Genomic DNA, 72,089 nt, shown 5'->3' with positions numbered 1-72,089 from the left:
GATCATTTTACAATTTAAAGATTTTTTAATCATTATAGCTACTCCTCTCTTTTTTGCGTCTCCATTGAGGCTGCCACAGTCTTACCAAATTGTTGAAACTTATAGTCTAGTTTGTCTCTTAACCTCCAATGGGTTTCTTGCAGAAAAGGAACTTCCACTTTTTCTTTATTTAAAGTGTTTTGGACCATATATTTTTTATATTGTGTATTCAAACCTTGTACATTTAATGTCAAAAACCATTATCTATTTTTGGCACCCGATCTCTACCCCCTCCAGACCACACAATAAAAAACATTAGGCTTGGGCTTCCTCCTACACACTTCTTAGCCATTATCCTATACCTATGAAACCTCCTCTCTACTTTCTTCTGGAGATACATACTATATAAAGAAGAAGAAGAAGAAAAAAAAAGGATAAATATTCTCCCATAAATACACGGCCCTCCCGTGATTTACTATCGTACTCTTAGCTCCAGAAAACCTGAGTTAAGTACGAATTTTATCCACCCTTTTGGGTTTCAGAGCCAATGTGTTAGCTGGTCCCATATCTATATAATATTAACTGGCATTTAAAATGTATAACTTTAATATTAACCTTTGAAGGAGAGAAACTAAATTAATATATATAACTTAGTGTTATGTTATTATTACAATGTTAAATCTCCTGTGTATAAAAAAATAAATAAATGCAGTATTATATTTTAAAATCTTAAGTATCTGTGATAATACCTTCCCATAAACAAACAATTAATTTAATTACCATTGAAAGCAAAATAGGTATGCGTATAAGTAAAACTAAATTCATATATATATATATAACTTGGTGTTATTGTATTATTCCAATTTTAAATCTCCTGTGCATATAAAAAAAATCAATTAAGTGGAGTATTATATTATTGAGATCATAAGTCCAACGTCTTTCAGCTTTCTCAAGTTACCACCATATTTTTTCTTTCCCTTCTCTTTCTCTTTTTCCTTTTCTTTTTTTCATAGTGAAACATTATATATTAGTTAAATGCCCCTTCTGTGTGTGTTTACATATAGTAGGAATGAGAGAAAGAAGGAACCACAGAAACAAGACAAATTATATTCCCTCCATACATTGCTAGAAATATACCTTGGTGCAGTGTTGAATTTTTTAATCTTTAAATTATATGTGAATTTTTTTTCCATAATAAAACTTTGTATATAACCATCATGTGTGTGTGTTTTACATATTTAAAGAAAAAAACCACACAGAAACAAGACAAATTACATTCTTTCCATATATTGCTAGAAATATACCTTGGTGCAGTGTGGAATTTTTAAATCTTTAAATTATATGTGAAAAAACATTTCCATAATCAAACTTCCTATATTACCCTCATGTGTGTGTTTTACATATTAAAAAAAACCCTCAATTATCTGTGAAAATACTTGATTATGGAAACATCATATATTAATTAAATTCCCCTTCCCCTCCAACGCAGGGCCACCCACACAGCAGCCGCCATGGAGGAGAGGGAGACCCCCCCTCCAAGGCACGGCCACCTCCACAGCAGCCGCCACGGAGGAGAGGGAGACCCCCCTCCAACGCACGGCCACCTCCACAGCAGCCACCACGGAGGAGAGGGAGACCCCCCCCTCTAACGCACGGCGACCTCCACTGCAGCCATCACGGAGGAAAGAGAGACCTCCACTCCAACGCACGGGCACCTCCGCAGCAGCCGCCATGAAGGAGAGGGAGACCCCCCTCCACCGCACAGCCGCTTCCACCGCCGTCCTCCCAAGTGCCGCGCAGGAGAGGCAGACCTCCTGGTACACGGCGTCCTGCTTCTGCACTCGCGCGTCCTCTGGTGGCGAACTCCCAAACTGCAGGACTGTATGAAGGGAGATTACGCCACACGCATGATGGCCGCGATTCCCGGATACCGGAAGTGACATCATAACGGTTTGGCGGGAGATTCGAACTTCCCCTGAGGTTCCCTATTTAAACCTCTTCAGTTCAGTCATACGTTGCCTTCTGATGGTTGTCTATGCCTTGTGCTAGTACCCAGATAGCGTTTTCTATACTGTTTTCCCGTGTTTGATCCTGGCTTGTTTGACTTCGTTGTTTTCCTGAATCCTGACCTTGGCTACATTTAACATTTATCCTGATCTCCGGAATCCTGACCTCAGCTTGTTTGACCTTGTTCTGTCCTGGAGTCCTACCTGACCACGGTGTCTCCTACTACTTGTACGTGACAGAAAGAGAGAAAAAAAAACTTAGTGCAGTGTTAAATCTTTAAGTTATCTGTTTAAATACTTTACATAGTCAAACTTCATTTATTAATTACATTTCCCTCGTGTGTGTATACATATAATAAGAAAAAAAATCTATAATGGATTGGTGTCAGATGATGTGGTGTGGTATAAGAGGCCACTTTATTAAAATAGAACATCAAATAAGACGTACAAGGGACCTATTGATAGCAGAATTATATACATCTATGTATGAAGTCTCCGCTCAAAACAAGAAAACACCACCCACCAATGAACTGACAGAGAAATTGGTATAAAACATAGGGAAAATAAACAAAATTAATTTAGAACAAACGGTAAATAAGTTAGAATATTTAAATATGAATTTTAATTTTTGGTGCAGATAAGCTTCTTACGAATAGGGTTAACAGAAAGAAATTAAAGAGAACGGTTAATAAGATAGTGGAGGTAGGGGTACATTATTTAATGCCAGAGAAAATAGGTCAAATATTACTGCAGTTTATATACGATAGCGAACGAGGCTAGTAGTCAAGAAATTCAGGATTATTTTAAAGGACTTTCACTTCCCCTGATCTCTATACAACAATTCAGGGATTTAAATGAGCCAATTAGTGAAAAAGAGATAACGAAAGTTATAACTAAAATCAAAGCAGCGAAATCTCCGGGCCCAGATGGGTTTGACGGTACATTTAATAAGATTATGAAAGACAAGATTACAAACCCATTGACCTGAGCTATCAATCAAATTATAGCCATATTCCAGAAGAATTATTAAGAGCACATATAGTCCCTATATTGAAACCAGGGAAAGACCCAGAAAAACTTACCAACTACAGACCGATTTCCCTTTTAAATTCAGATTTAAAAATCTATTCTGCAGTATTGGCTAATAGGATGAAGACCGTGATTAACGATCGGGTCCATATGGAACAGGTAGGGTTTATCCTGAACAGGTTTATGGGAAAATCTCTAGTTACAAATTAAACATAGATAAATCAGTCGCAATGCCTATTAATATTAAGGAAATAGTTTTGGTAAATTTATAGGTTAAATATAATTTTGTCTGATCCCTGATGGTTTGAATTATCTGGGCATTAACATTACTCCAATCTATTGTTGAAGCCAATTTTTTGCCTTTACTAAAAGAAATTAACAAACAATTGAAAGATTTAAGACAGATAGAGGTGTCCTGGAGCGGCAGAATTAATGTAGTAAAATCATACATCCCGCCAAAGTGGCTCTACCTCTTCAGGATGATTCCTTTTTCCTAGCCCGTGGTTGAGGATGACTCAATCTACATTCACTAAATATATATGGGCAGGTAAAAAAATCTAGGATCGGATTAGAAACTCTATCAAAACCAATAAAGAAAGGTGGTATGTGAGTGCCTAATATCGAAACGTACCATGATATAAACTGTTTAATAAGACTGACAAAATTAAACCATATAAATATAACTTAAGAAGACTGGTCTAAAATTGAATTGGTCCTTTTAAATACAACAGAAATAAACAACTTCCTTTGGGAAAGAAGGAATATTCCCCAGACGATAAAGAAATATTTACTTATTTGAGAATAAAAGGGTATATTAAACCCTCATTGCCTAAAGAATACACAGAATCTATGAGTAGAACAATCAAAAGGAGATATTCCCTTTTCCCAATATGAAGAGTTGATTTCAAGTCTTAAAATAGATATTAAAACGCCAGCTATTCGGTTATGGGATAAGGAATGTGGCCAAGAAACAACTCAATTAGATTGGATAAGGCCTATGAACAGAATTAGGAAACATATACACCTTTAAGTATATCTCTAATGTTAATTTGTAATCAACACAAATTTGAGTGCTTATTGAGTAATGCATTTGTATTCATCTTGTGCTTGAAGGATTTTATGATATCTTGCTCACAATTTCAGTAGCGTTGGTAAAGGTGTGTGCTGTTTACCCACTCTGACTCCAGAAGGGTTAAGCCTTTGATTGAAATCCAGTAATTGAAGTGGCAGAACAATCTGACTGCATGCGAAGACAAGTGCCAACTTTAAACAGCTGACCATTTATATGTAAAAATATATTTATGAAAGGGAGGCCTTAAACAGGAAATTGCTAATCCCATTAAAAAAAACTCAACATGGTTTGCTAATTATGTACCTGTGTGAACATGTCTTTTATGGATTCCTCCCTGAAAATTAGGTGAAGAATAATCTGAAAGACATGGTGTATTACCTTAGGGTAAAGCTTGGCACCCAACAGAACAGCTGATGCAGCATTAAACAAATGCTGAATAAATTGAGTCATGTGGAATCTCACACGCTACATACTCTGGTGCAAAGTTGAAAGATTTAAAAGTTGGTCTTCTGACTATAACAAACATTGGAGCATTCTATTGGGTCCCACGAAAATAACACCACCAGTGAAACTTTGGATAGATATTACTTTAGATTGTATGTGCCTTAAGCAAAAAAGGGTATCAGGGCCATTTTTACAAAAAGCTAATTAATTAATTATGGAGAAAATCAGGCATACTGTTAGTACAGTATGTTGACTATTTTCTACGTTCACGGACCTTGGAAGCCAACTACACACCATGTACATGGTGGCCCCCTTAACAAATGTAGGGTAGCGGTGTGGACTTGTCAATCAGTAGCCTTCTCTGTTAGAAATCAAGCAACTTAAAATAGTGAGAATGGGAAATTGGTAGAATGTAGCTCTGGAGGTAAGGCATCTCCTAAAGGTATATCATTTCCCCCATCAGTTTAAATGGGAAGTCTTGTGAACATAAAACACGGTGCAGTATACAGTAACGTAGGTTATCAAATTGGTTTTATGTATTTTTTTTCCAATAAACTTCCATTTTCAGCAGAATTTCCTTGGAGCCTCTATTGGTAGGAATGGCTGCAAAATTGATCCTGCCCTCATAGGATGATCCACCACCTTATGTTCCCACCCCTTCCTGTTAATGCCCCTCCCTTCCTTTCTGTACACTTTTGAAATAGAAAATAATTCAGTTGTAAATGCTTCCAACTTTGTGGCACCAGTTCAGGGAAGACCCTTTCCTGTTCTAGCATGACTGTGCCCCTGTGCACAAATCAAGGTCCATATAGACATGGTTTGATGAGTTTGGTGTGGAGGAGCTTGAGTAGCCTGCACATAACCTGACCTTAACTTCATTAAACACCTTTGGGATTAATTGGAATGCCTTGACCTTCTCATCCAACATCAGTGCCTGGCTGTACAAATGCTCTTTTAGCTGAATGGGCACAAATTCTCACATACACACTCAAACATCTTATGGAAAGCCTTCCCAGAAGAGTGAAATCTGTTATAGCCACAACTAGAGGAAGAGGGGGGAACTCCATATAAATGCTAGGGTGCCCACACGTCTCGGATTGTCTGGGACAGTCTGGCAATGGGACTTTAAGTCCCGGGCAGCCTCAGTCTGGAATTGAAGCGCCGTCTTTTTTTTTTTTTTTGACGTGGTGGAGAGAGGGACGCCGAGTGGTTTTCGCTCATGAATCATTCAGCAACCACTCTGTGCCCTTCAGTCTCCTCCGCGAGGCCTCTAGCTCGGTTGCGGTGCCGGCATGTCATGTTGTATACCTGCAAATACAGGATTTGTTTGTCTGATTCTATGCCTTTAATGCTGAGTTAACATATGAATTTCAATTGATCTATATATGCAAAGATGAGTTTGTGTGTTAATGTGTTGATCTATCCCTGCTATGCGATGTTTTCATACATTATTTATTACGTAGTCATGTAGGTTTGTATGTCTTATTCAGTTGTCTTATTCAGTTGATATATACATACAAGTGCTGTTTTATGTGTTGTTTATTTGATCATTACCTATTTTGTGGTGTAGGGAGTGATTGCATGCTAGGGAGCATGGAGCGGGGCCCAAGGCAATGTTTGCGTAGGGTCCAATTTCTTTCAATATAAAATGTATTGGCAGCAGGGTCTAATATTTACATATATATATATTGACAGCAGGGGATAATAATGATATAGTCTAGTTATTATGTAGTTAAAAATGCATGTCTAACTCATATATATATATATATATATATATATATATATATATATGTGTCCCTGAATGGCAGAAATAAAATGTGGTCACCCTAATTAATGCCCATGGTTTTGTTATTTTGAAATGGGATGTCCAACAATCTCATTTAGGTCTGATGGTCAGATATCCACATACTTTAGGTCATATAGTGTATATATATATATATATATATATATATCGATCAGCCATAACAGTATGACCTCAACAGGTGAAGTGAATAACACTGATAATCTTGTTTTCATAGCACCTGTCAGAGGATGAGATATATTAGGCAGCAAGTAAACATTTGGTCCTTAAAGTTGATGTGTTAGAAGTAGGGAAAATGGGGAAGTGTAATGTTCTGAGCGACTTTGATAAGGGCCAAATTGTGATGGCAAGACGACTGGGTCAGAGCATCTCCAAAACTGGAGCTTTCGTGGGGTGTTCCAGATCTGGAGTGGTCAGTACCTGTCAATAGTGGTCCAAGCAAGGAAAAACAGTGAACCAGCGATGCATGTCAGGGGCGAAGGCTGACCCGTGTTCCCATATCAATGTTATTCACTTCATCTGTACATACATATATATATATATATATATATACACACATTTTATATATCCTTGTGTTTATGTTTAAATCCCTAACATGCAGGGATCAGGAATTGAGACATCACAGGTACCTCTCCCTCCATTAGGTAAAACTACCATTTCAGTTCCACACGCTTTGTAGTGCTGCGTTTGGTTTCATTATAATCCAAACGACAACCTTTCAAGTACTAACTTATTATTATGCATGTGATATAAAGCATGTAAACTCAAAACAGAGTAGAGCATTAGTAACCTAGAAAAAATACTATTATAACAGTTTTTAAAAGCACTAATTTTCTTAACGCTCAATACAATGTAATTGCTTGTGCAAATTCCCTTTCATGAAAAGAGGCACACGTCAAACAGTGATTAAGGGCAGAAGGTCAAATGACTTAGTGACTGGAAATGTTGCTCCAGAACAAAGGAGAAACATATCAGACATAAATTGGCTGTCAAATTTAGTTGTCAGTGGACTATAGTGAGAAACTGCTCTAGCGTTCCACCCAAATAGATACCACAAAACCGTGTGAATCATCAAATAGTTTCTTTCTGTTATGACTATGCTTTCCAGTTTTTATGCATACAGAAGGGGGATTAATTCAAGCAATTAGATCGAGTTATAGTAGTACGCAATGTGTAAAAAGATAATGCCCTTTAAGCATTAAGGGAAGTGTCATCAACCGATGACATCCTTTCTGGATCATCGAAATACATGTCATCAAATGACATCTATTCCCGAACATCGAAAGACACGTCAGCAGTAGACAAGGGAGAGTTGACTACCTCTATAGCTGCACAAATAGACAAATCACTCAAAGGGCAAATTTATTCACTAAAGAGTGAGTACATGTGACCAGAAAATGTGCAGCAAACCTTCATGTAACCAAAGTCCAACTCCCATGTTGAGTAATTCGAACTAACGTATGAACTTGCATACATTAACAATCACTTTACTAGGTGCCAATTATGATTTTGTGGCAATACGTTAGACTCATGACAGCCAGTTAAAATAATAGCATTATTGTTAAAACGCTTGAGATTACAACATATGTGGCTCCAACTTTCACATGCAGTGATCTTGTTGTTTCTTCTTATTGTGTTTGTATAATACACACTCATTATGATCAAACATGAAAGTAATGTAATAGATAATATGCGGCTGCAGATTGTGGTAATTCCTTTTTTCATGTGGTAAACTCTCTAGTTACCATCCTGATAAGATATCTGTGTTATATTTGACATCTCTATGCAAACAGGAATAATGTATTTCCTTTTTATGCGGGGTACTGTAACAATATCACTGTGTAATGGGACATTCTAGTTTTTAAATGCACAACTAAAATGCAAAAAAAATGAAATCACACTCAGTAGACATTTTTGATGATTATTATTTTTTTCTTTTTTGTTAATTGTTTTTGGTCATTGGTCATGTTAGATGCTCACCCTTTCGCTTTCGGTAGACCACGATATACTATGTTTTATACTTCTATTTTATGCACTATACGTATGTTAATATGGTATATAAAACATTAATCTCATTAGGGTATCCCTGGATTCTTTATGGCTAATGATTTATACTTAATCACCACAATATTGACTACAATAATAATTATAACTGATTTAACATTGGTGCTTTATATGTTCATTATTACAGAATAAATGTATTTTGGTTTTCATAACAGAGTTTGTGAAAGTTTGGCGGACATATTATAGGTTCATGGCAGCTTTGCTTGCATCCCTGCTAACATAAAAAAAATGTGTAGAGAGCTTATTTAATGGTATCACAATGATGTCAGTCATGGTAGTAAAAAAACAACATTCAATATGGCAACAGTAATCTTAAAAAATACAAAAAGGGAAGCAAACAAATGCGTGTTTTGAGGTCTACTGAAATTTCACATACTGTACATACCGTATTTGCTCAATTATAAGACGAGGTTTTTTCAGAGCAAATGCTCTGAAAAATACCCCTCGTCTTATAATCGAAGTCGTCTTCTAATCAGCCTGGCAATTAGGTTGCTTACCAGTGCTTTGGTCGCGAGCAGCGTCTCTTCTTCTAGCAGCAGGAGAACAGGAAGCTAGTAGAGTGTCACATAACTCTACCTCCCCCTCCTTCCCCTGGGGGCGGGGCCAGAGAAGTTGCTCGCACAGCCGGGCTCCTGCAGAAGTCTTCGAGTGAGAGATCTGCAGTTCAGGTAAGGGGGTGGGGGAGGGTTTTTGTGATTAATGTGTGAAGTATGTGTGATTAATGGAATGAATGAGTATTTAAATGTTTGTGAATGAGTGTGTGTATGATAGCATGGATGTGTAAGGTGGTAGTATGGCATAGGGAGGCTGTACTCACACTCATATCATCCCCAGGTTCCAGCATGTACTGGCTGCCTTGGCTTGATAGGAGTGTGATTGCTGTTAGCAGTTATATATATATATATATATATATATATATATACCTCCAGAAATGCCTTTTAACCCCCTATATGCCACTCTGCCCCATGATATGCCTTTTAACCCCTATATGCCACAATGTGTAAAAATTATTTATTAATTCAATATGTGTCTTATTCATAAATGCATTTAAATCATACAGATAATTAGACTTACTTTTTACGTATAGTTTGTTAGGGAATACACAGAAACGCATTCTCTCCCAATACTTCCAAAATATATACAACGTATATATACTACACATGTTCATTTCAAAAGAAAAAAAGTGCATATTTTCTCTAAGATCACGTATACAAAATATTTCATTTATTTATTAGTATCTTGGATTTTCTACTTCAGTAACTTTGAAATTGTATATCCATATCTTAATGTGCACCTTAGATGCTTCTGGTATACATAATACATTATATAGTCTAGTGTATTTTGATGTGGCATTAGTCTTGATCATCTTTCCCCTTTTATGATCTACATTATAAAAATTACTTTTTTTCCCTTTTTTTCCGTGCTTTTAATACAAATGTGTATTTCTTATTTATTGATATACCGTATTAAATTAATGTAAACATTAATAAATATATGTGTTTTAAATTAAAGTGCATTAGTGTATTCTTATTAATACATGATAGTTTCTCAAATTATAAATTAACTATAATGTGGAAATACTTATGTTGTGTTCCCTGTTTACTTTTCGATGCATGTGCTTAGAAGATGTGCTTTAGCAGATTATAGGGTCATTTGACTTGATATATACATATAGTTTATTCCACAAAATGCCTATAGACCTATACTATCCTAATAAAATTACAAAATATGTAAAAATCCATAAAAACGTAAGTAGAATCATATGCAATATCAATAGAAATAAAATTATATGTACATAATTAAAATAAAAAATATATGTATAAAAAATATTAGATGATAATGAAAAATAGAAAAGCTGGGATGAAAAGAAAAGAGAAACACAAAGAAAGTATTATATATAAAAACATGGTTATAATGAATGAATATATAATATAATTATAAAAAAACATAATTATAAAAAATTGAATAAGTCAACATCTTTATGTGCTAATGTTTTTAATAAGTATAGCCATTTCTTCTCAGCTTTTCCTATCTTTCAGAAAATCCCCTCCTCTCCAGTTTCTAAAAATGGGTTCTATAGCTAGAAATCTCCCTCATGTGCATTCGCAAAATGTGCTGGCACACTGTGCTAAAATTTATTTTATGTAGTGGCCTTATGGTCCTACCTACATATTGTCGACCGCACGGGCACGTCAGAAGATATACAACATTTCTGGTTTTGCAAGTGATGGGTTGTTTTATATTTTCTTTGTGTTGGTTGAGTTGAAGGAGTCTCTTTTCTTCTCAATACCATCTTTATTTGTTTTTCTACAAGCTTTGGCAAATAAGTTAAACATCAAAGATATCACCTAATAACATCTTTTGCACTTTTTTATGTGAACAAAATAAGTCATAAGTTAGGTAAACATAACCCTGTCTCCACGGTAGGGCTGGACTGGGGAGAGAAAAGTGGCCCAGGCACACAGAGGATGCTAAATGACATACATACAGCAGCTGCATACAAACAGCTGCTTGCTACTTTCTTTCTTTTGCACAACGTATATCAGGACATTCAATGACTAAAACTGTGACAGTAGAAGTAAGCAGCATTTGGCTGGTTGCCAGATGCCCAGACCGGGCCTGTTCTGCAATTTTGGAAGGTAATGTACAAGTGTAAATTGTAGTTGTCCCTTCAAATTATTGGCTACCATCTCATTTGTCCACCTTCAAACAAAGTCTAGTGTCCTTATACCAGACTCCTAGTTTTCCCTCCTGCCATATGAAGCATTGGGGATTATCTGCCCTTCTAAGTAATGCTCTTCTAGATATATTCCAATGACAAAGGGAACTTGAACTCTCTGTCTGTGGCATTCTCCAATGTAGGTTCATGAGTATTATTATTATTATCTTTTATTTATATAGCGCCAACAATTTACGCAGCGCTTAATACAATACATATGTTCGAGGGGTATAACAAGACGAGAATTGACAGACAAATCGATACATTAGGTGGAGAGAGCCCTGCTCGCAAGCTTACAATCTTGAGGGAATGGGGTGACAAACATAAGGCACAAAGAAGGTGAGAGGTAGTGTGGTAGTTGTATCAGTGACAAGGGAGTTCTAGCAGCTAAGATGGTATGTTTCTCTGAAGAAGTGAGTTTTGAATGTTGGGAGGGTGAATGCTGAAGGTTCGGTGGAAGTAGACTCCAGAGATATGGGGCAGCCCGAGTGAAATATTGTAGACAGGAAAAGGAAGAGGTGATAAGTGAGGAGGAGAGCCATAGCCCATGGGAAGAACGTAAAGAGCGAGTAGGATAGTATTTGCTTATAAGGGCAGAAATGTATGCAGCAGCAGTGTTATGTAGGGCCTTATATGTTAGTACCAGGATTTTAAATTTAATTCTAAAGGTAATAGGGAGCCAGTGGAGGAATAGAGAAGCAGAAGAGGAGTGGCGTGCAAGGAAGAAATGTCGAGTGAAATGCCAACCAGAAGAGTGTTGCAGTAGTCAAGACGGGAAATAATAAGTAAATGAACCAGAGCTTTTGTGGATTCTTGTGTGAGGAATGGGTGGATGCAAGATATGTTTTTTAGGTGTAAGCGGCAGGATCTGGCGAGGGACAGAATGTGAGGAATGAAGGGGAGGTTTGAGTCAAGGATGACCCCAAGGCATCGGGCCTGGTCAGTAGGAGAGACAGTCGTGTTGTTAATGGTGATAGAGAATTCAGGTAGTGGAGATGGAAGGAGGGAAGATAATGAGTTCAGTTTTAGAAAGATTAAGTTTCAGGTAGCATTGTGACGTTCATGAAGAAATAAAAGACAAGCAGTTGATAATATGGGGCATGAGAGATGGAAAGAGATCAGGGTATCATCTGCATATAGATGATACTGGAGGCCAAATGAGTTGATTCATTTGCCAAGAGATGAAGTATAAAGAGATAACAGGCCAAGGACTGAACCTTGGGGGGAAGCCAACCGAAAGTGGAAGGGGTGATGTAGGGGTGAGTAGAACATGTATCTGGGAGGGTGGGATAATCTCATATAAGAAAACCTGCAATTTATACTAGAAAGGTCAGCAGTCACTTAGTGGGTGTCCTAAACAAACAGTGGGGGTTGGACTGTAACTCACAGCTTTAGTAATTCTAAATATTCTCCTCTCTCTCCATTCCTCTGGTACATTCACTGGGGAAATTCAGCACTGCTGTGGTAAGACTATTTCTGATATGTCAAGTGTTTAAAATAATTCTTGAGTTTTGCCAAGTAATCCAGTAAAGCTACTTTGGACCAAGAGCAGATGGTGACTCAAGGTATGAAGCACCACCTGTCTGGAATGTTATTTTTCATAATGTCATTAATGGGACCACAGCCCTGAGGTTGTATAGCGTCATTTAAGAGGTTCCAAGCAAAAATGAAATCTTATGACGAGTATTCCTTGTTTTAATTTGTGGACCTTTTGCAATGTTTCTTTCTTCAGCATAAATTAATGTACAGAACAAATAACATTTCTAAGAGGGGTGTCCAGAGGTCTGTTAGGCAGCTAAGAAACGGGCACCCTGTATAAGATTCCGAGGGCCTGTTCAGTATAATGTTGAATATGACTTCAATCACTTGCTGTAGATCCTCTACTCTACACTGAGGTTTAAGGTGGGTCACTCATCTTCGGGTTCTTTCTGGTTCCTCTGTTAGCCAGGTCTGCTTGAGGAAGAATATCTGTTGATTTTGCGGATGCATTTTGTTCCCTGGTGTGTTAAGGTATGTGGCAGGTACCATAAGGCAAGGAACCATGTTACAAACATAAGCTATACTATTAATAATAGAAATAGGGCTACCAGAGATATGTTTGCAAATTGTCTGAAAGCACCACTGAACGATATATTTACATTTTGGAGGGAGTGCTGCAGTTCTTACACGTTTTCCTGCCATTTTGACCACTTTTCCTGAAATGGGCAAACATTTTTACATATCTTTCATTTGCTCATAACCAGTCTTTAGTGGATTAATAGTACTGGCATTAGAAGGCCCAATAATAAACTATGAAGTAATGTACAGTATGACCATTAATAAATATTTCATCAAAAGACAAGTATTAAACACAATACTACTATCTACTTCTTCTCATAGATATCTATAAACAGATTGTATTGGTGCAAATCTGTAAAAGAGAAATTTGTTGATCTACTTCATATAGACTAATACCGTATTGGCTCGAATATAGGCCGCACTTTTTTCCCTCACTTTAAGTCTTTAAAGTGGGGGTGCGGCCTATATTCGGGGTCTAGCGCCCGACGCCCGGGAGGCAGCGGGGTTAGGATACAGATCCCCCGCAGCGGTGCAGGGGACCTGTATCCTACTCTCCGATACGCTCAGACAGCCTCCCCTGCCAGCACTTTCCACAGGGGGGGGTGCCGGCACGGGAGATTGTCTAAGCGTGATGTGCTTTAACAATCTCCCTTGCCGGGAATTCCCACGCTGAGTGCCGGCACCGGAAGTTGTATACGCGTATTGCGTAGATGTCCCCCGCCGGCCCCGCAAGACACCCGGGAGCCTGCTCTGGTAAGTCGGGGGGGCAGAGTGGCAGCATATCTCGGGGGGGAGGAGGAGGACAGTGGCAGCATATTTCAGGGAGGGGGGAGGATAGTGGCAGCATATCTCGGGGGGACAGTGGCAGCATATCTCGGGGGGGGAGGACAGTGGCAGCATATCTCAGGGGGGGAGACAGAGTGGCAGCATGTTTTTTTGGTGCTTTTTTAAAGAAAAAAACTTTTTCTTTAAAAAAGCACCAAACCTTTAGGGTGCGGCCTATATACGGGGGCGGCCTATATCCGAGCCAATACGGTATATAGGCTAATATAACCCTTCCGAAAATCACTGTTGGGAAGACCTGTTCTACGTCTAGCCTATAGAAACACTGTAGGTTACTAATTTCTCCAAATGTCTACATATATATGGAAGTAATGTCTCAATTTTTGCAGATAAGTCTGAGCAGGATGTAATTTCCCTGCAAATGGATTTAGACAAAATTGGAGAATGGGTAGTTCATTGTCAGATGTGTTTTAATATAGATAAATGTAATATTATGCACTTTGTCTGGGCACACAATCACAATGGAGTAGCGCAGGAGGGGGACTTGATTCAAATTTGAGTCAACTTATTTGTTACATGCTACATTTATTCTAAACATTATTTTTGCCTTTACTTTTTACTGAGATTCTCATCAAACAAGTACAGAGGTAGGCTTCTTTCTTGTGGATCAAGTTAAGTGCCAGGAGCTGACTTCCATTTAAGGTATTTCCTCATTTTCTTACTTTTGGATTAGATTCAGCATGTGGGTTTGTGAGAAGCCCATACCTTTTACCCAATTACTTAGTTCTTACAGCTATTGTTGATTTTGCAATTTGGATAAATGACTCAACCGGAGATTTGAAAATGACACTCTAACAGGTATTTTATTTAACCCTAGCACACCTTCCTGATGTTAAGCAACCCAACATGCTTTATAACTTATTAGGTGTGTGTAAATATATATTGATTTTTCTTTCTTTCTTTCAGCCAGACTAGGCATCACTATTCACAAAAGAAACTGGTTACTTATATAAATTACATTTGCTAGGGCCTTCACAGGAGTCAGGCAGGTGTGATTAAATAGAACTTTACTTACTACACCCAAGTGTAGCTTTTGGTAAACTAGTTTCAGTGGGGACTCATTTCTCAACCTGTGGGGTTCAGGCAATCTCTAGATTGTAAGCTCATTTGAGCAGGGCCCTCCTCAAACTGTTATGTTACATACTACTTGTTATGTCCTGTCTACCCATTGTACAGCGCTACGGAATTTGATGGCGCTATATAAAACAATAAATAATAATGACCTGGTTCCTGTGTGTTGCCTCAAAAATGAACTATTTTTTTAGGAAACTCACAGTGATCTCAACTAGACTGACAGGCATCCTACTCCTACATGCCCTAGCAGAAGTTTCTGAGACTTCCAATTTAATATGGATGTCTTGCCTTTACAGGTAAATGTGAGGCTGTGTTGGAGAGAAGATAACCTGCTAATTCATAGCTTTTCTCTCTGTAAATTAAGGTGTAAAAAGGCTTTTAGGAGGTGTCAGGTCCATGGAACAGGCAGCCAATATGGCTGCTTGTTACCATGGTACACACTAACATGTGTTCTATTATAAGATCAGCAGGATAGAATCCTGGGGAAATAACCTGACCCCTGCTGGCACCCATAAAGCACCCATAAAGCACCCTAAAATCAAAAGAGAAAAACTTATATAAATATATTTATTTTAATGTAAAAAAAGAGTGATTAGCTTTTTGGACTAAATTTCATACTGAGACAGAAAACTAGTGGCAGTTGTAGTCCACAAAAGCAGATGACCTGGCGTGCAAAAGGGTTGCTGTGCTTGTGGAAATGTGTATTTTCTACCTTTATTTTTATACCCCTTCATATGTGTGCTTAACTGCATTATATTATATTCTATGACCTATGTGGGCTGTGTGTACAATCTATATATTTGTACAAGCACATCTATTACATTTACCAAAATGGTGGGAGCTTTTAAGAAAAATATGTTTTTTGAGTACGTCTCCTAGCAGCTTCATACTTCTGGTTCTGATCCAGCTTGTTTGTGACCATTCTCCTGGATACTGGATTTGGCTTGTCGATCATGTCCTTCTTACTGACCCGGTTCTGTTACCGGCTTGTTTTTTACCACATCTTATTGCCTAAGGGCTTCCTGCCATGTGCCCTGCATGAGGGTCTCCAGTCTTCCTGCCACTACCCCTATCCGAGTCCGAGGTGCCTCTCCCCTATTCCAAGTGCCATACAGCCATAATATTCCTGATAAGGCTTCAGCTGTGTTTCCAGCTACAGCACGTTGTCAAGAGACTTTTCAACCTGTATATTACCTACAGCCTATAACCTGTTTGTGGCTTGTTCTGCTATGTAAACCAGTCCTGTTTGTATTACCAGACCAGCCAGCACACTCCAATATAGACTGCTTCCTAAACATCCTACCGTGTGTGTGTTTTCTCTTAGCCTGTCTGTACCTTCCCGTCAGGTATCATGCATCGTGGTTAGGAAATTGAAAACAGATAAAGAAGGAAAATGCTTTAAGGGTCAGCTTTTCTCTTAAAATGGCTCCTCTTTATGGCCAGTTACTAGGTCTAAGTACTTGAGGTGTAGGCCTCCGGTAGCTGGGCCATTGCTGGTGCATGAAGATGGCACCATGCTATGAGTATTTACGGTGGTTGGAATGCGCCCCTCGGGGAGGCTACACGTGTTACTAGATGGAGTTTGGGCAAAGAAATTATTAAACGTATTGGGCGGTGGGAATCCGTACAGTTCAAGGGTTATGTTCAAACACATTTGTTATGCATGAGAGTGGGAAGTATACTGAGGGCCTGGCATTAACATTTGTTCTTTTAATATTGTATTCGGCCACAGGACAATTTGGGTTGGATCCATCTATGGCTCAGGTTAGATGGTTGGTCATTTGGGGGTTGCATTTGAAGGATGTATATTTTGAAGCAGTTTGTCAAATGCCTTGGCATACGGTGCTGCATGTCTTACTTATTCATGCGTTAAAATATGTGTATGATTAGTTAGGAAGTTGACAAAATATATAAAATGTGATTTTTCTTTTTCTCCAGACCTTTTCTCTGGAGGTTATTCTAGCGTAGTCTGAAATCTTGCCTCATTTGTTTTGACGAAGGACTCCGGCGTTAAAAAAACTAGGCAAAGGATTAATTGAGTGGTCTCGAAATTGAAAGTTACCCGTCGGTATGGACTTTAGAAGTTGGAAATGGCTGTGGTCTGTTTATTTGCAAGACTGGTGGTACGGGCAAGGAGGAAGCTATCATGGTCTTAAATGGGACATTAAACAGTTGATTCAGGGACCCTTCACATTGGTTAGAGATGTTGCCAGTAGCGTACCTAAAGGGGGGTTCCCCAGGTGCCATTTATCAGGGACGGGCACAGTGCCCTGACGGTGCCTAACGAGCCTGCAGCTTACTGCCGTGAAGCTTGCACACTGTGCAAATAAACTTTTTCTGCTTCCCCTGTGCATAGATGTCTAGTTGCTAAAGAGGCAGAAATGGCACAAGCAGGCTGTTTCAGCAGCAGAATTGGCACAGGCAGGCTGTTTCAGCAGCAGAGTTGGCACAGGCAGGCTGTTTCGGCAGCAGAGTTGGCACAGGCAGGCTGTTTCGGCAGCAGAGTTGGCACAAGCAGGCTGTTTCAGCAGCAGAGTTGGCACAGGCAGGCTGTTTCGGCAGCAGAGTTGGCACAAGCAGGCTGTTTCAGCAGCAGAGTTGGCACAGGCAGGCTGTTTCAGCAGCAGAGTTGGCACAGGCAGGCTGTTTCAGCGGCAAAGTTGGCACATGATGTATGATGCCTTTATAATTGTATTTCTACAAACAACCTTACCAAAACAATATTTTGTAAAAATCGACCAAAGCAGTAAGATTACATGAAATGCTTATAATGGGAAAGTGAATACGTTTTTATTCTGTGCAAACTGCATCTGAAATGAGTAAAGTTATATTTGAAAATGTTAGGCTCTTTTGGCTGATAAAACTTCCTTGAGATTTTAAATGTTTTTACTTCTCTGGTATGATACATTTACAGTGAGGATGTATCTTACAACAATATCAGCCACGGTGGACTAGCTCTGAATCGCATCAGTGATTATGAATTACTGGGCCTCTAGTGCCATCCTCAGATAAAAAACAAGTACTGAATAAAAGGTGTTACTGTTTACTGATTCAGGATGCTACATTACATGGTTTAATCATTGTGAGAAGCACAATTTGTAATACAATTACTTAAAAATTCACATCGCAGGTTACCATTCAAACCTGCAGTGATAAAAAAAAGAGTCATGCAGGGGAGGCCCTGTGTTATAAAAAAAGAGTTCTTGGGCTTAAACATCAAAATCGCAGCAGCCTAAGGGGCGTTCGCCACCCAGCCCTCCCCTGTACGACTAATGACGTATGTAATTACTATCAGACGCACTCAATGTGTTTGCTGTCATATAATTGAGCAGATGAGAATCACATCTTATATTCTAATGTATTGTTTCAACTATGTCAGTGGTGATAGATGCGAAAAGCAGAAACCTTAAGCAAAAAAATCAGGCTAATAAGTGGTTTCATATATACTCAATTGGGCTGACCAAGCTGGGGTGGCTCTTTTCTACTAATTTCCATTTCAGTTACTTTCCTTCAGTTTAGTTTTTTATATGAGATCTTATTCTAAGCATGGTCATATCCATGTTTACCATGACATCTGACAATGGCATATACCTCCACCTGGTTCTCTAGATAGCTACTCCAGGCTTTTGTGCATCCAAATCTGAACCACCCAGGCTCAAAGACTCATGGTGGAAGCAAAGATGGAGAACTGAGAAAGACCGTGGGGTTTAGTCTCTAAAGGAAGTGTTGGCAGGTGAATTTTTTTTCAGCTCCTTGACTTAACTATACAATTTGAAGAGCCAATCCACCAGTTAAATTAATGTGATTACTGTCCTTACACTATGAATTATACAGTATACAGGGCCAGCCTTGTCCCTCATCCTGGAGAAATGATGTGTTTTTGACCTGCATAATGAATAGTGAATTGAGACGGTTAAAAACACAACTTCCCTACCAAGTCCCACTTCAATAACAGAGTCCGCTTTGTCGTGGGGATGAGTGCTGATAATTAAATGGGGGTAAGAGAAGAAAATAAGAAGTAAAGAAAGGCATGAAAAATAATTACTGCACTTATTTCTAATACCATATTGGTTATATTAAGTAAATGTAGTTCTTCTGTTCCTTTAAACACAGCCGCTTGTACAAACATTCCCCGGGTATTTACTTAGGAACAGGTCATGAATGTGTAATTATATTGGTACTTATCATGTTCATACTGTGTACTTTAGTTGATAAAGCTTAAATATAAAACGATATTACAACAGTAGTACAGAGATACCCTTCTTTTTCCTGTCCACTATCAGTACGCTAATCGGCACACCCACCTTACACATACAAACACACATGATCAAGCCTCGTTCTTTGTTTTGTTTTCCGTTGCTCAGTAATATGTTTGGCAAACTTACAGAAAGAATAAACTAGAATGATACGTTTATTTCATTTTTACCTTTTGACTTGCTATATGAAATATAATAAGTGGTCACCTCCATTAATACAACGATTGCCAGTTTTATTGTTCTTGGAGCATAGGAGCCAAAGAATAGCAATAAGCAGAAATGTTGTTATCTTTGAAATGACAAAAGAGATAAAAGCGAGAAAAGAACCACTTAGAGTCTGGAATTAAATTCCAGCCACTCCTTCCAGGCATATCTTCCCATAGCATAGTAATAGGCAACAGGTAGACATTTAGACAATGTCCCTAGTACTACTGAACTTAGTGTCAGTGACTCAGTTTGGTTGAGACAATTCAACATCAACACAGAGACACCTTACTACGAAATATCTTATCTCCTTTCCCCCATGGAAAGCAGCCATCATTATCACACCAACCATCCACCTAGCCATCATTATCACTGAACAAGAAAGTTCATTTTAAAGAGCTAATGAAGAGCCCGTACTGGAAATGTAAACTGTACCCATTTGGACTGGACTGGTAGCTTCTGGCCTTCCTGCTACTACCTTCGTGTGCTGTGGGCTATCAAAGCTAAATGATATATCACTAATAAATCAATGGTTTGAATTTCTTTATATGAAGCAGTACATCTACATCATGTTACATAGAGATACGGTACATGACTTAGTGCGCGGTTCTACCTTGTCACAGACTGATCAGTTTGGGTTATTGTAAGCCAGAAGGTCCTATTACTAACTACACTGCCTAAAATGTCAAGTGAACAGCCTTTAATGTCTCACTCTTTTCAACCTATGAGAAAAGAGATTAAAACAACCCATAAATATGTCTTTGAAGTTATAGACTTCAAATAAGTGCAGTCTACAGCTTACCGTATGCGTCATTTGATAAGTGCATGCTTTGTGATGTTGTCTTGCACAATTAGGACATATTATCCCCTTAAGGACAATGGGCGGTCCCTAAACCCATTTAAAACAATGAATTTTGAGCTCGTACATGTACAGGCTTTTTCATTAAGGGGTTAAGTTATTATCACCTTACTTAGTGCGAAGTCACGTGGTCCTAGCTTAGAGTACTTCGGTGTTCTCTACCAGTAAGTCAGTTGAAATCAACTTCAATAAATTGTGGCCAGGGGCCTTGATGCGTTCATGATTTCCGTAAGCCTTGTCACAGACACTTTGCCTACACTTGTAGTTGAAACACTATGTACCTATTCACATTTTGTTAGCGTCTTCATATTGGTCATCATATCCCCTAGATTGGCCAGCCAGATGATAATACTAATGGGTCTATATATACACTACCTTCCCAGAAGATTTTAGCTGCTCACGTATTACTTGCTATAAAAATCTGTTTGGCTAGAGATTGGAGAAAACAAGGCCCAAGTAATTGGAAGGATGTTATTATCCAAATTCAGTTTCAATATAGAATGGAAAAAGGATATTACCATAAACAAAAGAATCTTAAATTTTTTTATAAGAAACTCTACTTAGGAGATAACCCAGGGGATAATGAATATTAATATTCTTGAGTATATTATGTATGAGCCCTGTACGTAATAATTGAACTTTATGTTTAAAATTCTGTTGAGGTTTGTTTATGCCCTGTTTAATCGCCTTTCCTGGGGAGAAGTCATATGAGTGAATGAAGTGTGAATGATACGATAGGATGTAGTTGCCGGTGTATACGGCTACTGTTAGTTTCGTATAATGGTTTATTTGGAAAATTGTGAAATTATGGAAATGTACAATTGGCAAAATGCAAAACATGTATTTTTGTAAATAAAATATTATAAATATATATACACACTACCGATCAGTTTGGGGTCACTTAGAAATGTCCTTCATAAGCAACTATCACTCCTGTGTTCCAATGACATGTTGTGTTCTCTAATCCAAGTTTAAATTTAAAAGGCCAATCGATCATTAGAAAACCTTTTTGCAATTATGTTAGCATAGCTAAAAATGTTTTACATGAAAATGGCTAAGTGGACCACATAGGTTTGAATGGTGGTGTATGTCTTTATGTTCGGAAATTGCATAGTGAAAAAGACCCATATTTGACACATTCTTGAGTTGATTCACCAATTAGTTGATTAGTCAGTCCCTTTCTTGGATACATTTACAAATCAGCATGTATATTCACTAATATACCGACTGCTTCTAAGTACATGTCTGTACTTAACATTACATTTTGTGGATTGTGAATGAGGTCATCTGAGTTAACATAGGAGTGGGCCATGAGTCTCAAAAGGGTTGATTTTATGTTAGACTTCTTCCTTTTAATTCACCCACTGTACACAGGGTGGGGGAAGATGGGGGACACTAGCCAAGAGTGACTTGAGTGTTTTTTTATCAAGTAAGGTGTAAATAAGGAGTAGTAACATAGCATTTTCTGCGCTTAGTTTCTAGTGAGTACACCTCTCTGTGTATGAAAATGTGCTATTTGTGGTTGAGAAGCTCTATAGAAAATTATAGATATTAGAGATTTTTTTTCTGTAAAGAGTAGAGTCTCCAGGTTAGCGCACTCTAGCATATTTCTTCCCACGTAGTATCTCACCCTGCCATATCTTTTTGACCTTGCATGTTTAATAGTATGTGCGCACCTAGGAAAACAAACAGCTCTGTTAATAGACCCGTCCCACCGGCTTCTTTCTTGTGCACTATCGCCGCATCTGTAATTTGGACCACACTTCATTTTTACTGCTTCCGTGTGCATACACGTATGGAAGTTCAAAGTTATGAATCATTAATATGGTATTTGTAATGATGATTCAACATTAAATACAACTTCCTCCGCTTGTTACTGCCTGAATGAAAGGGAAGGCGGTACAGTTGTGAGTCAGCCATACTCAAATTCACAAAGCAAATAGTAAAGACACACCATAGTAAGCATACAGGATCTGGCTGCAGAATTTTATTCAATTTTATTCTCACTGTAAAACATGGAAGGTGTTAAAAGTACATCATGCAAATCTAGCGCACTCTCCCCTTAAGTGTTAAATCTAGTGCGCTCTCCCCTTAAGTGTTAAATCTTGCGCCCTCTCCCCTTAATATGCAAACACTTCGTTGAGGACAATAATACAAAATTTGTAGATTACTGAAACTGGATATTTGGAGCACTACAGTTTCTCAATTTGAGATACATCTTGTAAATCACAAGACAGGTGTTTTAAGTAATTCAATTAGATTTGGAATTAGATTCTGCAAGCTTCAACGATTTACACAAAGATCATTATGTAAAAATATTCTGGTGCAAAGTTGAAAGCATTTTAATATATATACTTTACCTGTAGACATAAACATAAATAAAGATAGTTAAACTTAGGAGAGGGTACAGCCTTAGAGCTCTAGTGCACCAACCCAGCCACAGTCCAACTTTGCCCCCCACTTTTGGCTTCTGGAGCCAGCGCTGGAGCTCGCTGATGGTAAGGACTGCACATGTTTGCAGTGGCAAGCAGGAGACGTGTGAGGGACAGGTAATTTAGTGCAAATGCATTGGGGAGAATTTTAGCCCTAGAACTTCAAGACTAAATGCCTCCACCACTGTTAAACTGATTGAAGCGCTAACCGTAGATCATTTTAGTACATGAATGTAATAATGCTGACATGGCAGCAAAGCTTCTCTGTCAATAAGCAGCAAGATATGTAGGACATACCTTGTTGAACGTTGAGCATTTACCAGTTTCATCCATTTTGCCAAGTGAGTTATTTATATACAAGCAAATATTTGCCAACATATATAAGATAGTTGTGAAGGACATTTGATCGAATGCTCCATAAGTACCAATGACTTCCACAAGTCTTGTTATGGACACTTGTGTCAAACTATGAACACTTTGCTTACGCCTGATACCATTCCCTGTAACCATCGGACACACTCTTCTATATGCGACATTGCTTGGCTATCATTGGAATGACTCAAAACTAAAATATACACTTTATGAATAATCTTTGATTGTTACATTTTACATAATGGAGAATAGCATATGGTCAAATTTCATGGGAGCATAAGATACTTGAGACTCAAAGATATACAGACAGACTGATAGACATAGGATGGATTAATAGATAGATAAAATGACCACATTGGAAAAATACTGTATATAAATGTTGCATTAATATGGGATAGCTTTTATGAAGGGTAACCATCATTCTTGAATGTATTTTATCCACTCCATTAATTTTGCAATCCCCAATCCCCTAGAATAAATACAACATTAATTACCAATTAAACATTGGTAGCAGAATATGCTCACACTTGGAAATCACCTTCATTTCTTCACACGGTCATAAAAACTGACTAAATTATTAATAATTTAGTCACTGAATGCAGAGGTATGTAGCAACTGCGTTGTGTGCCCACTATGTAGGAGGTGAGAGTAGGTTCTCACCCTATTGAGAGTGTGCCTTGACGTGGCGGGTGAGCTTAAGTATTCTTTGGCCAATTCATATAACCAAAACCTCTTATGTATATTATGTTTATATATTTGTTGCCAACTTTAAAAGGCTCAGAATTACAGACAGTTTTTTTTTGAAAAAAACATTCCGCTTTTGGCAGGATTGACAATGCACAATCATTTTCTATTAATAAAAAATGTAGTACAACTTCACAATGTTTTTATGTGCTGTGTTACTGATGTACTCTCCTACTCTCCTCAAACAATACATATTTAAGATTTAATTCAGTCCCTGCATTTTCCTAATAGCTACAATTTTACAGATAATATAATACAGTTTGTTTGAGCTAGCAAGCTCAAAGCCCCCTAAAGTTCACTGTCATAAACGTATGAAATCTGCTGCCACTTTATAAATAAATGTAAAGTAATGTACATTTAAAAATGCATTCTATACATTTTCAGCTATTTGTTTAATTTATTTTGAAACTGTCATAGACATGTCACCTCCAATTTTTTCAGCGTAAGGGTGCCATCTACTGGTTGAAATTATTTTACATGTTACCTGTTGAATGCAAATATCATAACTTTCTCAGTGTGGGAGAGGAACAGAAGAATTATCTGCTGATGTATTCTATGTTTCTATGCGTAAAAAACACATAAACATAACTTATATGGGCAAATTGATGCAAAAACTTCCTTTCCATGTTTAATATGCAGTGTTGGCACTTTGAGGTCTGCAACTTGTGCAGAAAATGTTCGCCATCACTGCCATATGGGATACATGTGATAAAAACAGGGCCGGCCGAAGACTTAACGCCGCCTGGGGCGAAGTTTAAAATGACACCCCCCCCCGCCGACGCCGGGGGGGGGCGGCATTTTAAACTTCGCCGACGCCATAAGGTACTTACCTTTAAACAGTCCTGCGGCGAGTCTCCCTGCTCTGCCACGGTGCCGGCTTGTAATGCTGAGCGCCGGAAATTGACGTCACTTCCGGCGCTCAGCATTACAAGCCGGCACCGAGACCGAACAGGGAGACTCGCCGCAGAGGAGAGAGAGAGAGGGGCGCCGAGCAGGTAAGCGAAAACCACTCAGTGCCCCTCTCTCTCTCTCTCCTCCGCTTAAAAAAAAAAACAAAAAAAAAGCGCTTGGGGCGGCAAAGTGCCGCCCCTTCTAAAGTGCCGCCTGGGGCAATTGCCCCAGTCGGCTCCATTGTAGGGCCAGCCCTGGATAAAAACACCTTAAAAACACCTTCTATTTATTGAGTCTGGTGAACTTCTCTGTTGGTTGCACATTATAAAGGGCTGGACAGCTTCTACGAGCCAGGTAGCAATGGCTTCTACAGTTGTATTGTTTGTTGGTAGAGATTCCACACCTATCTGTATTTCCATTTCCTTCCTCACTGCCATCTCCTACAATCGCAGAAGCAATGGATTCAGTTATGGAAAGGCCCTCTCAGTGGACAGTGTGGTCAGCTGTGGGCAAAAACAGAGTGTTTCTGTTCCGGTAGGCTTCCAGCGTTCCCACTTTGAATGCCTTGAGTAAAACTTATCTAAATAAGTCTTTCGGTTCATCGCAAACTGTGCAGTCCAGTACAAACTGTTGTCATCTCGGCCTTACTTTTACTGCTAAAGCTAATTAAAGTGTTTGCTAATCCCCCACTTGTTATTAATATTAGTCCTTTTTTTTAAGACAAAGTTCTTCCAAATGAAGTTGGCTCCCCTATGTGCTTTTGCTGATGACATAAAAATGACATTCAATGTCATAGTGATTACTAATTATATTATCAATGCCTTCAAATACCTTACCAGGGATTAGTTGTAATTAATGGAATCTTCACAGCCTGACAGTGAGAAGTACTATGACATCATAAGAATGTTTATCCTGTGTTGCCCTCACACTTTTCAAAATTAAATCACAAATGAAATCACAAGAGAGTTTACATTTTTGTTGAAATTTTTTTTTTTTATTTAAGTTAAAAGAGAAAATAGTACAGTGACAAGGAAGGAAACAAAGAATCTTTAGTGCAATTAAACAGCCCTAAAGGGGAAGAATCCTTCCAGAATTAGTCTGCAGTCCATATCCTAGTGATCCAGAGGAAGGCGAAAAAACTTGGAGGACAAAGAGTGTCAATGTATTCCAAGCCAAAAATTCCTTCCTGACCCCTGGAAATGGCGATCGGTTACTTTTCCCTGGATCAGGAACGGACCGCAGAACCCTCCCTGTAAGGGAAGGACAACTGAAATCCCCAATTGAAGTGCTCCCCCTCACCAGAAAAAAAACATAAACTCTTGGTTCCAGTATGGCATTTTCAAAACAAATAGAACAAAAAAAAAATTCTGGGTGCTTGTGTGATGAAGTTTTTCTCAATGATATTAAAAAATTATCACTCAACAAAAATAAAATAGCACGTGTGGAGTGAAAGAAACAGTCTTGATAAAGAGCTCCATGGCCCCCTTCTTCTTTTTTGGGGAGGGCTGCACTCACTGAAGGGATAAGTGGCCTCTTCTTTCCTTCCTCAGCCAGAAAGCCTACAGGAAGGCTGGATCTTTCTGGACCCTCCCCGCAAGGGAAAGGACCACTAAAATCACCAATTAATGGGTTGGAGGGGCACTCTTAAGTGGTCCCCCCTCGCCAGAAAAAAAACATAAACTCTTGCTTCCACCATGGCATTTTAAAAACAAATAGAACAAAAAAAATTCCGATTGCATGTCTGATGCAGTTTGATCAATAAAAAAAATCATCACTCAAAAAAATATGGCATGTGTGCGGTGAAGGAAACGGTGCAGCTGTGTAGATAAATAGCTCCATCCTTGAAGCCCCAGCCCTTCAGACTGGTGTAATAAACATTGCATGCACCGCACACCAGGTGAAAGGGCCGGGGCTAGTAGGGCCATGGCGGACACCAGGCCCCCTTCTTCTTTTCTTTTCCTTTGGGGGCTGCACTCGCTGAAGGGATAGGGTGGGCTCTTCTTTCCCTCCTCAGCCAGAAAGCCTACAGGAAGGCTGGATCTTTCTGGACCCTCCCCGCAAGGGAAAGGACCACTAAAATCACCAATTAATGGGTTGGAGGGGCACTCTTAAGTGGTCCCCCCTCGCCAGAAAAAAAACATAAACTCTTGCTTCCACCATGGCATTTTAAAAACAAATAGAACAAAAAAAAAATTCCAATTGCATGTTTGATGCAGTTTGATCAATAAAAAAAATCATCACTCAAAAAAAATAGCATGTGCGCGGTGAAGGAAACGGTGCAGCTGTATAGATAAACAGCTCCATCCTTGAAGCCCCAGCCCTTTAGACTGGTGTAATAAACATCGCATGCTCTGCACACCAAGTCAAAGGGCCGCGGCTAGTGACAAATAAAAATAAAAGTGCTTAGAGGGGTCCAGGGTGCCAAGTGCAAAACTGAAAAGGTTACAATTACCTCCCATGTCCTGCACCCAGACTCGGACCATAGACTGGAGGCACCTAAGCAATCTCTGTGCTTCCATCTAACTCTACCTCAAAGGACAAGCCTTACCACCTTCAATGGCACTCTCTTGACCTTGACATTTCTAGTCTGATTAATTCAAGATCCTCTATCCTAACTGGGCTCACAGCAGCAGGCACCTTTGTTTACAGCTGGTGGGCTATTATGAGAGAGCAAGCATTATGATGCAAAGTGGGTGTGGCTTTAACAAACCCTTATATGGTTACCTGCTACGCTTTATGATGTAAACTGGGTGTGGCTCTAACATGCCTTACCTGAGGAAATAAAATATTTATTTTAACCCATTGTTGTCCAGTTAATCTCCTATATGGTGAATGCAGTTCTCCTGAGTTCTGTACTGCCCTAGGACTATATAGAAACCTACAGATATATTGCATAATCAACTATTCAAAACTCCAGCTTTTCTATGTGTTTTTTTATTATAAAAGCAGAGCAAAAACATTTAGATTAAATCAGAGATACATTTTTGATTCATATTCATCGTTTAGTTTACTGTGTGTGCTTCTACCAGAACCTTTATATTTTATTGGCAAGAATAGTGCCAATGAAACATTAATATTGCATGCCACAAGAAAATGTTTCTGCTTATGAGTAAAACCCATATTCTATAACCTCCATACATATCGATAAAGATATGTAAAGACATGCTTGGTTAACCTCTGTGAATGTGCTGCTCTAACCAAAGCCTTTCAATTCCTTGTGTTTTGGATAACAATTGTAAATTACACGCATTTAGTGACCAGCTCTGAGACTATTAATTACCTGCCATAGCTACCAACAGTCCAGAAGTTCCCATGCAGGACCTGACAACGGGGCTTTTAGCCTGGATGCCAGCTGTGCTGCAAATTATCCTGTTTGTTGGCAGTGTTGGTGTTTTATTAAGGCAGAACCCGTCAGGTATCTGTGACCCTGATAATCTGTCCTTTACCTTGAGATTAAATTTTAATAGTTCCAGATTATGACCACTTTATTATATTAACGCTTCTGTGGTCTACAACACCCATCCAGCCCAGCTAATCACAATTTACATTCTTCCTTATGCCATATTTTTCATTTTTTATAATCTGTGTCTTTGTATGTATCATGAATTTTGGTTTCACTTTGTTTGTACTGTGTGCTATATTTTATTGAAGAATAAATCCAGAGTAATATTCTGGATGTAGCCTCCACTATCAAATGAAATTGTTCGCAGTAGATCTATGGTCCTTACAAACCTACAAAACCTATGTGCCCAGGGCTGGATTTCAATTAGAGGAACATCTCTGTGGGAAAAAAATATTTGTTTTTTTTGTCATTTTAATCTCTAGCTTTACTGATTACACTAGCCACTTACCTTTAGGAGGAAAGCCATGTTTTCTCATGTGGCACTCTCTCAGACAGTTCCCAACCTACATTCCCTTTTAAGTTGTTTTGATGCAATTAGGGTTAACCTCTTTGAAGCTATGGTGTTGGAACGGTTAACTCTTCCAAGTCCATATCCAGTCACCAAACATGCCAGGAGAGCTTTCTGTTGCCCATTGTTAAATCAATTGCCCAAGCAACTCATCCAAGCAGAGCAGCTTTAAACAGCTTTGCTTTGGAAGCCATTGGGCATCAGACATGCAGATAGCAGTTCACCCGAATGGTGTATCGACTCTTTAGTATACAAAGGATTTGAGTGGAGAAGACCCCCAAAATGTTAATAAGAGACAGAATGACCATTAACTATAACCTCTCATACCCCTGTCTGTGTATTCAGCGGGACAAGTGCAGCCCTTGGTATTTTTATTGTTACAAAAACTGCATTTTTTGTCAATCACAAATAACCCAGAAATCAATCCCTGCAGATACCACTGAATCCGGATTTAGTGTCTAAATTTTCTTCTTGTATATGTATTTTCGTAGATGTGACATTATGACTTATGACATTTTTTGATAATACAATGGCATATAACATTAGGGATTACAGAAGCACTGTATATGGCAAAAACCATAGATCACACAGCTTTCTTATTCACAGAAAATCCCATAATCATCTATTTTGTAAAATTTAGTTATCTAAAGCATCAGCCCTGGCATGTGAAGTTTATGCAATATGCATTTCAGTTGTATGGATATCAAAATGCCAAAACCTATTACACATAACAATTGTAATGCTGAGCGCCGGAAATTTACGTCACTTCAGGCGTTCAGCATTACAAGCCGGCACTGAGACCGAGCTAGAGGGCTCGCAGAGGAAAGAGAGGCGAGCCGAGTGGGTACTGGCATCTTGGTAAGCAAAAACCACTCGACGCCCCTCTCTCTCCTCTGCGAGCCCTCTAGCTCGGTCTCAGTGCCGGCTTTGTTAGGGATATTAATGAGACAAAATAGGCAAAACCAATATTTTATCACACACGCAAAATAACGACGCTACCAAATATTGTAGTACCACATCCACAATATTAATTTAAGGAGATACCCTATATTTTATCTCCGATCCTAAATCCTTTCAGATCGCCGAAAATTATAATTCAAATTAGATAGATATCACGAAGATAATCAATCAAAAATATTATTTATTGTGAATACAATCTATAAAATCTATATAGAAGTCAAACAGTGCAGAATATAAAACACAAAGTTCTTAAAACATGTCAAATTGCAGTATATCCAAATACGGTATATTATCGAAAGTTATCAATATGAATTAATACTTTATGAGTCTAACACACACAATTAATTTCCATCCCACTCAGCAACCAAAAATGATAATCAGGGCGGTAATAAAAAGATCACCAACTCTATTTATATATTAGTTCTACTAATATGACAATTTAAAATAATTTAATAATGTCTAAGAGTATTTAGTGAAATTCCTAATAGATGCAAATAATGTCAAACTTCATCTACAGGTGAAAATACCTTTTCATTATTGTCATTATCACGGGTTATAAGCTGCAGTCTCACAAGCCGTCATATACAATAATGCAATATAGTATTTCCCAGAAACAGGGAATTCTATACGAAGAAGACAAAATTCACCTCTATTTAGAATAAAAAAAACAATTATAATTACCACCACTTGTTGCTGTTGTCCAACTGGTCCTTGTAGAAGTTAATCCAGGTTCAGTGGCAAGAAATTAAGTGGAAAGAAATATAACTTACTAAAAGTTATATAGGTGGGGACTCAAAGTATTTCTAAGAGTGAGATTATGGTGCCAGAATCTTGAGATTCCAATTCTTTGGGGTAAATTAAATGAGTCCGTCAGGGTCTGTCTGTTTCAGGTCCATTTCCCTTTTTTTTTTAAGGTCAGCCCCTTAATTATTAAAAACCTAAGCTTTTAAAGACAGGGCTTATTATCATAGCCTCCACCTCTTGATTGTAATTATCCAATCATAACGGTGGGTTTTACCCATTATAATTAGGATTTCTACTCATATTTACACCGTTGTAATTTCTTAATTTACCAGCGAGAGACGCTCTGGTCTAAGAAATAACTTAAGACCATTACATATGTGTTAGGAATTCATTCATGGTCACCCTTATCTTTAGATGTTACCTCCTAGGTAGTAAATCAGGTCTTTGTAGTCACCCATATCTCCAGATGTTGTCTCCTAGGTAGTAAATTAGGTTTTGGTGGTCTTACGACGTATCCCCCATTCCAATTTACATTCCTAAGGATATGCAGTGTCTACTCCTTAACTTTCTCATGGAAGATAACATTAATTGGATCATATATACGCTGAAACATCATTATACATGAATACTCCTTTGTTCTCAATTATAGAGGGAACAAGGACAAAAAGAAATAATCACTACATGATTAAATAAAATAAAATGGCTCTGACTCCATTTTGTGCTCATGTAAATACAGAATATATAGAATACATGTTTTCTAGCATAAAATATCTGACAGCTTGTAATGCTGAACGCCTGAAGTGACGTAAATTTCCGGCGCTCAGCATTACAAGCCGGCACCGTGGCAGAGCTAGAGGGCTCGCAGAGGAGAGAGAGGGGAGCCGAGCGGGTACCTGCTCCATTGTAGTCTATTCACTAAATTGAGTGGTCACCTGTTAAGGATTAACTTCATTAAAGGGAAAAAAAATACTTGCATATACACCAACATATGAGTCGTTTGCAAGTGCATGCAACTCTATATTGTGCAAGCTGTAGACAAGGACTTGCAGCTTGGAAAATAGCCTGTGGAAAAATAAAACACACGCACACCAACCTTAACTATAATCTGTACAGAGTTTAGCAATATGATGGTGCTAAATATATACATCAACATTATACTCTTCTCCAGGGATTTAGTCTGGCCTAGGCCTACAAACATAGAATTTGGCTCATCCAGTGTGCCCATTTTTCCTGATGTGAAGACTCAGGCCTAGGGCAGCAGGTCCAAGGGACAGCAGTCCCACTGCTGCACAATGAGGGGCAAATCACGCTCTTGGGCAATGGGCCCCACTGTTGTGTTGTTTCTCAATCTCTGATCTCCTCAACTGATCTATTTGAACTCAGCACAGCCTTCATAGGATGCATTACGAGGCGCAGTGCGGCATAGAACTGGAAATGATGTTCTCCAGGCAGATAGAACAATAAATTAATATTTTACACAAATAAAACAGGATAAATGTATAAGTGACAACTTTAATATATTGACAGTATTCATGTTTACACGTTTATTTTAAACCCAATAGCTTATATTTCAATTATTTGTTCACTTTAATATAATCCACTGGCAAAACAATAAAGGTATAAAATAATAAATGTGAAAAAACGTGTATAATTGTATACAGTTACAACAATATTTAAGGCTATGTATGCAAAATCAGTTTCCCAAAGTGCATTGAATATGGATTTAGCAAGACTTGTTTTCTTTATTTATTATATGACATGTATACAATCCCAAAAGCTGTATTATATTTAATTACCTGGAAGGTATTTCTAAGAATGAAATCCTACATCAGTTTATATTTAAACCCTAATTAAAGCTTAATCATATTTTTTGCATATGTAACATCATGCATTTATCTTTCTGTGACAAGTAAATTTATACTTTTAATGTACTCTGATTCAGCTGAAAATATAGTATATAAAAAGGTTAACACATAAAAAAAATGTTCTCTTCCTCTCTTTTTGTTTGTATTTTATGTAACAATATATTTGATAAATTTCATAAAATATTGATATAAAAAAATATACAGGGTGCCATTAGATGTCTAATGGCCAAAGGTGAAAAACACATAAAGATTATCAGTAAAGGACAAATTCTGAAGTCCATAGCATGCCATCTACAGTTGCTGCAAATTCAACTCGCGAACTGCAATAAGGGTAAATAGGCTATGCTATCGGGCACAGGTCAAGCCCACCAGGCAAATGCCTGTTTTTCCACATGGCCAGTCCTTGCCTGGCTGCAGCAGAAAACTCTCTCCTCAATTCAAAATGGCCAATAACTGGTCAGGACTCCTTTGAAACCAATGGAAGCACCAATCCCACACATGCACAGAGGGTTTGTTTGCTAGGGCTGGCTAGAAGTCAGTACCTTGTATGTGCATAGTTGTGTTTGGCAAAATGCATCTCCAAATGCATCTCCTGGTTGGTGCATTCGCGGGCCAAAAAAAATCTGATTTCCCAGAAACACTTAAGTACATTTAAGACTGGTCTACCTTAAAGTATAATGAAACATGTGCAACATAAAATATGAAAAATATTAAATATTGTATTGCCTAAAATAAGTGGAAATACCAAAAGCGTGCTTATGCATCTTAATGTTGACTTTTCCGTCAGTTTGGATATCCGTTAGAAATGTAGGTATTCACGTAATCAAATCTTTAGATGCTAGGATATCACCATACCCAAGAACTCTCCTGGAGAGGCTACCTCTAGTTCTCCCTCTTCTAGGATGGAGCTTGGGAAGAATCCACTGACCACCTCCACTTACTTTATTTCTTTCCAAATATTTGTAATTATATTTAGAGAAAGAGAGAAAATAGACATACCCAGTAATAAAGTGCAATACATCCCTTAGATAAAATACATTGCAAATACTGGACTGACAACTTAAATTGGTCCTGGCACCATTCAGGCACTGGAAGCTGGGGCTTCATCCAGTGCTCTTCAAGAAAAACCATAATCGTAGCCAGTGATATTTAATGCCAATTGGCCTTTGTTATCCATAATTCTTCAGTGAAATTTATACTCTAATACTACTTAAGGCCTAAGTAAGAAGGTTTAACACATTTCCACAATTCTATCTGCCTTGCTTAACCTACTGAATGATATGTGAAAGGTACACTAAGGCACTCACATGCACTTGAGTATTACTATCTAAATGTATACAGGGATTCATATACAGTACATTTACTGTATACATATACAGGACATTTCTCTGCTCAACATCTCAGTTTAACCAAGCGCCTCTCTCGCGCACCAGTAAGCTTACTTGGGAATTTCTGTCTCAAGCTACCTGGAACCCCCTATTTAGGAGGCAGGGCTATTTGCATATATGGGAGGGGCTAGCCATACAAGGGACATCATCCATCATCTATAAGGGTGCTCATACTTAACATATAGGTCTTTATTCTACAGTTTAAAGAATGTGTATTATAGTACTAACAAATGCATACTTTAATATCCACTCTTCATTGGAGAGGCTTTAAGAGACACAAGAGGATCACTGAAGGGGGATTGACATCTTGTTTGCTCACTTTGGAGTAATTCACTAAATTTAAGTAACATAATTTTGCATTAAAAATCTCAACGTAAAGGGATAACTAGTCCTTTAACATGGTTCCTTAGGAGTTGTCCAAGGTTAAAAAAGCTTTCTATTGAGTTGAGCAACTTGTAGAAGATCAGAAGAACTTAAGACTCACTGGCATCTATTGCATCCTCGCACCCTGCAAGTCTTTATACAGCTCCAATGGCAGCTTCTCCCAAACTAAACTCCAAGAACAGCCGCTTTGTCTCATTTAAACTATATTCCATTGTACAGTGCTGCAGAATATGTTGCATATAAATCAATAAATATTGCTAATACTGCTACGGTGAAATAAAATGTTTCATTTTTGCATGCTGGCCATAAAAAAGTTAATTACATTGAGTAGTAAAAAATAGTTTTAAAATTTCTGATTTGTTTTGGAAAACAAACAATACAATGCAGAATACATTTAAACTTGTTTTTGATATAAAGTTATTAATGTCATAACGTAACATAATGCTTCTCAAAGCCTATTCTATGTTATTTATCCACAAATCAACACTTTATGAAAGTGCTGAATTCTATCAACCTCTTCAGATTCCACTGAATGAGAAACTGTTTTTTGAAACAATTGTGTTTGATTATCATTATTCCTTCCAATAGTTCTCTTCTGCTGCAATCCAAAAGCTGATATATACATCTGTTGTTTAGTCGGAAGTGTGCTTGCGGTAGTCTGTAACAGCAGCATTAAACCTGCCCGCAGGTAACTTTAAGACAGCCTGTGTAAATAAAAAGAACTGTATTAATGTCACATATATTTTCATTTGGCAATGGCCTAGAAAGCTTGGAATAAGTCTTAATAATTATATAAATTTTATTGTGTTCAAGGTGGGGAATAATGTCACTTTAATGATTTGCCTAATTAATGCCCTCCTCACCTGTTGTCGAATTGTTATGTAACACACTATTGTTATGTCCTGTCCTCCCATTGTACAATGCTACATAATTTGATGACACTATATAAAACAAATAATAATTAACCCAAATTTAAATATACTTTGCACTCTTGAAATGAATAGCTTTGCATTTATCTATATTAAATCGGGTTTACCTTTTTACTGCTTGGTTCTAGAATTTGACCAAATTTGACCATTGTTTCTTGACCAAATCCTCTTGCAGAGAAATAACATTTAGTTTAGAATATAATACCACATGTGGCTAACAAGATAGTTTGCTTATGTGTCTTTTTCAGCTTAAATATTGTGGTTATTTGGTATAACTATGGTCACTAAGCTCTGATATTATTTACCTTTAGGCCAAATGGGTTTCTTCCATTTTTACCGTGAAATCGTTCTCCATGGTGTTCACTTCCGTTGCTTTCTTTTTTTGCCTATGCACTTTTCTCCAGTGACTTTTAAAATAAGGAAAGTGTCAGAGGCCTCATGTATTCCAGTGTAAAGTAAACATACAAATAAATATTTAATGGGATAGTCAAGTCTACTTTTTCACTTTTCTTTTATTTAATATTAATAATGTACTGGCTTGGATAGAAAGGTATGCTGGTTAAAGAATGAAAACAAAATGTGTAACTTACTGAGAACAGACGCAGATGCAGACAATCAATATAACGAGCGTCAACATAGCCGCTATCAGCACAACCACTACAAGTTGCCCTCTGTCTCCTTTCAAGTAAAATAAGTCCAGGTACTCGCATCTTGATCCGGTATAACCTGGTTCACAGCTGCATAAACAAAAGGGATATGTTATACAGAACCCAAATGTAGTGGATATTTTTGCCATAAAGCATAAAATGCTTTTATTGAAGTTATATTTTTTTTTTTCAGAAAATACGATGCGCCTTTTTATCAAGTACACCAAGGTTAGGAAGAAAAAACGTTAACCCACTTGTTACTTTGGCAATGGACACCCTTGCTTGTTTGTTTAACACAATGGAACCATGAATATTTGAATTGTTTTTTTGTTTGTTGAGGTTGTATCCTGTTTCGGTTCGGTTGTTGTATTTTTTTTTATTCTTGAAGACTCCAAAATAAAATTCCTTATTTCAGGAGCAATATAGCACTAAAAAAAGACTGCATAGTAACCCAGATCAAGCAATTACATGCAAAAGCTTAAGGAAAATGTTGCCTTATACACAAGTCCATCTGTTATAGGGTTACATTAAATTGTGACATGCATAAAAAAGGTGAATTCATAATTTTGAGACAATTAAAACGTAATGTTTCATTGAAAATATATTTTGTTGTTCCATATAGAAACTGAATGAATCGAAATTGATAATTGATAAGCACCTTATATCTATCACATGAGGTGACAAAGTATCACACTGCTAATGATGGAATTTCATATTGTGTACAAGTTGTGCTTCATGATGTGAATGCAAAAATCCCTAGTTTACTGAATCAAAGTGTATGCATAACCAACTTCTTTCTGCTAATAATGCCTCTAGGTATACAGCCCAGCTTGCCGTTTACACTTCTTGCTTGCCAAACCTAAAGCTCCCAAAAAGAATTACCCCTTTGGATCAGAAAAATGTAAAAGGAACAAGTCACACAACAGACTACAAGATGTTTATTTATTCATTTATGCATTGATAATTGTATGTGCCTGTTGCAAATCGCTGCCATTTCAGGAAAGAGTCTTCAAGAAGGTCCACATGACAGCACTGCCATGTTTTTACTATCAAGCAAAAAGTACACAAACACCTTTTGTTTTGTTGCTACAGTGAGTGTTCTTAAGTTAGTTATGTCAAAGAACAACCAGTCTATGACCAATTACTTAGGAACTGAAAACTCTGAGCTGCTTATCAGTGTCAGAGAAAGACAAATGCCTGTCTATCACTTAAAATCTTCAAAATGGCATATAATCACTTCCTTCTTTCTGCTACAAACGCATCTAACACTGCTTGCCTTTCCACAGATTTGTGGTATTTCCTGCACACCTTCAAGCCCTTCAGCTGCCCTTCATTGGTTGATGCTGAAGGAGGCCAACAGAGTCGTTTGATGGACCTTTAACTCCTGACGCCGAAACTTGGTCTGGGGATCAATACCAGAAAACACCCCAGGCCAAGTTTCGGCGTCAGAAGTTTAAGGTCTGTATGTGCGACTATATTGATCACTGGCAGGGAGCTCCTCTGGCATCAACCAATGATTAACGCCAGAGGCCCCTGCCAGCGACCAAAAGAGTTGTTCCTATGGACCTTTAACTCCTAGAGCAGGGAGACCAATGGTCTCCCCAGGCCAAGTTGCTCCGAGCTTTACCTGCCAAAGCGTAGGGCAAGGTACAGCTCGGAGCAACTTGGCCTGGGGAGACCAATGACATGAGTTAAAGGTCTGTAAGAGCGACTCTGTTGGTCACCATCAGGGGGCTCATCTGGCATCAACCAATGAAGAGCAGCTGCCCTTCATTGGTTGATGGCAGAGGAGCCCCCTGTCGGCAACCAATAGAATTGCTGTTACGGACTTTTAAAATCCTGGCGCCAAAGCAGCTGTGTATTTTTACCGCATTAACTGAACTGAAGTCTTCAGTATGACCCATTTGCCTGTCAATGTTTGTCTATGGAGATGGCTGCCTTTACTTGATTTTATATACCTGTTAGCAATGGGTGTGTCTGAATCATCTAAACTCAATGATTATGATGGGTGTCCACATACATTTGGAAAGGTTTTTTTTTTGTTTGTTTTGTTTTTTAAATACATAAAGGAAGCAGAAGTGAATAAAGTGTTTTTACCTGCTAAATTACAGCACAAAGTACTATGTAAATCACCTAGAAAATGTAAGGATTACATGCATATGATTTCTATTAGTTACCAAAAAAAACATTTGATTACTAATACGTTTTATTCATTAAAAAAATAGAAACTTGCCAATAACATACCTGCCAACAGTCCCTAATTTTCCATGACAGTGCCATATTTTGGGTCCTGTCCCACCAAATTCGGGACTGTCCCGTATGAAACATGCATTACACTGTGCACAGGCAGCATTGCATTTTGAAGGTGTATGTCTAAGACACACACAGCCTAAATGCTTGTAAATGAGCTCCAACCTAACCAGTATCTGTACTGGGTAGCCCAGAGCACAAACCTTCAGGGTTATGCAGAGTGTGTGGCCCCGCCGACTTAGGCCCCGCCACCTTTGTCCCGGGATCCAAGATGGAATTGTGCACTTACATACAAGCTGGAGTATTTTCTGATGTAACAAAACGACACTTTCCCTTGTAACAGTAATATCTGTATTGTTTTGGACATCTGGAAAAATGGCCACTCCATTTCGAAGAAATCGAAGTATCTGCAGTATGAAATTAAACAAAATATTAAGATCTGCAATTGGCAAAATAGGCTACAGTGCATAATGACATCAAGTTCAAAGCAAGCTTTATTTATAATGTTTATAGCAGGTAGTTTATCAACAAAAGCATTATTTCTCTGTACATAAAATGTACTAAATGTCCTACAAACAGTTGATGAGTACAGATCTTGCACTGAATGTTTCGTTGCGTTATAAAAACAAACGGGCCTGAAAACAAACTATGTGTTTACTTGATTGAACACAAGCAATTTAATCAATGATTGAGCTCACTGTGGCCAGAAATCCAGGCATGGGTTTGGAAATTCCTAATTTCCTATCAAAAAGTAAACAATATAATGCAGTGAATATATTTTAATGTGACACCAGATTAGATGGAGTACATATAGTAATAATCTAAGTACTCAATATATTATTTGCCGAGATTGAGAAGGACCAGGTACACTTCAAATTCAATTTATGGCTTTCCCTCTGATGATGATGACTTTAATAGTGCCTCAGAATAAAAACCTAGCTAAATAAGATTCTGGAATTACTACGCCGATCTAAATTCCATTCCACTATGTAGGTCAGTGTTGACTTCATTTTTAATATAGGGAGAAGTAGATCATTCGGAGGTTCTCAGACACTACTAAATGAGCTATACTGTAAAATACAGCTTACATTGTTTCTTGGCAAACTGTATGGAAACCATTAAGGGCTGCCATTTGAAGAACAATACTATTAGTGATAAATGATACACCCACACTTGCACTTAATAAAACTGAGTAGGGAAATATTAAAGGCCAAAATAAACACAACAGTGAAAGGCAGTATCAGAAACAATACACAGTTTCTCTGGAACCACCTGACAGTGGGTTTGTTAGATGCTTGTATTTATCTCACCTCATCATTTTCCTACGTTGCTATACACATTTTCTATTTATCTTGCTTATAACACTATATAATGTGTTGTCTTTTTCCTGATAAGACCCTGGACAACCATAGTCCCCAACATTTCAGGTGTCCAAACCGGGAGTGGCAGGGTAGGACATGGCCACCACCTTCCTTAGAAGAAGAACCACCTCTCAGTGCTCCGTTTCAGGGCGTTGCAAGGTGGCCATGTGGAAGCTGCAATGGAGTTCTGTGCAGCAACAGCACCAACATCCATTGATTTTACAACTCATGGGCCTGTAGAATAGAGATCAGTGCTTTTGTGTGCAGTAGGGTAGCTACACAGGACTATGCCCAAAAATCATGACTGCTGTGAAGTATGGGAAAGCCAGAATATGAATTTACAATTCAATAAAACATATTCACCAGAACATTTGCTATACCACATCCAATATTGTTTACCTGTGCAGTTTTCTGTGAACTCTGAGCAGGGTATAAGTTTTTCTTCCGATTCGGAATTTCCATCTGAACTCACACATGGCCAGACTGTGAGACCTTTAAACCAAAATACAAGTCTTGTGTTATTATATTAAATGTTGTGCAGTCTTATAAAGATGTGACATAAATCAACATAGCAACCATAAAGAAACAACAACACTTCCTGTGCCGAGAAAGATTTTCCTATAGTTCAGGTAACAATATCAATGAAACGGACATCATTATTTAACAGAGTGTACACACACACACATATATATATATTATATATATATATATATATATATATATATATGATCTATCTACTGTGATAACAATTTAAAGGGCCTACTATAAATATTATGCATCTATATATTCTTTATATTTTAACTCGAGCCTAATAAGTTTGCCTACAGTTTGTCATTTCTCTATTTCAAAGCTGCATGCCATGACCTACTCTTCTTCTTTGAGGTGGGCTCGAAGCCTTAAATATCAAATGTGTCATCTAACATTCAACGTATATAATCAGAAATCTCTAATTCTGAAAAAGTAGAGCTCATAAAGCCTGCTAGCATTTATAAATAACAATTTCAAAATAAAAAACATAACAGAATATTTATTCAGTGAATCCTACATATACTCCAGAAAAGAATTCCAAAAAGCCCTATTTGTGGTCTATACAGTCTATACTTATGCATAGATATTTCAATTCTGAAACTAGCCAGAAGTGTTTCTGTATGATGTTGGTGTCTAAAGTAAAAATCTAACATTAAAACCTCATCCCTTAGCCTATAGCGAAATGTATTATCATTTTCTTTCTCTTCTATTTTATTTTGCTGTAATAAGTTGCTTATTACTTGCCATGTACTGTTTGTGGCTTTGATATAAAAAGTCTGCCAGAAACATTTGGGTCCTATGGGCTGATAAATTGAGAATTCAAGTAAAAATATTTAAATAAAGTTAATATATAAGTTAAATTAATATCACTTTATCAAAATATGTTTAAAAAAGAAATAACATGTTTTAATATTATTTTATTACTTTTGATTTTTATACACAAACAAAATACCTGCTGCTAGTGTTTCTGAATGAGAGTTTTTAACCTAAATTAAGATTAAAAATTTTCAAATAAACAAACAATCTAAGGGTTCTTCAGAAAACACCCATATGAGTCATTTGAAATCCTACTGAGAGATGTGTGCCTCGTCTTCCATGATATCATGTTTTTGTCGAGAACATTATTTATTGAAGGCATCAGGTCCATCATCTTAACAGTAGATGACTCAGTTAGGGTGTTGTGAATGGATCCCTTTGCATGTTTTAGATATTTTATTGCTTGCAATCTATAAAGGCCACGTATGGTGTATAACAGGCATCTGTCTAACATCGGTAGACCACCCGCAGTGATTAACCATACGATGATATACCAGCTCTTACACGATGTGTTTATTAGTCAGAGTTTGGTCCTTTGGGGTAAGCTTTGAGGTTGCAAATAGCACCATTATGTGGGTTTTTTTCTTGGCCATAATGTGGGTGGTCTGGGTTACTGCTATTTTACTTAACTAATCTGTTTTATGGATTTATTTTTTTTGCAAGACAAGCTTGGATGCACCAACACTTTTTACAGGAGAATGGAAATTTTTGCTGATCATCTAGCACTACTAAGGTCTCCGTTCCCCTGAAACATGTGCTGCAAGAGTAGTACAGTTACAAAGAAATAAGAATCTCTATATAAAATTATTATACCAAAAAAATGCAGCAGCAACTGAGTTATTTGTTAGAAAATAAAAACTGCCTTCATTGCCGCCTACTAAACATTTGAATTTCTTAATTATAATGTGGATTGATGTGTTACTCAAACATTTGACTGGTAAACTCAACAATGTTCTAATTCGATTGGGCATCATGAGGCATTGCAATTTACAAAACATAACTGGAGGTTGTTTCCCATTAGCCTTCGTTAAATGTTTGTCCATTGAACAATCTGGTATTATACGCTGCCCTTAAAAATAAATAAATAAAAAAAACAAATAAAATGAATCATGTCATCCAAGTCAAGTGAGGGTCTATTTCCGGCTCTGCTCTACATATGCAGTTTGGCAGGTGCTTAGTCCATCAGTTTCGAAGCGTGACAAGTGATATGCCAGTGAGCTGTTCCAATGACACATACATTAGGAAGTAGACCTGTGAATATTCCGATTGGTATGAACTTTATTCTTAATAAAGCGTGCCAATTTCGTGTGTTCATATGTTCAACGGTAGGGCCCCCGACAAAACAAAATGAAAACACAGGGCAAAACCTCAGAAATTCCTGTGCCTGCTATAGCTGAGTCATCTCCCCATCACACTTTTTCTGGGATGGTTGCCAGTTAATTAGAAGATGTTACTTTTTCTGGGGGTCAGAAAGAAGCTATGATTAGCATTTTTGGCAATGTCCCCAGAAAATGTGGTTAAGGTTGGGTAAGTGTTAAGGATTCATAAAGTCCAATAAGTCTAACAGGGGCTGGTTATTAATTATTAGCATATGCAAATTCTGCAGGAAAAAGATCAAGGACAGGTTGCAAGAGGTTACATAGAGCAAAAAAAAAAAAAAGGCATAGCTAACCATTAACATGACAGAAATATCTATACTGAAAACATTCTACCTCAGATCACTCTAAAACTAAACTTTTAATATCTCTAAAAATTTCAGCCTAAACAGCAACTTATAATAGAGAGATGCAAAGGAAAAAATAAGGAAAATAAAAATCTCAGGGGTTCTGTGAACCTTAAGGTGCTTATGCTGGGAGGCTGTTGCACAAATCCACCAACCTCTTAGTAAACTAAATATCCCTTACATTAAATAAAAGTAAAACTGTCAGGGGTTCTGTGAACCTTAAACTACTAAATGAAATATTAGCGTGTGCTAATACTGTGGGGGAAGCACAAGATTTCCCAAAATGAACAAAACAGTGGCTTAAATATTGTTGCCTCATTCAGCTGCCCTGAAATATAATCCTAACTAAACCACAAAAGTTAAACAACTACCAGATATCCCAAGTGTAGCGTGTATGAAGTGTAAACCATTAAGCCTGACGCATTTTCCCGTGACTATCATCACAGCCTTGTCTCGTCCTTTAACCTCTTGTCACGAACCAGGGGAGCAGGTCTGATAGGAGCCCAGGTGCAGGGGATATGAGGGGCTCTGTCTGTACCCCACGATGCATGATGGCTTGGGGTTGTTACAGACAGGCGCAGGAATAAACCACAGACAGAAGATCAGGATTAAGAGTTGTATTGCTTATGATACAATATATATATACAACGAAAGTCTCTTGGCAGGAAGCCCTCTGGTTGGGGCACACACGGCAGGAAGCCCACTTGCAGGGCACACGGCAGGAAGCCCACTTGCAGGGCACACGGCAGGAAGCCCACTTGCAGGGCACACGGCAGGAAGCCCACTTGCAGGGCACACGGCAGGAAGCCCACTTGCAGGGTACTTGACTAGGGAGTCCAGTTAGTGGGGCGCTGGCCGCAACTCAGGAACACGGCAGGTAACAAATCAGGAACCAAAGCAGGAACGAATCAGGAACCAAAGCAGGAACCAAAGCAGGAACCAAAGCAGGAACCAAAGCAGGAACCAAAGCAGGAACCAAAGCAGGTGGTCCTCAAACGTCAATGTCAAGGCCCAGACTGCAGGGCTGGGCAGGCTTATAAAGGCTGTGATAATCAGGTAGCAAGGTGCACCTGGACATGATAATCAGCCAGAGTGGTTCTGAGGGGCAAGGGCGGCCACTAGTGGTTGAAAACGGGAATGAGCCACACAAAGTATGAACAAGTCCAGCCAGCGAAGGGTGAAAACGTGACATACCTCCACCGCAAGGAGCAGCCTCCGGATGCTCACAGAAACATGGAACGGTGGTCTCACCGTCTGTGGTGAGACTTCTTCCTAGCACGTAGTGCTTTCTCATCCGCTTCCAGATCTTCACGACATATTAAATTACCATTGGAAGTCACTACACGATCTGATGGCAGAGGTTCTGTTGTGCTGAGTTGGGCTGGATAGGCCTCAGCTACTGGATACACAGATGTGATAGTCCCGGTATGTGCTTGTCTTGTCCTACTTCTACTCCTGTGAGTGGTAGGAGTGGTGCTTCTGACTGCACAAACAGCCGGGGGGTTGATCTCCATGGATGTGTCCATGACCTCTGCATCAGATGACGCACTGTCCATATAGGACCACTCGGGGGTGTCAGACAAGGTCTGGAGGTCTTCTGACATTGTGATGGAGGGCGTAGGAGTCACAGGTGCCGAGGACTGGTTAACCCCTGCATCACCTGTCTGTGGATGTGACAGGGTATGCTCCTGCTTTGTGACGTTGCTGGCGTCATATGCAGGTTCCGGGGCATGGGGTTTCTCCAGGTGGGTTGCGGACGGTTTGACTGGTTTGTGCGGACAATACGTTATCCTGTGGCCAGTCTCTCCGCAGTAAAAACATAAGTCGTCCTCTTGTCTTCTTTGTTTTTCTTTTTTGGTGAGCGGCTCTCGCTTATGGCTCTTTGTAGCAGCCTTCTTACTTATGGTCTGGGTCTTGGTCTTTGTGTCCACGCAATCAGCTTCCAACACAGTCTTTACTGACTTGCATAGGTGGAGTACACATTCTGCCAACAATTCCAGTACTGCAGGTATCCCCACGAACTCCTTGTATTGGCCTTGACATTCTGTCACGAACCAGGGGAGCAGGTCTGATAGGAGCCCAGGTGCAGGGGATACGAGGGGCTCTGTCTGTACCCCACGATGCATGATGGCTTGGGGTTGTTACAGACAGGCGCAGGAATAAACCACAGACAGAAGATCAGGATTAAGAGTTGTATTGCTTATGATACAATATATATATATACACAACGAAAGTCTCTTGGCAGGAAGCCCTCTGGTTGGGGCACACACGGCAGGAAGCCCACTTGCAGGGCGCACGGCAGGAAGCTCACTTGCAGGGCGCACGGCAGGAAGCCCACTTGCAGGGCGCACGGCAGGAAGCCCACTTGCAGGGCGCACGGCAGGAAGCCCACTTGCAGGGCGCACGGCAGGAAGCCCACTTGCAGGGTACTCGACTAGGGAGTCCAGTTAGTGGGGCGCTGGCCGCAACTCAGGAACACGGCAGGTAACAAATCAGGAACCAAAGCAGGAACGAATCAGGAACCAAAGCAGGTGGTCCTCAAACCTGGACATGATAATCAGCCAGAGTGGTTCTGAGAGGCAAGGGCGGCCACTAGTGGTTGAAAACGGGAATGAACAAGTCCAGCCAGCGAAGGGTGAAAACGTGACACCTCTATGGTCAAGCGAGGATTCCATTCTTATTTTTTGGAATCTTGTGCTGCTCCGACAACAGTAGGGCAGACTAACATTTCTAAATTAGTAGCTTGAGGCTTAAAGAACGCCTGTGATTTTTACTTGTAATTAATGTAAGGAGTCGATGGACCCAAAGGGTCTTATCTGCTATGAAATTGGATTTTTATCTCTACAAAAAAGGGAAAATTCCAGTATTTTCCATAATACTGGGTATTGGAGTCCAACATATACTTTATGGGATAAGGGAACAAATGCTATCAAATTTATGCAAATAGGTAATTTTTATAACATGCAAATGATGATTAAACATTTTAGTGCCTGCAAGGAAAGCTTTTGCTATTGCAGGCACTGCATACACTACATGCTCCCTCCACCTCCCATCTCTCTGCACCTGCACACTCTATCACATACTTACTTGCTCTCTCTCCTCTTTCTTGCTCTCCCTACATCTATCCTGTAGTGATGGGAAGTTCGGATCATTAAAGTGAATCGGATCATTTCGATTCGTTCACTGAAATGATCCGATTCATGATCCGGATCTTCGGATCACTCAGTGTGCCTGCACGCAGTTACTGTTTTCCAGTAACTCCGTGCAGGCACACTAACGATTGGCCCCGCCCCTTTCATTATGAATCCTCCCCCCTGCCTCCAGTGATGTCAATGAAGGCAGAGAGTCGTTCAAAGATTCGGATCTTACAGGGATCCGAATCTTACAGTGATCCGGATCACTGTAAGATCCGGATCATTGTAAGATCCGGATCATTGTAAGATCCGGATCATTGTAAGATCCGGATCTTTGAACGACTCTCTGCCTTCATTGGCATTCTAATCATTCATAGTAAGTCACCATACTGTTATAAATAATACATTAATAATCACTGCCCCCAGGATTTACATTCCCCTTTACCTGCAACTGCACCTTAAGCTAACTTTATTAAATTAATTAAATTAACCCTCACCATTAAATTAACCCTAAACACCCCATCAACCATGTCTGCCCCTAAAATTAACCCTTAACACCCCATCAACCATGACTGCCCCTAAAATTAACCCTTAACACCCCATTAACCATAACTGCCCCCAAATTAACCCTAAACACCCCATTAAGCATAACTGCCCCCAAATTAACCCTAAACACCCCATTAAGCATAACTGCCCCCAAATTAACCCTAAACACCCCATTAAGCATAACTGCCCCCAAATTAACACTCAAGACCCCATTAAGCATAACTGCCCCCAAATTAACCCTAAACACCCCATTAAGCATAACTGCCCCCAAATTAACCCTAAACACCTCATTAAGCATAAATGCCCCTAAATTAACACTAAAGACCCCATTAAGCATAACTGCCCCCAAATTAACACTAAACACCTCATTAAGCATAACTGCCCCTAAATTAACACTAAAGACCCCATTAAGCATAACTACCCCCAAATTAACCCTAAACACCTCATTAAGCATAACTGCCCCTAAATTAACACTAAAGACCCCATTAAGCATAACTGCCCCTAAATTATCCCTAAACACCCCATTAAGCATAACTGCCCCCAAATTAACACTAAAGATCCCATCAACCATACCAATGTATTAGGTAATTTATCTGGAGTACATGCAATTAATTTAGGGGCAGTTATGGTTAATGGAGTATTTAGGGTTAATTTCAGGGGCCGTTATGGTTAATGGGGTCTTTAGGGTTAATTTCAGAGGCCGTTATGGTTAATGGGATCTTTACGGTTAATTTCAGGGGCAGTTATGGTTGATTGGGTATAAGGGTTAATTTTATGCTGATGAGTGAGGGTTAATTTAATTAATTTAATAAAGTTAACTGTAGGTGCAGTTATAGGTAAAGGGGGGCAAACTCAGGGGAATCTAAATCCTGGGGGCAGTGTGAACATTATTAATGTATTTATTTATAAAAGTATGGTATCAGTAATATTCTCTGAATGATTCGAATCTCTGTAAGATTCGGATCCTTGTAAGATCCGGATCCCTGTAAGATTCGGATCATTCGACTCTTCGGTTCATTCGACTCTTCGGTTCATTCGACTCTTCGGTTCATTCGACTCTTCGGTTCATTCGACTCTTTGAACGACTCTCTGACTCTATGAGTCATCGTTCCTGTGTGAATTAATGAGCTGTAACCTGACCCCAGAGTCTGTGTCTGAGTGCTCTGCAGATGACTCACAGCTCTAGGATCAGGTTACAGCTGCATGATTCACAGACTGAACCGCTACAAATGAATCGTTCAGTCTAATGAACCGATTCATCCGGATCACTAAAAAGAACCGGATCAAATGAACGATTCGTTCATGATCCGGACATCACTACTATCCTGTCAGTATCTCCTATGCAGCAGCGTTGAAAGATAATAGGAGACCAGACAGAGGTTGGAGAAGGTGAGCGAGTAGGTGGGGGCTAGATGCAAGCAAGGGGCACAGAAATGATTTTTGCGCAGTGAATTTAGTTTCCGAATAAAAAATGCCCTCCAAATTTCATTCGAAATAAAAGGGCAGGAAACTAGATTTGTTGTCTGAAAAGAATGAGCCAAAAGCGAAACAAAAATTGCGTCCAAAATGATTTTGGGTCTTGTGCAAAAGTCTATTAGGTGGCTAATAACATTTCAGAATGAACATTTATTTTTGTGGAGAAGCCAGATTGTCTTTAACATTTCTGTGTACATACCATAAAATATTTTACAATATATTTTATCATATTTAGTATTATGCCATTGAATCAATTCAAGATTGTAAGTCTAAAGCCTGCATGAGGGCTCAGAGTAAGGAGTGTTAAAATGTTCCTTACAAACATTTTGACCATTAATGATGGACATACTATCGAATGGTTTGGTTGTACAAGGGGCTAGTCTCTCTCAATGATCTAATTCGTTTTTCAGTATATTTCTGGGGTTGGGGTTATAGCCCTGTAATTCTGGATCTAGAATCTGACAAAGCCATTTGCCCTATCTGCCCCAGCACTCTCCTCATGCCACACAGAGAAGAAAAGAAACCACAATCGCAATTAAGTTAAAAGTTTAAGTGTCACGCCATACTCATTTTAAATACAGTACATTTAGAAAAAAAAAAGTGATCTGGGGCAAGATGGCTGGACGATTGCTAGTGGTTGTTATAGTTATAAGATAACCCTTCAAACTTTGTACCAAAACACTTTACACGACCTTCAATGATGGAAACAAATCTGCATGATTAACTATTAGCTACACTTTGACTTACTTCTGTTTTGTCCTGTCGTGCTCTGCTTATCCCATGCCTTTCTATTACCCTTTTTTACCCAGCAGGTAAAAGGAGTAACTTTAATATCTGTGCCTTTGTTCTACATGTGGGTGCCTCATGGTGATGTTACATGTCTGTTTCCTTGAAATGGTTAAACCTACTGATCACCTGACAGCTGATTTACCTAAAACTGACAGATAATTTGAAATCCTGAAAAGCAACTGGACAAACCCTTGATTACTTTCTATACCTTGGTACTTGCCAAAAATATTTTGTCCCCAAAGTACATCTCATTAAACCCCTCTTGGATCTTCGCAACTAAAAATAAATCTTGCTGTCAGTGCCTTGGTTATGTATTACCCTTGTTACCTATTTGGGAATGATGTGGTCACTGTGCTGTCATATTCTATTCTATTTCATTATTGTTTTACTAGGCCATTTCACATACATGAATTAAGAACCATACAAATACCCTGATAAACTAGTTTGGTGAATAAACTTGCCATTGCCTTATTTGTCTATGAAGCCATTTTGATTGTCGACAGGTCCAACTTAGCAGTTACATTACAAATTATATACTCGGATATAAGACGACCCCCAAACCTTGGATCTTAATAAAAGAAAAAGCCTGAATATAAGATGACCTGGTCTGGAAAAAGCCAAAGCCACTGTTTTTGCCACTCACTCATATGCCACGCACTCATACTGTTTATAAACTTATACTCAGCCATTTACTCATACACACATTTATGTAAGTATAGTGTGCTCAGAAGTGGAGGTAATAAAGGGTTTATTTTGAGACCATTTTTGAGACTTTGTTTACCTTTTATTTTTTTCTCGTTACTTTATTTTCAGGGACATAGTATCTCTTCCTCCTCGCTCTCTGACACAAGATCAAAATGTCTCGGTAAGCGAGAGGGAGGATTTTCTTAGAAAACTGAATTTATTGATAACTGTGATTGTTTTATTCATGCCATCACTGTGAAAATCAAACGGCTGATCCTGGTCTGCCTAACTTTTAAATCAACCAGGATCAACCCACACCATCCACACCACCAAATTTGGCTGGGAATTGTGACAAGCTCCTAGGCCCGGCAAACCATCTTAACGGATTTGGTGGCATGATTTTTTAACTGCAACATCATATTCAAGAGGAGCACACGCTAAATGAACATATAGGAGCCAAAAAAATTTCATCTATAAGAGGAGCGGGCTCTAAACACAGTATCTCTTACTGTGAGCATACACAAAATCTTAAGTAAAAATTGGAGAGTTGCTCACTTAGTCTGCATGCAAATACAAAATGTATTAATTTTTAGTATTAACAATAAATATCTAGGCCCTTTATGTAAGCCATCAAGAATGCATAATACTGAACATGCAAAAGTAAATTATTGGTAACTCCAGCTAATGCTTAGAGAACCAATCACTAATATATAAATTCAATCCATCAACGGATTCAATCACAATATTAGAAAAAAGTTATTGATCGCTTGATATGGTAATCAGAGGAAAACATCAACAAATTCAGTCATGATAGCAGAAATTTCATGATGCATTTCCTAAAAATGAGGTACCAACTATTTACTCGTGCACTTTCTTGATGGTTTACGGAAAATGTCTACAAATTTATTGATTTATTGACCCTAGGAGTCTTCCAGCCCCTGTGTTGCACCCAACCTCCCTTCCCATGCCACGCATATTCTACTGGGAGGTTGCACTTCCTAAGTAACAGCACACCGAGCGCCGAGATATGACATCAATCTAAATACAACACTACAAACGTAGTGTGATTGTAAAACTTCCTAGTACATGGGTATGCCCTATGTCCATATTTGTGTTACAGAAGAGGAGCCTAAGTACACAGTTAATAGGTCTGTTTTGTCAGCTTGTGTTGTGTAAAAGGAGAAAAATATGTTCTTCTGGGGACAATAAGCACTGTTCATGTTTTCAGTGGAGGCTTAATCATGTGCTAAAATCATTTTACTGTATTTGCTCCTTCGCTGCAGCCGGAAGGAGGTGCCGTTAGCAGCTGGGGTTGTCTGTGTCCAACGCGCAGACCTTCCCCGGCTGTCAGAGAGGAGAGTTCCCCTGACAGCCAGAGGGTGTATGCGCGATGGACGCAGACAACCCCCGCTGCTAACGGCACCTCCTTCTGGCTGCAGCGAATTGCCTATGCGAATTGCGTAGACGTCTACCCGCTGCCTCGACTACATACCAGGGTGTCAGAAACACCAGCAGCGGAGGTTACCAGACAGGAGGATCCAGGTCCCCTGCAGCGCTGCGGGGCATCTGGATCTTAGTCTCATAGTCAGACCTCTGTTTGAGGTCTGATTATCAGACGACCCCGATTATAAGACAAGTTTTTTCCCAGAGCAAATGCTCTGAAAAATAAACATTTTTGTACTTTAATATGAGTGCTATTTTTTTCATGGGTGTCTAATTGTGATCGAGGATCAGCACCGAGGCAAGTAAATGTATGGATTACATATATACACACACACACACACACACACACACACTGTGACTGAACATCCTTTTAAGCACAAGGAGTTAGTCAGAGATCTTTCAGAACCACTTGTCGTCTAGGGTAATATAAAAGCCAATTCCAGATGCAGCTAAAATTGAAATATTTATTTTCTTCAAATCAGCAGCAAAACCAAAATACAATATAAACAAAATAACTCCTCTGGGCACTAACTTAACACAGGTTTTGTTCCTCTCTAGGTTGGGGTTCTTCCCCACCTTCCAACAAAACCAAACAAAATATATCCAGCAAAGTTTTTGTCCAGCAGCTTTCTTGGGTGGAATAAGAATTAATTGCAGAGTGAATTGCACCAAGCTGTTCTTTTTAAACCATCCTAATTAGTTCAGGTGAGCTGTACTTAGTCACCTGTAAATCATGGTGTGTATTTTAAAATAACGGTTGGAGAACTAGCCCACCCTGCTCTTCTGGATACTCCACCCCAGGGACCCATTACACAATTTACAAGTCTCACACTTATATTTCAGTAATTCATTGTGCGTATCTTTCCCTGGGGCTTAAATTTTATGTGGAAGGGCAAAAATAGGCCATATATATATACTGCCCATCCACTACTATACTAGCCTGTCACAATATATATGAAAGACACATATGATTCATGAAGGCTCCGGAGATTGATCAGTATAGGGACAGCCACCAATGCCCATGTAGGCCACTTTTCTAATACATAGAAGGCAATAGGAACCTTCTTCCTCTTAGAAAACATTGCAGCTCTTTCTTGAAGCAGAGGGGTGAGGTCTGCTTTTCTTAGCTAGGAGGGTGAGTCTGCACAACTGTAGGGCAGTTTGTAAGATACGTCAGTGGAAATGACAAGGGTGTGTGATTAAAGCTCCGTGTATATTAATTTCATACACTGGTTGCTATTGCCTTCAATGTTTGGGTAGTATGACTGCATGAAATGATGTAATGTGACATGACTATGATCCATCTGTCCCTGCATTAAATAATAAGCTTAAATTCTATATTTTCCATAGTGGCATATTGTAAAATACCCAGATTTACATATGACCCGTAGATCCAAAAGTGTCAGATTTGGAGTGAAAAACCATGCCAAAGTAAGAAAAGTGCAAACGTGTGTTGCACCTTTATATTTTAATTAGTTTAAAATAACTAATAGGTCAGAGTTTCTAGGAGTAAGCTATTTTAGGTCAGCATTTCAGGACATTACATTTTCAAGCACTGTATATATAATATAATGATATAAAATGTAAATATACATGTATATGTATCCAGGAAAACATGGTCCCCATATTCTCAATATACTAAATCGGTAGGATGCAGTCACGTTTTCCAATGTTGCTGAGAAGCAAACTGCTTCCCTGCAATATGTGTGGTCCAAAAACTCGCAAAAGGGAATCAGTTAATTACACAGCCTACAGGCAGCAGGGCAACACTTTACATATGCGACATCAGCAACATATGAGAGGAACATGTGCCAAGTGAGAAAACATGGCGGAAGTGGTCAACCTAATGATGAGTGACAAAGCAGCTATGTTCATTGAAAATGAATTAAAAAAATATTGGTAGTGTTAATATATAGATGAAATTTTTCCAACCGTATGAACATATATGTAAAGTAAATATGCCTGTAACAGAAATACATTCTAATTGGACAAATGTATACACATTATTTAGTATTTGTTTTGTCAGACATCTAGATTGGGTTACCTTATTCTAGGGGACAAAGATTTAATAACAGTGTGCTTTTAAAACAGAACCGGTTCCGGTTTCTCTAAAGGGTCAGTGAAGGAGAATAGGAGAATATCCATGGTGTAAAAATTCTCAAAAGAATATGACTGCCAGGTATAACATTCATTTAGGGATTTTCAAATACTTAATTGCTGAAGGAATTGAACATAACACACCCATTTCCTAATCACACTTGTTTCACGTCACGTGAAGCATTTAAAATGAAGTGAATAATAAAATGATTTCGGAAAAATGTTGAAATATCATTTCATTATGTGTTAAGGGTGAATTATTTATACATTTGTGGAGTGTTAGCTGCTAATTTGTTGGTGATGTATGTGTCACTTAAACTAACCCATGTTTCTGTCTAAAGCCCGCCTGCAATAAATATGTCACTTCTTCGGTATAATTGCCCAGCTCTCTTAATTAAGGCTTTTCGTGGGCACGATGGACATTTATATTAGTACAATATAACATGGTGTTATTCTACATTACTATGTGGGTGATGCCATTACACACAGCCCATATTTTGTTTTCACACCCTTCCCCTTCTTAAAATCTTGCAATTTAGCTATTTGTGAATATCTGGCAGCGCTGCAAACCTATAAATCCTCCACCTAAAGTCTGGCACTTTGCAAATATCCACATAATCCCCAGAACATAGGTGCTAATATATATTATATCATATGGCGCTTAAAATATATAGAACGCTATAAACACTAATCTGTATCTACTGTAAGCTGTACAAGAGAATTGGATTTGAAGTATAGTCGATAGAATATAGGAAACATATTAAATATGGAAAGGGCGTTATAGATATATATATATATATATATATAAAGTAATGTTCTAGAGAGCAGTAATTCAACTACAGTGATTAAACATAATGCGGAGGTGAGCAAGACTGACTTAATGTTTTAAGAAAACCACTATAACGGGGAAGAACTTAAAAGTTCTGTTCCAGCTCATATTTCTCCCTTCTTCAAGGTTTGAGCTGACACCAGGGTTGAGGCCACACTGGCTTCCCCAGCAATAAGTATTTGAAGTGAATCTTGTGGGCCTATTTGCTAAGAACTAGAGTGCTAAGTTGAGTTAAGGATTAATTTAATTGGCTGCACTCAACTTCAGCCGCTTGCCCACAAACACTTGCAAAAAATAATTTATTTATGCGATGTGCAAGGGAACAATTGGGTTCCAGGCGAGGGCACGAAAGTTGATAGAAACGTCCTGTGACCTCGCATGCCCTGTACTGAAACTTGCAAAAAAAAGCCTATGAGTTGCTTGCTATTTTTCATGTGGATGCAAATGCGACTTTGTATTAATGAATTTGCCCCTTTATTTACTCATGTTTTTTAGCAAACTTGCATCCACCTACAATGTAGCGGACAGATTTGATTTTGGTACAATGTAGATTTTCTAACCTTTCCTACATGACCACATAACATACAGCAACAGGGATTTCACATATGCGCATGCTGTCTGTTCTCAATGTATAGTGATATTGAGAAGAATTATTGAAGGCACTGGTTGTAGCAGTATGATGGGTATTTAAAAAAAATGGAATAAATAATCCTTTAACTCTAGCTTAAAGGGTAAACTTCTCATGTTAACTTAGAATAGTTCATTCAGGGTGGTTACCACATACGGTATATTGTAAAGCAGGTGCATTCCTTCCGTTTATTCAGCCCTTCCCTGTTCCCAGACAAGCTAATAATAGATGTGTCTTCTCAGTGTCTTTCAATGGGGATCATACCTGCAAAGGCACCCAACGTATTTAACCTTTCGTGTGCTGAACTGGGAGAATCACATTATTTTATTTAATGGGAGTGTGGGAAAAATCGTCTACACGTGTTCAATCAAAACAATGAGGCTGGTCACATGCGGTTACCACATAGACACATTTGGCACTGAAACAAAACGCACCTGTAATTAAAAGTTAGGCAAAAATTGCTGAGGTATAGATAGGACCAATTTAAAGTTGCATAATAAGCAGTTAAAGAAACTGCCATGTATTTTTTCAATTAAAATAAGAAATAAAATTAATAGCATATTAGCAATAATATCCAAATAGCATTTCTACCTTATAAACGGGATATGATTTCCCCTTTAATGCAGTGAGATGAAATTCACATCGACACAGTTTATCTACTCATTTGTTTAGTGAATAAGCCCCACAGAATATTTGATTAGAAATGAAGGCAACACATGTACTGGCAGTTATATTAATTTTCCTTATGGCCTCTGCATTATGTAAACCATCTGCACCATAGTAAATGGAAGCGTAAGCTTTCCTATAAAGCAGTGATAGTATTAAGGTATCCACTTTCACCCTTTGTAGACTTTTTCTTAGTTCTTTTGTCTGCTGATCTATACCAGTTTTATAATCTGGTTAGCTTTTCCTTTTCTTTGCCCATTTGTTCACCCCATTTTTTACTCTCTCTCTCTGTTTCTGCCCCCTTTGTTGTCCACATAAAGAATGTTCTACTTTGATTTAAAGCGTGCTTTCATCATAGAACGTGTCATATCTTAATCTTTTGTAAGAGGCACACAATAGCCTCTGAAGCCATGTGTTATTATTAACAAAAATGCGAAGGCATTGCGCATGCACATGGCACATCAACTCGCCTAATCCGCTCGCAAGCAAATACAATACAATCTAAGGAATAACACTAGTTGTTAATACATAACCCCTACAGTTTTCAAATGTGCTGCAAGAAAAATAAGAATACTGCTTTCTACAGCTCTTATGTCACAGTACTGCTAATTAGGATCCCCACTTCTAATTTTTTCCAGAGCACATATACATTTCATATGTTGCTGGGCAACACATGTAAACTGCTGCCCTGACGTATGTGAGATGTATGTTAGTTGATATATCCCACATTTGGTAGGGTAGCACTTGTGTGGATCCACAACATGTGATATATACCTAAACACACACACACACACATATACATATATACATATACATATACATATATACATATATATATACACACACACACACACATTAACATTATAAGAAAACACTGTAACAGTATTCCATTTTCTATTTATACATATGCAATAACACACATCATTTATACATAATGTTGTGTAATGTATTAGATTTCTACACACATTTCTAAGCCATACATACTGCTTGCTGACTTTATTCTGGGGGGACTCAACCTGGGTGTATCAAACAATGCTTTTGGCAGTTAAATAGATTATATATATGTTCAATATTTCTTCTATTTACTGCCACAAGGGACCTCATATTTATGAAGCATGACTAATTAAATCTATTGTTCTAATTTTCCATTTAGCTTTTATAGCCACATGTAGCTGACAGCTATATGGCGCAGGTAAGAGGTGCTGCCTTGCAGTGCATGATTTGTGTTAATGAGTTACTGGTTTCCTTCAACAAAAACATGGCTGATGTTGTCACACTAGAGTAGCACATAGGCTGTCACATTTTGACTGGGGGGCCAGTTAAGGCCAACTGCTCCCCTCCTTGTACTTAGAGTATGTGTAGCCCACCTTGCAAAGAGCCTGCCTTTAAGTACCGGGGAACTGGGGGATGTTTAGCAGGCCCGTTACTTACCTCCTGCACTTTGTTAAATCCCCTTAAATATATTGAAATGTTTCTTTCATATATCCTCAATCTCTTCTTTCCTCCAAGACATAAATGCTGAGTATTCTTCTAGAGATGGGGTCTCCAGAACTGAACCCAATACCCCTGTGAGCATCCTTGATATCATTCCAACTCGTATGTAACGTGTATAAGATGATATGAATTGAAAAGCAATTTTAAGTGTGACCCGCTTCATCGATTCCTCTTTTGAAGCAAAATAAAATTGTCTTACAGGCCAAGTCTATTTTGACACCTTAGTACATCTCAACCTCCTTGAACTTTTTGGTTTACTCTGTATCATTTTCAAAATGTATCAGTCTTAAGAAACTTGTCTAAATCATATCCCATTATTACAATATTAAACATACAGTCCTTAACTTCTGCCCCTCTGTACTATGTTAATATTCATGAAATACAATTCTTTGAAACATGTTCTCATGATCCGCAAAAAGTGTCCTACCTCTTTAATGGTTCACATGCTAGTTTCTGTTGCTGCGCACACTTACCAAGTATCAGAGCCAACAGCAGGTGTTCGGTGACGAGGCGTCCATCGATCTGTGCCTGCCCAGCACACATGGGGAGCCACAGGCTGGCAGGCAAAGGAGTCCTGCCCAAATTCCGAGGAAGGAGAAACCAGCAAACAGTATTCGGAAAGGTTCTGAATCTAAGAGTACAGCAAGCAGCCACCGAACAGAGCACTGAATGGAAACACTAGCAGCCTGTGCACTGGACCAGATAGTGATTTACTCAGCTCATAACTCCTGTGCCATGCCCCTCCCTGTGTCTCCAAATAGCCCAACCTTACACTTCCCAAACCTTTCGGCGTGCGCTCGATTTAAGGGGGTTTGGCTCTCACACTCCCTCTTTAATATACTTCCCCATAATCCGTACTATGTACTATTTTTGATTACCGAGTTTAACTCTTGCATGACTGGGGATTTGTTCCCCACTTCATGATCAAAGCTTATTTTTTGCCATTTTTACTATAATTTCTTCAACCTTTTTTATGATTACCTATAAAGATACTACCGTTCTACAGTTTGGGTTCACTTAGCTGTTTTCATGAAAACCAAGGATATTTCCAGCTATGCTAACATAATTGCAAAAGGGTTTTCTAACGATCAATTAGCCTTTTAAACTTAAACTGGGATTAGCGAACACAATTTGCTATTGGAGTGATGGGAGAGATAAACGGCCTCTGTACACCTATGAAGATATTCCATTATATTCCATTGGTTTCTAGCTACAATAGTCATTTACAACATTAACAATGTTTACGCTGTATTTCTGATCCATTCCAAAATGTGCTTTTCTTTCAGAAACAAGGACATTTGTAAGTAATGTGAAGTGTTTGTACACTGTGAGTGTTAGGGATTTCTTTTGATTTCTCTTTTTATATGTATAATCTATAATTTAGTGTGAGTGTTATGATTATAGCTAGAACATTAAAAACACACATTTTGTTAGGTGCCACTAATAAAAAAGGACATATTTTCAGCAACATCCACAGCATTATTTTTTTTTACTTTTATAAGGCCTTATAATATATATTTTTTTATTATTATTATTATTCTTTTGGTTTGGGGGGCATGGAAGTGTTTTAACCTAGATTTCTAAGGAGAGGGTATGAGGTGTTTGGGCATCTCCTTTTTTTATTTTCTGCTTTTGTGGGGGCAGACTGGATGGGCTGGATTCTTATTTTCTTCCAATTCTGTGTTTCTATGTAATATTAGTAACTAGAAATCGGATTACCTAGCTTTGAAAACAAATATGATATATGCCTGCGCACATTATTTTTGGTTGGCACTGCATTGCAAGTCTATAATATTACATATCAAGATGATTAAGGGATTACAGTAATGCAATGTGTGTAAGCTTTAGTGAGAAAGCATCTCTGCTCATCCCATTGTCCCAGGTAGCCAACAAGCTGTGCTATTGCTCCCATTGGTTAGTAAAGTGGGATTTTGCAGGGAGGTTGCAGTTTCACTAGCTTGATACTTCAATGCATTAAGAATGGGTAATCCTATTGAGGTTCTACTATTAGTAGACCTGTGTGGTCCTTTACACTGAATAGTTAAATATGGGAGATTTCATGGACCTTGCATCACTAAATAAGCAATGAATTATGCAATCTACATTTGAAACTGCAGCTATCCTGCGGTGATCCCACTTTAGTGAAAAAACCCTGTATGGGTTACAATTGGCCATAAGACAAGGTTTGCATGCCCTCCATTAGAATACTGACTTGGGGTTCCTTTATCTATACCTATACCACAATTGCTCCCACCATTCCCTTTTTTTATTCTCTCCCCTCCAAGATTGAACCTGAGACCTCAACAGAGTTCTCCTCTAAGTGTCAAGTTGGACCTTTCATCCAGATATACAATAGTTAGCCTTGTTTGCAAATCCCACAAAGGGCACTTTAAAGAACTAGTCATGGTCATTTCTTTCAGAGGGGATAGTACACATAATATACACATACTATAATTTGTTTAGAAGTCCACAGAAGACCAGGGGGTATATAGTTATATATATGAAGTATAGTGCTATGCCTATATAGTTCATGTTTCAATTCCTTCACTGTAATAACACTTTTAGCACTTCTGCCGGGATGCTGTTCAATGTATCTAACACCTTCAGTGACGTAAACCTTCCTAACATTACATCTAAACTGAATTTATTTTTGGTTATTTCTCTGCAGATGCACATACTCCTTGTGAGCAACCATACACAAATCAGTTTAACACTCTCTTTGGGTGCAGATGAAGCCACTATCATTGTAACCAACCTCCTACAGGTAACAGCTGTTTACTTTTTTCATGGTTCAGCCAATAAAGGGTTAGTGCTTTAGTCATTTCCTGGTCCTGCTTTGCTCTGGCAAGGTGCCCAGGCTGTAAACTGATAGCAACCTTCTGAGCTACTCTAACCGGGGAATGTTGAAGTTGGTTCCAAATCAGACATGCAGAAATGTACTCGCGTCTCAAGTCTCATTCCGCTGGTTTACCTATCGACTGCCGTGCTTTATTTTCTGAGTTTGAAAACATAAAATGGATAGTATAACCAAAATATGCAATAGAGAAATAGGAGTACAAATAAAAACATTTATATCAATACATTTTTCACTCACTACCCTTGTGGTTGATAGGTGGAGGATTACATTCTTATAATACCAGCCATGGGCTGGGGCCCGGATAATATTTACATGTTTACTTGCACTTTTTCTAAGTTGTTTTGTGAATGCATACCTCCCAACAGTCCTGGTCTTCTCAGGACAGTCCATATTACCAGGTAGAGATACTGTCTTGCTGTTCCGTGTAACTGCCCCACTTTTGCAGACAGTGGGGAACATGGGACGGATGGGAAGATTCTAATGAGAAAATTAATGTGGCAGCAGGCTCTAGGGGCCTGGGCGACCCCTTGACCACTTCTGCACAGGCCAGCAGCTTACCTCTGTACAATGAGAAAAAGTACTAATACCTTGGGCTGTATAAAAATATACCTACCAACAGTCTTAGTTTTTAGGCACTGTGCCGCTGTCTTGGGTAGCTACACCATTGTGCCACTTTTGCTCTCAGTGGACTCATGGGCCAGTTTGGGAAATCCTCCAAACTCTTCTGACTTACCCAGAAGTTTTAAAACCAAAGGAGGTATAGTAGGGTGACCACATTTCCTAAGTGCCATTCAGGGATACTTACTTTCTTACTTTGACAAGTGTATTGCATCAAAGTTATGCACCCATCTTAGAAAATTTTTAGTACTAGTTGTGTGATTGAGGTCGCAGATGCATGATCCTGTGGTGCTGATAGGACAACAAGCAGAATAGGACTGCAAAATTGTGACTGTCTCACAAAAGAGCAGGACAGTTGGAAGATCTACCATCTATGAGTGCAAAGACATCTTGTACTTCGTTAATGCATGATTGATGAACAATATATAACTAAAATGTCATCAATAGTGAAAAATGTTATATATACGGCATATGAAATGTATATATCTACATAAATATTAAACACAACACCTGATTCATCTTACCATTTCTAACAAAAAAATAAATTCACAAAAATTGATTGTTATTATTATTGATTGGTGTAGCAGACCCCGTCTGAATGATGGCTAAAACTTTACTGATGATTTTTAAAAGCTTTATTGTAAACTTTCCTTTAACTCCAAAAATTCACCGTAAGAGCTAAACAAAATACAAATAATATGCATTAATGACTTATCCCTAAATTATCTATCTTTTGCATATTACTAATACAAAGTAAAAATATACAGACCTTATGCCTTTTCAGGGGTTTGCTAAACAACCTTGTATATGAGGATGGACTCTGATAACTCTTGTTGATAAGCTGGCTCTCTTGTATTACTGTTATGACCAGTATGACTGTTATGACCAGTATATCCCAAGACCATTTCCTTCTGAGTAACAGTCCTACCCCAAACACATTCCCCTTGCAACATGGACAGTGTAAACCCTATCCACATTTAAAACTTGCAAAAACTATGAGAACATGAATACAACAAATTATAACATAAATGACAGAGTTAAGTCTGTTACACTCCCACCAAATTATACATGTTTTCCAAACATGAGTAATTTCCACTTAATAACACATTAATAACTATAATAAATTATAGTGAAGTCCTTTAGAACATTCAGTCATTCAGCTTCCAATAATAAGATCAACTTCTGTGCTGGTCTCTCTACTGCTGAGATCTTGTTTATCCGTTCTCCTTTCTTGCTTAGTGTTTTATCACCAAGTGCAATTGTGGCCGTCCTTACTAGTCCATCTGGGCTGATTATGGTGTCTATAATCCGTCCAAGTCTCCATTCATTTCTTGGCAAATTATCATCTGCATCCATGACCACATCACCAATTTGAAAATTCCTCTTGGAAGCATGCCAACACTGCCTAGTAGCGATGTTGAGAAGATACTCCTTTTTCCATCTGCTCCAAAACTGTTCAGTAAGATACTGTACTCGTCTCCATCTCTTTTTCCCATATAAATCTTCTCTTGTGAATTCTCCTGGTGGTGGAAGGGCTGTGGTGGATTTCATGGTAATCAGATGGTTAGGTGTAAGTGGTTCTAAGCTCTTGGGGTCATTTAGGTTGTCCACTGTAAGGGGGCGACTATTGACTATAGCCATGGCTTCATAAAACAAAGTGCGTAGTGAAGCATCATTGAGTCTGCCCGATGAGAGGGAAACTGTAGCATTAAGAACACTCCCTACGGTTTTAATTTGATGCTCCCATATACGACCTGCATGAGTTTTGTGCTGTTTCCTTCCTTCTTTAATCATGAAAGGACCAAAGCAATCCATACCGCAATACACAAATGGTGGAGAAGGCTCCACACGTTCTTTGGGGAGATCACTCATCCTCTGGCGTTCAACAGATTTTCTCAGTCTTCTACAGGTTACACAGTTGCGAATGTAAGATCTGACAGCTCTGTTTATTCCAGGTATCCAATATCCGCTAGATCTGATTTCATTAATTGTGAAACCTTTTCCTTGATGCTTTACACTTTCGTGATAGTGTGCAATTATCAACCTTGTTATATGATGATCTTTAGGAAGAATCAGTGGGTGCTTGAATGAGTGAATGCACGACGAGTGGTTTAATCTCCCTCCCACCTTGATTATACCATCTGTATCTAAGAAGGAGTCCAGGTGATGAAGTTTATTATGACCTGGAAGTTGTTTTCCTTGACTCAGGGCATCTATTTCTTTCTGATATATTTGTTTCTGCACACCCTTCAAAATCAAGCGTTTTGCATCATCTTGCTCACTTACGGATGCAGGTGAATGGGTTTTATCTTTCTTAATCCGTCTCTGAAGGCGTGCAATGGCCTTGACAGCCTTAGACCAAGATGAAAATTTGGACAAATGGTCTACAAGATCTTTACTTTCTATGGTCTTTGTTTGTAATGTCTGAATTTTTCTTACTTCTGGGTCTCCTACTGTAAGTTCCAATACAACATTTGAGGTTGGTATTTCCTTTTTCCATAAGAATGAGGGACCAGAGAACCAGTTAGATGAGAGTAACTCATTTGTTATTCTTCCTCTAGAAGCATTGTCTGCTGGGTTTTCATCCTCATTTGCTGTTTCTACATCACCTCTTTCAATTATGTCCTTCATGTAAGCAATATAGTCCGTCTTGTATTTTTCATTTTTACAGAACTTCTTGTGCAACTGATTAAGTCTGACTTTAACAAGTTCTCTGTTGTGAGGTAAGTATGGACGTTGTTCAAACGGAACGGGCATTTCATGTCCTTCAGCATTTTTCTTTATGTTGCCCTTCAGTTTGTCTAGGAACGCAATAACATCTTGCGAGATTGTCTGGTCATCTGCTGTGACGTCCTTAAAGTCGGACTCTAGTATACGGATTGCATCCACAGGTGTCAAAGCTGGTATCTCCTTTGTGGTTAATCTGTGACAAAGACTGACTGCTGATGATACGTTGATGCGTGGTGTGGAGCAGCCCACAATACTCCATCCTAAGTCTGTCAGAATAGCATAAGGTTCATCTTCTTTACCTAGTATGACTTGCCTGGGAGCTAGCACTCTAGGGCAGTTGTAGCCGATCAGTAAACCTACTTCGCAATTGAGAAGAGGTGGCATTTCGTTCGTAATTACCTTCAAGTGAGCCCAGTTATTTGCTGTTTCTTGCGTTGGTATGTGATCATGATTAATAGGAATACACTCCTTTGTGTATACTGGAGGAAGGTTGATATACACTGAGGAATTGTACCCTCTTACACGAAGATTAGACACTCTTTTACTTTTGATGACCATATTGTCTCCTATCATGGTGGTAAGTTTAAGTTTTATTGGGTGAGTATCTACTTGAAGTACGTTACTTATTTCTTCGTCAATAAAAGTACTGTCACTCTGAGTGTCTAACAAAGCATAGACAAGCTTTTCATCGAATGGATTTTTAACAGACGACACCCATACAGGTACTATCATAGATGTCATGACTGAATGACTTGTGCTTGTGATGTTAAGTGACATGGCATTAGTAGTTTCACCATTCTGTACATGCGCATTGCTTACCATGGACAGTGATTGTTTCCTATCTTCGTTAGCCTTATAGCTGTAATCGTGAAGACATGTGGGATGACGTAACTTGCATACGTCACATGTGTGGCGACGACGACATTCTTTGGCGCAGTGACCTGGTTTTATACAACCATAACAAAGTTTATTATCTTTGACATATGCTCTTCTGTCTTTCAGAGACTTTTGCATGAATTCTGGGCACTTACAAAGTGGATGATTGTCATCTTGACACAACATGCATGGTGTTTTTAACTGTCCCTTTGCTTTTGTCTGTTTATCATTGTTTAAAGCTGTTTGAGTTTTAAAGACAGTTGCTTTGTTTCTTTTGGTTTCCTTTTGAGACTCACGTAAATGCAGAGCTTGAAAGGAAGTAATAGGATTACACATAATCTCTGCTTCCGTTGACATGAATTTTACAAAGTCTTTAAAGGTTGGAAATTCTTTGCTATCCATAAGGAATATTGTGACCTGGCGGTTCCACCTGGAGGCTGCCCAGTCAGGAAGTTTCTGTACCAGCTTTTGATTCTCTTCACAGTCATTTAATATTTCCAAGCCTTTAACATGAGGTATGGCTTGCAGACAGGCATTTAAGAAGTCTGAAAATGCTCTCAGACCTTCTGCATCTTTGGACTGTATTCTAGGCCACTTTGATAGCTTCTCCCGGAATGCTTTTTGAATGATAAAGGGCTGCCCGTATCTTTGGTTAAGCTTGTTCCAAGCATCTTTGTAGGATTCCTCATCATTTCGATAAAAGGTGCCTTCAAGACATCTGTGTGCTGAGCCACTAACGTACCTTTTCAAATAATAAAGTTTGTCAGCTGCAGAGATGCCCTTTCTATCTATAAGTGACATAAATGAGGCTTTCCAGTTCACAAACTGAATTGGGTCTCCGTTGAAGACTGTAGGTTCAGGTGTGGGTAACCTGTTGATGGCAATGCTGTCCTGAACTGCTTGAGCAAGGAGAGCCACTTCACTGAGATTTGCTGACTGAACAACATTGTATTGTGGATGTGTTGTAGAAGAGATTTCGTTTCTCTCACTTTCATGTTCATTTTGTATCAAGTTCAATTGACCTTTCGCTTCTTGTTTTATTACTTCATCATATGATTTTACTCTGGCACGTGCAACTTCCAAGTCCTTTTCTAACTGCAGCCGTTCTAATTCAAACTTTTGAATTTCTAGCTCTTTTTTGAGTTGCTCTTCTAGAGTTTTTATTTTCTCCCTTTGCTGTCTTTCTGAATGCATCATCTTGTATGCAGCCTCTTTTGCAGCAAGCTCTGCCACAGCATCTGCTCGTTTGCTTGTTGCACCAGAAGATTTAGAATAGCTGCTGACACTTGCTTGTGAAGCATTAGAATCGTATATAGAGCGAACATAGCTATGAGCTGAAAGTTCACGTAGACGGCTCCTTTCCCTTTCTGCATCAAACTCATCATCTGCCATGGTTAATCTTTCTAACACAATTTTGACAATGTCATTGGTCACAGCTTCACATGCATCAACTTTACGTCTTAAATCAGACACAGGTGTTATATGTTCCCTTATTTCACTAAAGATTTTCATAATACAGTTCATTTTATTTTCCAGAGAATTAGCAATTTCAGTGAGCTGCTTATCAGATATGTTTGATTTTAACTCATGTCTCGCCTTACGAACATCTATTTTCCATTGTTCATACAAAGTATTTAGCCTTTTTTCTTTCTTACAACATTCATCTTTCTGGTAAGCAAGCATTTTTTCTGTAATAATATGTGGACGTTCTGACCGTCTAGGTAGTTCTTCCCTTTCTTGTACATAACACTGTAGTTCAGATATATTTTTATCTTTAAGTTTCACTGCTCCCTTCATATTATTTTCCCTTTTACCTTCTATTTCTGTATGAGACAGGCTTTCATATTCTTGATATTCAGTGTCCATCTCCATAGTGAACTCTTTTACAATGTCCTAGCACCTTAGACCATCATGCTGATTCCAATATGCTGCAGTCCCTTAAATATTGCCACCTTAAGCAACCATGTGCAGCAGGTATTTGAACCAACGAAGGTGAAGCTCTTACTGTAGCAGACCCCGTCTGAATGATGGCTAAAACTTTACTGATGATTTTTAAAAGCTTTATTGTAAACTTTCCTTTAACTCCAAAAATTCACCGTAAGAGCTAAACAAAATACAAATAATATGCATTAATGACTTATCCCTAAATTATCTATCTTTTGCATATTACTAATACAAAGTAAAAATATACAGACCTTATGCCTTTTCAGGGGTTTGCTAAACAACCTTGTATATGAGGATGGACTCTGATAACTCTTGTTGATAAGCTGGCTCTCTTGTATTACTGTTATGACCAGTATGACTGTTATGACCAGTATATCCCAAGACCATTTCCTTCTGAGTAACAGTCCTACCCCAAACACATTCCCCTTGCAACATGGACAGTGTAAACCCTATCCACATTTAAAACTTGCAAAAACTATGAGAACATGAATACAACAAATTATAACATAAATGACAGAGTTAAGTCTGTTACAATTGGCGCTATATATGCAGAATCTTATTTAAATTTAAGCCCATCTTTCCTGGTTATGAAATTGGCCATGCACCACTTTCCCCACTAGAGGCCAGTGTATAAGCAAATATGTGACACAAATATTTATTCCACAACGTTGTACAGAGACAAAGTACATGTAGAACCCTGGACACATGTGGTATCTGCATGACAGAACCCACAGCTCTTGTGAACCTACACAGTAAAGTGCAGGTGGATGAGCAAGGTGCCCACTTCTTGGTTACTTTATTTACTCTAAGCAAGTCTTTCTAGAGTATCTGGATACATATAAATGAGTGTGAGAGTAGCTTTACTGTTAATAAGCAAAGGTTAATAGCTTGTCTTATGGTAGGTGTCCACAGCAGCATCTCACACAATTTTCTTTGCACATGCACAATTACAGATGAATATATTTCAATTTTCCTAGATCCAGTAATGATCCCACGCACATGAGCAACCTAGACCTAAAACGCAAATCTCTTGTGTCATGAAAGGCTGTCCTACTCCAAATCCTGGCTCACTTAGCTATGTATACTGGCCTATACCAACTAGACCTAGGCCAGCAGATCCAGGGGTAGATCTGAAGGCCAGACAGTGCCAGACTGGGAATGGAAAGCAGCCCTGGACACCAGCCCCATATATTTTATTGTGTGATCGAGTCATGTGCCACACCATGTGCCTAACTAGAAAACACAGGGCCCCGGTGCAAAAATTGCCCCGGGCGCCCCAACTTCACAAGCAACATGTCCCAGTGCCACCCTTGCCCCCAAACAGCTTGTCGGTGCCACCTTTGCCCCTAAACAGCTTATATGTCCCATCTGCCCCCCCAAACATGTCTGTGTCATCTTTGCCCACAAGCAGCTTGTCAGTGCCACCTTTGTCCCCAAACAGCTTGACTGCCTGCGTGTGCCATCTCTGGCCCCTAAACATTCTGTCTGTGCCATCTCTGCCACTAAACAGCCTGCCTTTGCCATCTCTGCCCCTGACACCCCTGCCTCCTAAACAGCCAGCATGTACTATATCTGCCCCTAAACAGCCAGCATGTGCCATCTCTGCCTCCAAAATAGCCTGTCTGTGCCACCTCTGCCCCTAAACAGCCTGCCTGTACCACCTCTGCCCCTTAAACAGAATGCTTGTGCCACATTTGCCCCTTAAACAGCCTTCTTTTGCCAGCTTTGCCACTAGAACAGCCTGCTCGTGCCCCCTAAACACCCTTCCTGTGCCACATCTGTGCCATAAACAGCCTGCCTATGCTACCTCTACCCCTTTAACAACCTGCCTATGCCATTTCTGCACCCAAACACTTATACATTTATTCATTCATTTACTCACTTATTCATTTGCCGATTTACTGGAGATATATTTTAACACTTATGTTCCTTTGAGGATGATATGTAAGAAGTACTTTGTAGGCTGAACATGACATGTGGAAAAAAATAGGTGTTCTAGATTCACCTCACTATAGGATATGAATATTAATGAGCAAATAGAACTAGTTCATTCAAGAGGGCATTTAGCAGTACAATGTGCTGGATTTGATAAGCAAAGTCAATGGACATTTTCAGTCAATGATGTAAGGAGCCAATATGGATATATAGATGCAGCATAGTTTTTTCTTAACCTAATTGCAACAGTCAGCAAAAATGCCTAAATATGCAATTTACTGTAAACACTTTTTTACCGATATAATATTTAAGGATGATTCTAATGGGAACCAGACAGACCAAGTATATGAACAAGGATCAGTGTGAAACGTTTGTAGCAAAACAGGATCATTACTGTTGCAGTGATATTCAATAAAATACACATTTTGGTCGATATTTTTTATGGAATGTAAACCGGTGTCTCTCACACACCCCATATGTAAATAATAATGTATCTATTCATCAATCTATTTTGTTCAGTAGCAGATTACTTCGAAAGCTGAGGCCGATCTTAGGAGATGGCCAAGCTCTGTATGGCAATCGGATCACGGCAAAAGCACTTTGGGAGGGCCATGAAGTACTGGTAGCTAAGACGAGCCCAATACTCATAATGGTCTAGTAATCAAAAGTGTCGGCATCATGTTGGGGAGGCAGGCAGGGCTACTAGCTAAAACACTAGTAGGTCCAATATTCCAGAGGATGAGGGGAGTAGATAAACTGGGTAAGTGTGCTGGTGGCATAGTTGAATATGATTATCTTTAGTGAAAGATTTTACATGTGTATGTGTGTGATTTAATATTTAATGGATTGTTTTCTATGGAGTAAGGCAGAAAAACAAGTAGATGCTCCTAGATGCCAATGACACCCCACTGATGTGGTCCATGATGGCTCAAGTGTTTGTCTGGGTTTTTTGGTTCATTCATGTATTTGCCTCGCATTTTGGTCCTTGACTACACATCTGGAAAGGAAGCATAACAAAACAAAGCAGAGAGCTCGGCATTTTCATTTTGCTGTTTTTCTTTTTGCTGTTTTTTTCATTTGCTCTCATGCTCCCTTACACGCTCTCTCACACTCGATCTCTCCTATGGTCTCTCACTTCTCTCTGAATTAGAAGAGGAAGGAGACGTAGAAGTGGAGACTTAGAAGCTGTTGTTGGAGAAGGAAGTGTGATATTGCAATAGAGTGTGAGTGAGAGTATGAAAGTAAATGAGAGTAAGTAACAACGCAAGGGCAAAACAAAAACGAATGGACAAAATACAAAAATAAAAATTTGTACGACTCATTTTTGGTCCATTTACACAAGTCTAGTGGAAACTATAGTTATTTTTAAATCTTGCAAAATGCTTTTTTTGACACCAGAAGCATTAGTTTTAACTTTTATATATGGCATAGATGCCTTACATTCAGGGGAGGGCTGGGAGCTTAAGGCCTGGGGGCAAGTCTAGTCAAGTGGCGCATTGTGCCACCGAATCAGCCCACCATTCATGCCCATCTTTTCCTGATTTTCTAATGCATATTGATGTAATGTGATGGGATTGGGAGTACATCAGTACACTAAACAAAAGTCATCATAGACGGGACACCTGAAGCCACACCGACACCCTAACACACACACCAGGAAAGTCTCTGCCACACCGACACCCAAACACACACACCAGGACAGGTTCTGCCACACCGACACCCAAACACCCACTCACCAGGACAGGCTTTGCCATACCGACACCCAAATGCACACACCAGGACAGGCTCTGCCATAACGACACCCAAACACACACACACCAGGACACGCTCTACCCTACTGACATCCAAACACACACACGAGGACAGGCTCTGCCACACTGACACCCAAACACACACACACCTGGACAGGCTCTGCCATACCGACACCCAAACACACACACACCAGGACAGGCTCTGCCACACTGTCACCAACATCCGGACAGGCTAACCTATAACAATAAAAAAAAGTATTTCCCACACTGCTTTGTTGTTGACCCCTCCCCCTTTTGTGTATTTGCCCCTTTGTGTATCGTCCCCAGCCAGCACTATGTGTATCTGTGCCTCCAGTCTGCCCCTCCCTTTAGTATTGATTTATGTAATGGCCCCAGCTGCCCCCTTGTGTATTGATGCCACCAGCAGAGATAAAATGCTGCCCTGCAGTATGGGGGATGTATATCTGACCAGTTGGTTCCATCCATGAGTCTATACATCCCCCATACTGCAGGACAGTATTTTATCTGGGCTGATCAGCAATATGTAAAGATTACATGTGTCCTAGAAAACATGGCTGATGTGGTCACCCTAATGCCCCCACACCCTTGTGTATTGCCCCCAGCTAGCCCCAAATTGGATATTTATCCCAAAGACAGCCTCCCTTTAGTATTGATTTATGTGATTCCCCCACCCAGCACCCCCTTGTGAATTAATGCCCCCAACCAGCACCCCTTTGTGAATTAATGCCCCTCTTTGCCCCAAACTACCTACCTGTAGCATCCTAGCCTCATACAGCCTCCCTGTGCCATGTCCCCCCCACTTATACATTGTCAGGCCCCATTCAGGCTGCGCAGCTGCTTATCTCGCTACAGTTCCCCTGTCTTCCTGTAATCCATTCCTGGATTTCCTAATGCGCTGTCCTGTACTTCTGATTCTTTGATTCTAGTCCTGCTCTTAGCTTTAGCTTCTGTTTCTTTTATAAGTTGTGCCCCACCCATTTGCTATGTTTGTCTCAGTCTGCAGTCTCTAGGTATGTTTTATCTCTGGTCTGTGTTGAGATCCAATATTTAGTTTTAGCTTATTAGTAATTCAGTAGGCAGTGTTTAGTGCTAGGACCCACCGAATATCCCACCGAGTACTTTAGCGTAGTGGTGGCCTAGGCATACCATGGCCATAAGATGTGACTAAATCCAATTGTTATCTTATAGTTCTAGGCTAGTCCTGTCAGTCTTTTATGTGCCTTTTGCCCTTTTTTCCCTGAATCATCTGATGATTTCGGTTCCGCTCTCATCTCCCCATCTCCCAGTTTAAGGTATCCTATGCTTGCTTAAAGGAGAAGCGTCTGAGGATCTCGGCTCCTCACTTTGTTGTGTCCTGTACCATGTATGTCTTGTCTGGTTACGTTTCTTGCTTGGTCTCCCACTTGCTCGCTGAGTCCCACTTGCTCGCTATGTTTCTGCTGTTACTCTGCTTAGCTTCCCTACTCCCAGCCTATGTCTCATGCCTGCTCCAGGGTGCCTGCAGGATATTACCAAGTTTTGTTTTGAACTGGACAACATCCGCTTCTTATGTCAAGGCCCTGGTATGTGGCCACACAACCCTAGGTCCTCAACACTCGGGGGAGTGTGGTTCCCCTGTACCAGGCCCTGTCCGACTCCGCTACTGCGCAATATCTCTTGAATACCATCATTGGGTGCTCTGGGTCATTCCAGTCCCTGACACACATCCATACTAGCATACACATTTATTCATTTACTAATTCACTCATTCACATATATTCATTAATTCACTCAATCATGCATACTTGTTCATTGAAAAGTGACTTATGAAGTTCTGTTAATGTGACAGGATATAGGATTCCATATGACATTTCCATGATTGTATTCTAATGTAAGCATTGCCCAAATTTAACATTTTGGGGGAGCTTAGCTGGAAATGTAATATCTGGATGGGACACTAAAGATCATTTTTCAATGGTATCTACTAAAGTTACTTAGGAGGCCAACATATTTAGTTTTAATAAATTGCTTAATTATCTGATACAAATTTATGCAGGAATGGTGGAGATAGAAGATCCTTAGGAAAAATGAGAACATACGTGATTTGACCTCTCAATGCGTGACACATAACTTGTCAGCTTTGTTATAGTAAAATAATACACCTAGATGGCAAACAGATATCCTTCAAAGGCTGGTTAAGCGATACCTCAAGGTTGCCAGTAAAAATAAATGAAACCACGTTCTTGGTTTCATTTCTCGTAACTCATGCTGGAAGAAATAATTGAAAGTAAAAGAACTATAAAAGTAAAAGATTGGAGGTTGGCTGCTTATATGGCCATTTTCCTATTCATCGTCATTAGCGTCTGATAATACATATAATATTTTATATTATAAATCTACTATAGCACAGTTTTGGTAACCAACAGATAATACAGCAGCTTATTAGCCACAAATAGTACTACTGGTGCAAATTCTGCCACCCACCCATGTTCATAGCATTTTAAATAAGTTAGGATTTTAAAGGGTTAAAATCCACTGAGCCACTAAGTTCAAATTCCTAGTGGCAGGCTGTATTTAAAAAAAACAAAAACATCTGAATGGGATGATACATTTCCTTAAATGTATCTCAGGGTAAAAGCCATCTGTTCACTAAAAGAATGGCGGAAGGGTTCATTTTCAAAACTTGTACAGATGAAATGGTATTGAAATAAATTCAGTTGAAATGGGGATGATGTAGACTTTTTCATGGTGGCATGAATGAGGCGAGGTATTCCAAGTCATTTACCAGTGACACTGTAAGCTTTTTTTATTACTATTATTATCTTTTATGTATATAGCGCCAACAGTTTACGCAGCACTTAATACAATACATATATTCAAGGGGTATAACAAGACGAGCATTGACAGACTAAGACAAACCGATACATTAGGTGGAGAGAGCCCTGCTCGCAAGCTTACGATCTTGAGGTTTATAGTTATTTATTTAATATAACTATCAGAACAAGTCCATTTTCATTTGCATGAGTAGGACTAGTTATAAATTTGCAGTACATTAGGAGGGGTGACAAAATACAATTGAGGGAACAATCACAAGCTTTTCAGTTTTCAATATAACTACTGCCCATAGGCCGGGTCCTCAAAGCAATACAGATCCAGTGCTACTAGAATGTCAGAGTTCCAGAAAACCTGAACAGCTGCAGGTCTTGAACAGCTTGGGGGACTGGAGCTGAGCCAGATAT

At 38.9% G+C, this 72,089-nt stretch overlaps 1 protein-coding gene across 1 annotated transcript; it reads right to left on the bottom strand.

Annotated features, from left to right (window-relative positions):
• Nucleotides 1-34,488: 34,488 nt before the first annotated feature.
• Nucleotides 34,489-56,820, bottom strand: BTC (betacellulin). Its single transcript, XM_053461626.1, has 6 exons — nucleotides 56,613-56,820; nucleotides 39,686-39,778; nucleotides 38,215-38,332; nucleotides 35,619-35,765; nucleotides 35,334-35,435; nucleotides 34,489-34,803 (listed from the first exon to the last, which is right to left on the bottom strand). The coding sequence occupies exons 1-5, from the start codon at nucleotides 56,680-56,682 to the stop codon at nucleotides 35,336-35,338; spliced, it is 528 nt and encodes a 175-aa protein (XP_053317601.1). The 5' UTR covers nucleotides 56,683-56,820; the 3' UTR covers nucleotides 34,489-34,803; nucleotides 35,334-35,335.
• Nucleotides 56,821-72,089: the final 15,269 nt, after the last annotated feature.

This window comes from Spea bombifrons, chromosome 1 (assembly GCF_027358695.1).
Source record: "Spea bombifrons isolate aSpeBom1 chromosome 1, aSpeBom1.2.pri, whole genome shotgun sequence".
In the NCBI taxonomy this organism is placed as follows: Eukaryota; Metazoa; Chordata; class Amphibia; order Anura; family Pelobatidae; genus Spea; species Spea bombifrons.
The sequence above is the reverse complement of the archived record's forward strand: the minus strand, read 5'-3'. Positions and strand labels throughout refer to the sequence as shown.

Coding starts and splice junctions, on each gene's coding strand:
- BTC (XM_053461626.1), bottom strand. CDS start 56,682: ATGTGTGCTGGGCAGGCACAGATCGATGGACGCCTCGTCACCGAACAC. Junction 35,766..38,214: donor GAAAATACTCCAGCTTGTAT/GTAAGTGCACAA, acceptor TTGTTTATGCAG/CTGTGAACCAGGTTATACCG. Junction 35,436..35,618: donor TGCATCTGCGTCTGTTCTCA/GTAAGTTACACA, acceptor TTATTTTAAAAG/TCACTGGAGAAAAGTGCATA.